Source organism: Melozone crissalis, unplaced genomic scaffold (assembly GCF_028551555.1).
Source record: "Melozone crissalis strain CALT ecotype California unplaced genomic scaffold, PUWL_Pcris_2 ptg000019l_1, whole genome shotgun sequence".
In the NCBI taxonomy this organism is placed as follows: Eukaryota; Metazoa; Chordata; class Aves; order Passeriformes; family Passerellidae; genus Melozone; species Melozone crissalis.
Window position 1 is genome coordinate 24422250 of NW_026535797.1, and position 70760 is coordinate 24493009.

Consider the following 70760-nt stretch of genomic DNA (forward strand, 5'->3'; position numbering starts at 1 on the left):
CCTCGGGCGAGGCTGCGCTCCCGGGGAATGCCCGGGCTGCCCTCGTGGCGGGCGGAGTTACCTTTCCTACCCTGGGTTTGTGTTTATACAATGGGCCTCTCACCGGAGCCGCCTCTTGCTCAAACCTGCTGAGCGCTTTCCACCCGCGGCCGGTGCGGAGCTGTCTGTCCCCCCCCTGGGGCGGGTGCGGGGCTGTCTGTCCCCGCCTGGGGCCGGTGCGGGGCTGTCTGTCCCCCCTGGGGCGGGTGCGGGGCTGTCTGTCCCCCCCTGGGGCCGGTGCGGGGCTGTCTGTCCCCCCCCTGGGGCCGGTGCGGGGCTGTCTGTCCCCCCCTGGGGCCGGTGCGGGGCTGTCTGTCCCCCCTGGGGCGGGTGCGGGGCTGTCTGTCCCCCCCTGGGGCCGGTGCCGGGCTGTCTGTCCCCCCCCTGGGGCCGGTGCGGGGCTGTCTGTCCCCCCTGGGGCGGGTGCGGGGCCTGTCCTGCCGGGGCTCACCACGCCCCGCAGCTCCCGGCAGGTTTTTCACCGGCCGGCCCCGACCCTCCCTCGTACGGAGGCCGCGGCGGGGCGGGCAGAGTGAGCCGGGGCCGCAGCGGCTCCTCCTCCTCCTGCCGCTCCCCGGCACCGCCCTGCAGCGCCGGCTGCACCTGGGACGGGCGGTGGTAGCAGCGGCTCCCAGGACCTTCGGTAGGCGCGACCCCGCGGTGGGACGGGGTCGGGGCCGCCCGATGCGGCAGGACCGGGCCGGGGTTGTGGGCCGGGCCCGTGTCCCCGCCGGGACGGGATCCTGGGGCGGCCGGAGCTCGCAGGGTGACAGGCAGCGGCTCAAGGGCTGGCCGGGCGAGCTCGGGGCTTGTGGCAGCTCCGCCGCTGGGAGGAAGCAACTCCTGCTTCCTGGGGAAATGTGCTTTCAGAGCAGAGGGCATGTTTTGGTGTTGTAGCTGTAGTTCGGTCCTTTGCCTGTGTCCGTAGTTTATCTCGAGTTTATAATTTTGGTGTGTACAGTTGTCAGGAGAAAGCAGCCTAAGATGGTAGGCTGGCCGTTACGCAGTGCTTTTTTACTCCCCCCGAAGGCCCCTTTTTCTAAACTGCTCGTAGTATACTTTATCTCTTCTTATACCATACGTGCTTCGAATGTCTTTAAGGCAATTAAGTGTCTTTAAGTGTCTTCAAGCCATTTCAGTTGTCTTAAAACGGAAACTCTTCGAACTCTTGCTATGGTGTAGTTATATGTGTGACAGAACACAGCACAAATATCTCCATATTCAGAAAAGCAGTTCCTTCTTGTCCCCATCCTGTTTCTGTAAGGGCAGTAAGGCAGTACTTCTGTGGAATATATTTTTCTTTTAAAATATATTTATAGTAGTTCCTGGAAGCTTCTTCCTGTTAAGGAGGAGCTGTCGAGAAGTAACGTTCTGAAGGGAGTGGCAGAAGCACGGGAGGCATCTCAGCCCAGGACGGGGACAGATGGCGCTGGGGCAGAAGGTGTGGAGGGAGAGCAGACTGGCCAGAGAGAAGTGCTGCTGCGGTGTGTTTCGATGAAGGAGCTGATTATGGGGGTTATGCCCCTGAGAGCCCGGCTGCTGTCCGAGTGGGAGGTTCATTCCCTGATACCTCCCCCAGCATACAGTTATTTTCTGTGGAGTGAGTCAGTGCTTTACTGGAACACCCAGGGTAACATCAGAAACAATACAAACCCAGTGCAAGTGTATGGTTGCTGTAAAGCCTGAGTGTATGAACCCTTTCCCCATAGCTTGGCTATTTCTATAATTTCCTGTATTTTGAGTTGCTGTAAGAGTCATGTGGACCACTCTCCTCCCACTGATGCAGCAGATAATTTGAACTGAGTATTGCTTATGTGTTTGCCTGTAACCCTGTCCCCAGCACATTTCTGCGGAGTGCCTAATGATTTTAAGTCAACAATATTTATGATATTTTTATTCCTTTCTCTTGCCTGACCTTAGTATAAGGTCAGAGGCCAAATGTCTGCCTGGACTTAAAATTTCTGGAGTAGCCATCGCATTTATTCATATGATTTGTCACCACTTTAGCTCATTATTTATAGTCCCCAAAAGTTTTGAATTGTTAGACTGAGAACTCTGTGAAATGTCAAAATCACTAAAAATGTAACAAAACCAACAGTGGGATGGACCTATTTTATTGGGGGTGTTTATGTAGTCAGCATTGTAAAGACATAGTGTTAGGTAACAACTTAAAATACAAAACCTGATCTGCTATAAAAAATCAAGCCAAGAAGTTTGTCTGATTTGAAGGTTACAGGAGGTGCTGTTTGCTAAACCTCTAGCAAGTCTTGGAAGATGGAGCTTCCATAGGGTCTGTTCAATAGCACTGCTTTAATCAGGGCCAAGACAGAGCCAACCTAATTCTAGATCTGTGATAGCAATGGAGGTATATATAAAAAAAACCTAGTTGAAGCAGTGATGTGATTGAAAACAGCAGATAGTTGAATTGTGACAACAGAAATAGTAGGGCTTTTGAACAAACTGCAAGTTTCTTTTTAGCCAAGCCTCTATATAATAATTTGTAGAAACTTCTCTGTCAGTTTCAAGTTGTGCTTGGAGGCTTCCATTACATCAAATATTCAGCTAAGTAATGGCACCAGTGTTACTTCTTTTGTTTATTTCATACTTTTATGTTTACTACCTTGAATCATGTTTCCTATTGTATGTATTTTTCAAGTGTTTTATGTAAACTGTTGGAAATAAGGACAGGGACTTGTTAGCTGCATGCAGTGTGTTTTGTTTTGAGTTTCTTTTGAAGGTAGCAAAAGACTTTTTAAAGGAAAGGAAAAGGCTGCTTATTTACCCTTCAGTGAGCAGCACTTTCACCTATTTGAAACTTGAGTTGTCCCTTTACTTCTGCCAGTTTATTTGAAAGTGGGTGTGGTTGATACAAACGCTGAATTTCTGTCTCAGTTCTCCAAGCTGGGAAGAATGTAAAGCAGATAAGCAAACCTAAGAACAGCAATATGCATTTATTTTGTATTGCTTCTATTGTTGCTCTGTGCTTGTTCCTGATTTTATCAGCACTCGCTAGACAATCTTGATAAGAAGTTAGATCCTGAATGGGTAAACCTGGAATCAGCTATGGGACAGAGCTGTGGGACTCAGTGGTGTCCTTCCCAGAGACAATTCTGTCACATTCTTGTGTAATTCTTGCTTGGCAGCTAGTTTTTTGTTTGTAGGTATATCCATACTGTTCAGCGGTGACAGATGCTGAATGTGGAGCAGTGCCAGCCGTTAGATTGCGAATAAACTGAATAAAACAAACACAGCCCCACCCAGCTCCACTACCTGTTCCTGTGCAGTGCCCTGTCACTGTGCCCTCTGCTCGGTAGCAATGGTCTTGTTTGAGATCTTCAAAGACAGGGAACCAAGTGTGGCCTCCTTTTTTACCTTATGTGCTGTCTGTTTGAGAGAGAACTTGCTATCTTATTTGGTAAGGGAAGGTTAAAAATCTTTTGGAATTCTTGTTTTGGTTGGTTTTATTTGGTTTTTTTTTTCCCTTTTGCTGCAAAATGTGGGGGTGAGGGTTTTTTTGAGGGCATTGGGAAATTCTTCACCAGTAGGAGAGGTGGGCTTCCAATTCAGGCTTTTAGAACTTCTGGTGAGCTTAAGAACTGTCATCAGTTCCATATTAAAGATCCAGATGAGTTTTAATGCTTCTGAAGGTCTCTTTATTGTGCTAAACTTTACTATAGTCAATATGTAGTGAAGTGATACTTGCTATAATTAATTTCTGCACCCCAAAGACCTCTGCCTTGGCTAGAAAAACATGTCTGATTTTGGACTTTGGCCTAGTAAGTTGCTCTGAATTAAATGCTTTAGTTGCCTGAAGCAGACAGGCTGAATATTTCTTTTATTATTGCTAGAGATAACAACTTTAAGCTTGGGAATTTGCACTTATTTAGTAAACAGTGTGATCTATAGTCACAATAACTGGTTGTTTGCTATGCTTGGCAGTGTTTTAAAAATACTTGGTTTTCTATTAGCTAGGAGAATAAATATATCTTACAAATGTTAGGATTCTGGGGGAAAAACACTTCTCAGTAGTAAGCTTTGAGGACTAAAGCTTGCTGATCTCAAGTGCAGTCTGGATTTGAAAGCTATAGTCTTGCTTTCTTTTCACATCCCCTGTTAATGGTTGCTTGGAAATACTTGTCTATTTTACTACTCCAAGTTGGTTCTTGAATAATTCTGTTCCTGGAAAGAATTAATCAGCTGAAAATTACTAACTCCTTATAGCGTGGAGTGAGTGAAGGTTTGTCCATTTGCCCGCTGAGTCAGTAGAGAACATAGCTCAGACTATTTATAGTATTTTTTTTTTGCAATAAATGATTTTCTGTAACAAGTTATGAGTTTGAAATAGAAAAACCTCATTCCATTACTTCTTCAAACATCTGTTAACCTTAATTTGTTTTGGTTTTTTTTTTCTTGCTTGTTTTGTTGTTTGGAAGGTGTCTAACTGTATTGTCATAAGTATTTTGGCTGTACATTTTATATATTTGAAAGAGAGTGATGTGTGCTGCAAAAGGAAGAACTTTCATCAGGGCAGAGTAGGGATCCAAAATGAAACTCATCTCTTGGAATTAACTCATGTTTTTGCTGCATATAGATCTTGAAAGTCCATGCAGCTCAACTAAGTTATTTGGGTTTTGAAGCCCCTGCGTAGGGCTTCTGTCACTGGAAAGGCTACAGGAATGTTCTTAGTAATATTTGTACAGCTCAGTTGTAGCTTATGTGGGTGTGTCTTCCCACTCAGCTTTTCTTTGTTGAACATGGCATCTCTTCTCAGTTCAATTTTGGCTAAAGCTTGCAAGTGCTACCTTTCTCACCCCCTTGGCGCAGCAGGTCAAAGTGCTAGATTACTTACTGTAATAAAATAGATTATGATATTGAATTGGAAGGATCACTAAAACTGGCAGAGCTCCTGAGTCATAATACCAGCAAGCAATTCAAATGGATAGTTTTTAGAAAAACCTCATATATGAGTTTGTTTTTGTTACACCACCTATTCACAGTTGTGAGTTGGCTTGGGCTTTTTGTTAAGGAAGCTTTTTTTTTGTAGAAAGTAGATGATGTGTTAATACTCCTTAAATATACATTGTTGGATGAAATCCACTAAAAGTTTGTAAAGGTGAACAATGAGTGATAAGATCTGTGTAAAAGAGGTTTCCTGAGTGTTGGCTGGCATGAACTCAGCCTTGTTGGAAGATAAGCCCATTCCACTAAATTAGTTTTTTTTCATAGTGAAAGAAACGCTAGACAGGAGTCACATACACAGAAGACTTAATGATGAAAAAAATTTGCTAGACTATTTATCCATCAGGATGAAAAATATTACAACTGATACAGGAGAGAACAACTTGTATGCTGCAGTGCATGAGTCAAAGATAAATCTTGCTCAGGCTGGTAAATAGCAGTTAGCTGGTTCTGTGCTGACTGTGGTTTGTCCTTGTCTTGGAAAAGCACAGTGCTGGATGCCTGAGCTCATATCTGATGAAAAACAACAGCATATTGTAAGGTGGTAAATTCTGTTCTGCTGGTTTCACAATCAGGCATCAGTCTCAGAGCAGGTACTGTAATTTATACCTTCAGGCTGCTTTGTCTGCTATATCCTGGTAATTAACCTTGTGGAGGAGTCAAGGCCAAGGGTTTAACTTTACTCAGTGATCCCTGTGAAATGGGCATAATTAAATAATTTTGAACTGATAAACGTTATGGTTTTTCATCCTTTTTTGTTCTGAAGTTATTGTACCATGGCATAGCTGGAGCCTGAACAGCAGCCACTAAATAAATTCCAGGAATGGGTATGAATGCAGTGGCTGAGCTTATTGCTATTGCACCTTGAAACAGAACTTTTCTGGCAGCCTTGAAGTTTTCTGCTGTTATGGAATTTGTAGTTTTGTTATAAATTTTTCAAGTTGTAGTCCTTCTGTACTGTATCTTACAGAGGCATATTTTCAAGATTCCTGTTGAAAGTCTGTCACAGATTTAATCTTTTATGAACATGTCTGTTCCCTCTTAGCTTTGCAAGCAGCAGAAAAATGCTCAAGGGCCTGAATGGTTTATAGCTTGCAGTGTGAAGCATGATAGCGATGTTGACTGTGGGAGTAAAACCTCAGGTCTTTATTTAAAGTTCTGAGGTGGACCTCTGGGATTGAATACTGGGAATGGGGAGAGGACCTTGACAGTAGCTGTTCTTTATTTTCTTCAAGGCACTCCCTCTTGCCGTGTGTGGTTTTGTTGTTTGGATTTTTCCCTTGTCTTATGCACTACATTTTTTTTGACGGAGCAAACAAAGACCTTGCTGTTCCTGTGTCCTCCCACGCAGTGTTTGGATAGCAGGGTGGGTTTCCATATCTTCTGTTCCCTCGCCTGTGTCACCCCTTTGCTATCAGCAGACAAGTAAGAATTTTAGTAAAATATTGTGGATGTACCAGGAGAAAGTGTGGAAGATGAGAGTAGAAGATGACATGGAGGCTTGGTTGAGGGAGTGATTGGGAAAGGTGACTTCCTATGTTAATATTTCTAAATTTAGAGTATTGGCCAACAGAGGCTCAAAGGCACTGTGGAAAAGGTGGTGATCAGGGAAGTTTCTGAGCATGAAAAGTCAGTGTGTTTGCAGCTCTAGTTTGCCTGGAATCAAACCAGTCTGGGAAAATTTCCCCTTGGAAAAGCCCTGGATAAATACAGTGTTCAAAAGAAGCAAGTGGAACATTTTTATATAGAAACTAGCATTTTTTTCAGATTGCTGAATTTGGCTGGTTTTTTTCCTCAACCTCAACTTTCATAGCCAAAAGGCTCTTTTAATCTTGGGGGTTTTTCCAGTTTGAAATGAGCGTTCTATATGGGATTAAAAGCAATCAAACAGACTTGCTAAGAAAAACAAAACCTATCCCATTGCTTCTCACGCTCTACCACAGAAAATGGTTCTTTGCCTTAAAGTTGTATCTAAAGCTTTATTGAAAAAGGCATCTCACAATTTTTTTGAGTACCCTGTCATTACTGTATTTTTATGTAAAGCTAAAAAATAACTAAAAATATAATTATGATTTTACCTGAGGAAATTACACTAATTTTGGTGTTGTAAATGTACACATTGACATCATGCATGCTAAGAATCTAGATTGTGGGGGTTCTGTGGTTGGTTTCTGAGTGATGTGGTAATAATTGCTCTTTATTTTTCCATGCTTTATTACGCAAAGCCCATTTCTGAATGAGAGAGGCTCTGAAGTGTGCCAGGCTGCCTTCTGTTGAGTTTTTATAATGTTAGTTTTGTTCTGCTGGCCTCTCTGCCCTGCCATGCCCGGGTACCTGCCCGGAGGTGGCAGCGTGGGCCCACACTCGCAGCTCCAGCCTCTGGCATGGTGGGGCCAGGAGGGAGGAAGCTGCCGGCTCGTTTTCCAGCAGCAGAGGGAGAATACTGTGTTCTGCTTTTTCTTTCTCAGCCTCGTGAGTTTGGGGCCAGTCTTTGCATGGCTAAGAGCAGGCATTGCTTTTCTAATGCTGAGAGGCTGCATTCACGTATTTATTGATTCTGTTAGGTGCTACATACTGGAGCAGAAGTAAAGTAGGGTTGTGACTTTTAATGTACTCTGTTCATTGCAGTTTCTGTTAGTTCATTTCTTGCTCTTTAAATTTAAATGAGTATTGCAGCATGAAGTCCGAACGGTTTTTAAGTCAATTGCAGATTTCCTAATTGTATTTCCATATTAAAAATAAAACCACAAAAAAAGGTGTTTCTCCATTTCAGAGTTGCTATGCAATAGAGCCATGCAGACCAGAAAGGGAACTTAATGTGATCATGCAAAATGAAAACAATTTCACAAGAACAGCACCCCTGCCAACTCAAACCAAATCTAAAACAAAATTCCACAGCTGAAACCCAAAACACAGCAAAACATGCTAGATGCAAAAGGTAGTGCTTTAGGGGAAAGGGGAGGGGGGAATGGGATAATTCACACAGCAATTCTAAAAATAGAATGTGGCTTGTCATTAAAAATAGCCTTCAAAAAGTTAACAGTCGTTACAGATAGTTTTCTTCATAGTTACTTTTACCATTCTTCCTGGTAGCTGTTCTGTTTAAAATAAGGCCCTTGTATTCTGGAAGCCAGTTTTCATTTTGTCCTTCATTTAGCTGTTCTTCCTTTCTGACCTCCACTTCTATTTTGGACAGGTAATGACTTTGTACAGTTCTGTGCTGACAGAGGCACTATCCATTTTGAGAGACTCAATTTGTTCTAGTGATCTTACCCTATCAGTAAACCCTTCATATTTTATGGCAATGCTGTAAGCATGAAAGTGTATCCCTTCTGCTTCTTACTCTGACCTTGCAGTTTTGCAGATGTTTGCATTTAGGTGCCTTCTAACAGCTTCTTTTAGTTACTCACTTGAAGATGTAGCTTCTCTGTCAGATGATTTTCTACTCTTCATTGATAAGACAGTTCTGTATATGCTGGAAACTTCTGGAGGTTTCAATAGCACAGTAAAGGAAACAATTCAAATAGTACATCCCTAACAACATAATAGAGCAAGCAATAAGTAGCAACTGCAACAAATGAGAAAAATAGTGTGATGAGTGACTCTGCAACTGCTTAGCTTTCTGTTTATTAGTCAGGAAATGGGAAGAGGTTTCTAAGGGAAAAGCTGGGACAAAGTGTGCAGGTTATGTCTGCATTTTGGTAACTGGCTATTGCATACGTGTTGCCTCTTAGTTTTATGTGGTGTAATGAGTGAAGCATTACAGAAAATAACTGTGTCACACATACTTTGCATGTACATTTGCAGGTCTTTGCAATGAGTTACCCAGGCTATCCCCCAGCGGGTGGATACCCTCCAGCTGCCCCAGGTAAGTTGTTCAGATGAAGTAAACATTAAATGCAGTGGTAGTCCTATCTGGAGTGGAAACATGGCATAGATGAAGAACAACAATGTGGAGGGTTTCCTTGACTCCCCAAGGCTTTCTGTACTTGCTTGTTAAATCCTGTTTTATCTGGGCTGGGGATTCTGATTTGTCTAATATGTGTGTTCTGCCATGTGCTCATATTGTAATGTCCAGTTTCATTCTCAAATAAAGCACAGAGCATTAGGAAATGATCTTAGCTTGACCAAATCCCATATATGACAAAGATCAATGTCTGGTTGATACTGAGTCTTCAAGGTGGGTAGTGAGACAAATGAATATGGGGAGAAATCATTCATACAACTGGCAACCATATCCCCCAAAGAAAAAGGAAATTATCCTTAGTTCACTATTCTTAGGCAGGTGGTTGTGTACGAAAGGGAGAGGGCTGTTAAAAAGGGTAACAGTAATAACATAAACCTGATGAAATACTCAACCACTGCTTAGTTGCCAAGCTGAACTTCACAGTTCTTAGTGTTGTTGTAAGCTAGAAAGAAAGGACTGGAGTTATGTAGGTATGGTGAAATGTGGCATTAGGCTAGCTCAGGAAGGGGAAGCAGTGTACAGTGAGAAGCCCAACCAGCCAGGAGGATAAAGCCTATTTCTCAGCAGAGTATTCTGTCTAAAGACTATACTGCTGTGTGCAGACAGGTTATGACTTTGGTGCCTGGAAATGTACTGTTGTGCTCTGTGGACACCTCTCAAATTAGCAAAGTAAGTGGAATTAATATCTTGCTACTGGAATACCCAGACAACTTTGTACTTTAGGTGCTCTCAAGTCAAAATATGGTGTTAACAGTCTTTAGTGTTAACCTTCAAATAGGTTTAGAGTTGTTTTAAATGCGAGCTTACAGATTCAGTGATAACTGACATTAGAAATACCCAGTGAGACTTCTCTTTTTATAATAATTGCACTGCTACCTTGCACCTCTTCAGTTGATTTCCCTGATAGTGTTGAAAATACATTACATTAGAAATTTAAGTAGTAAGAACTCTCAAAAGGCATAGTTTCTTGTTTCAGCACATCTGTGTTTGATTTTAGGTAGCAGTCCTTGGGGTGGTGCTGCCTATCCACCTGCAAATCCACCTCCAATTGGTCTGGAAAATGTGGCTGGCTATGCCAACCAGTTCAATCCCAGCCACATGGCTGGAATGGTAAGTTTGCTTTCATTTAATGTGTTCTGCTGTGATGTCCTTAAGGGCAAAGTTGTGCTTCTGGAATTGTCACTGAGAGGTTTATCACTTGAATTCTGTGCCTTTGTGTCTAATCTGTTTAAGTGTTGAGCATTCAATATTGCCTATTGAGGAAAATGGGTACTGCAAGCTATTTCTTATTTTAGGAAAACAGAGCACTAGTTAAATGTTGTTAACAGTATATCTTCAGAAGTTGTGGGCATAAAACTAATATAACTTGGCATTTGCTGTGTAGAGGAATTAGCATGGGCAAACACAGTCTGGATTTTGCCTATTTACCTGGATTTTGACCAGAGTAAGGAAAAAAGCTGTATAATTAGAGGTATCAATGATTCATTCTTGAAAAGAATATGGGATCAACAGTATCTTACAAACACTGATGTTTAACGGATGGAAGTAAAAACCTTTTACATTGGAAATGTCTACATTTTCTTCAGTTAGTGTGATTTATTTTTTTTTTCATAGAGCAGAAGTGAGTGACACTTCTGACAACTTTAGTCTTCAGAAATCTGTTATGCTGCATAAGGAATGCAGTTTGTAGGAAGATATTTGCATCATAGATGTTTTTCTGAGGCAGTGATTAAATCAAGTGATTTGGCAGCCAGCAGGCAAATTGAACAACAAGCTATCTAGGATGCATGAGCCTATATCCACAGCAACTAGTTTCTGACAATGCTGCAGTCATCCATTGTCACTTCTGGTTTCTCTCTAGAAGAGAGATTCCAGTGATAAGATTTTGATGTGAAGTGGAATATCTTAATTTCAGTTTCTGCAGAAGTCTTTCCAAATATAGTCCAGGAACTCCTGCTAGTTGTAAACTACTAACACGTCGTAAAACAGCCAAAGGTTGCTTAAAGTCCTTGCATCCAGGTGCAGCCTTGTGATCACACAAGGCAGCCATGGGCAAAGAAAGGGCTATTTGGTGTAAAGTTTTAGACAGATTTTTCTATCCTGGTTGCTATCTTCTGCAGATAAAGAGCTATCTGTGTTGCTGGGAGGGAGGTTGTATTAGGCATGTTACTGAGACTCAGCTGTTGGTGCTCCTTCCTCTCTCTTGTTTTATTGCTGTCACTGCAGGCATCCAACCTGGCAGGAACCTTTGGAGGGGCAAATCTTCCACAAAGCATGTATCCTTCCACACCTGGGGGTTATCCACCAGTTCCTCCAGGTGGCTTTGGGCAGCCCCCTCCAGGACAGCAGCCCTCGTACGGAGGGTACCCTCCGCCTGGAGGAAATCCCCCCTCCGGAATGCCATCTTACCCGGGATACGGGGGCGGCCCTGTGCCAGGCCAGCCCACACCACCTCCTGCCCAGCAGCCCATGAGCTATCCAGGCCTTCCAGCAACTCACCCAGGGCAGCAGCCCATGCCAAGCTATCCAGCAGGTCCAGCTGTGAACCCGTCTATGCCTTCCTACTCAGGAGCTACAGGGCCTGCAGTCACTCCTGTAACAGTAAGAGCATTCACTGCTTTTCGATTGAGCTGTGACTGTATATGTGTTCCTCTGCATTTTCTTTGTGTGTATTAGTGTAAACCGATCCCAAAATTGAAAAGAAAGTTGTAAAAAAAAGTTTGAGTAAAGAGAGTGATGGAACCTTTCCAAATGCAAGCACTATGAGCTTATATGGTCTTGAAACAAATCATATTTTACCATGGTATCCATAAAAAAAGGATTGATATGAATTCAAATTAATTAATCTTGCCTTTCCTAACTTTAGCAAGTATTGCCAGTTGTATATACAGTATCATCAAACCTTAATTAATTGGAGAGCAGATTTAATGTCAGCAAACCTTGATGGTGAATTTTCCTGTAAATTGTCTCTAGAAATTAACAAATTGCTTAAGGCCAAGGTTGGTTTGAGTTTTCTTTATTACTTTTCTCACAAAAAGAAAACTGATAAGTGATCATCTTCCTTAAGTAGTAAACCACAGCATTTTACTATTTGACACTAATATGCTGTTAACACTGCTGTTGTTTAACACTACTGATCTCATTTCAGCACAGAAACCGAGGTACGATCACTGATGCACCGGGCTTTGACCCTCTGAAGGATGCAGAAGTCTTAAGGAAGGCCATGAAAGGATTTGGTGAGCAGTCTGAGGATTTACATTTCAGTTAAAAGTAGAACTGCATCTCCATTCAGCACTGATATTTTTCTATTGCTATATGTGTACTGAGCAGGACCGAGTGTGTACTGAGTCCTTGGTTATCAGAAGTACTACTGGAAGTTCATGTGGGCATAAACAGTACCATGAGTTTGGTGGAGTTTTTCTTTGTATTCTTACTGTGTTTGTCAGCTCAAAGTTCTGTGATTGTACACAAGAGTAGATACTGTAGATAAATTCAAGGCATTCATGTCCTTCTGCTGGGTTTCGAACAGGATGAAGTAGAGACAAAAGCTGAATCCTCACTCATTCTGTGGTGTCTGTGTGTGTACAGGAACTGATGAGCAGGCAATCATCGATTGTCTTGGAAGTCGTTCAAACAAGCAGCGGCAGCAGATAATCCTGTCCTTCAAAACAGCTTATGGAAAGGTAAGTACATTGTGAGGACAGAAGGAAGAAGAAATGAGAGCCTGTATCCCTTCAGTGACAGTCAGAAGACATAATGGTGGGAAAAAAAGATTGGAAGTTGCATTAGGGGAACATGTTTCTTGGGTCATAGCCAGTTCAGAGTTCTGCTTTTTACCCATGCTTGACTTCATGCAGTGTTGCAGATGAAACATGCAAAGCAGTTTCTATGCTAAGTGCTTACTTTGGCTCTTGGATCTGTGCAATCTATTTAATTGGACCTAAATGGCCTCAGTGTACAAATACCATTTTACTGTTTTAGTATTAAGTGGAATAGCTTTACTTTGAACATACATTACTGGTGCTTACGCATAAAGAATTCTTAGTAAAATGTGTATTTTTGGTGTTTGCTTTTGTCAGGTTTGGTCTTTATGCATTTTTCCTTGGTTTTCCTTCTCATTAGGATTTGATCAAGGATCTCAAGTCTGAGCTCTCAGGTAACTTTGAGAGGACAATCTTGGCAATGATGAAGACACCTGTCATGTTTGATGCTTATGAAATCAAGGAAGCTATAAAGGTTTGTGTAGGAGATACAAATTTACAACATAGAGGAAATAGTTGTGCTGATAAAATACTTGGTTGTCATTTACAAGTTTGGATTTATTTGAGATTACTTGCTTTGACTTCCTACAAGGTTTTATTCTGAATTTTTTTCCTATAAATTTGTTACATTTCTTTTGTACTAGGTTGTAGAAATCAAGAATCTGAAGTGTTTCTCCTGTGTTTGTTTTAGGGTGTTGGCACAGATGAAAATTGTCTCATTGAAATCTTAGCTTCCCGCAGTAATGAGCACATTCAGGAGCTCAACAGGGTCTATAAAGCAGGTTTGATCTTTTGCATCAAAATTTTCTTCCTTTTCTTACTCAATCACTGACTGCTAGTAAAAATTTAGGAAATGAGCAGAGTTGTATGAGGATTCATTACTCTCTCTTTTCCAGAATATAAGAAAACCCTGGAGGAAGCAATAAAAAGTGACACATCTGGGCACTTTCAGAGGCTTTTAATTTCACTTGCTCAGGTACCTGTCTGCTGGGATTTTGGAATTTGTTTGTTGTGTGTTTGTAGGTGGTGTGGATTTTTTTTGGTTTGGTTTTGGTCTTTTTTTTTTTTTTTTAATTAAAAAAAAAAGCAGCTCATCAAAGCCCACCAGTAACACTTCTGGATCTTCTAATTCTTTCAGGGAAACAGAGATGAAAGTACAAATGTTGACATGTCTGTTGTCCAAAGAGATGTACAGGTCAGTAGAGATTCTTCATTGTTTCTAAGCATAGTCAACTCAATATGCTGACATTTGGCTGTGTGGATTCTACTTACTGTTAATTATGGACACCTTGTGATGACTTCTGATGCAGTGCTCATCTTTAAGTGGATGGAAGAGATATAAAAAGCTGTGAGAGAGCATTAGGGCCATGTAGGTGCAATATAGAGATGAATTGGCTTTTCCAAGTGTTGGATTATGCTGCTTTCTAAGGAAATTGTCTGAAGATATTTGAGATGATGGGTGTGTGGATTAAATTTTAAACTACTCAACACCTGCATTAGCCTTTGCATGTTGTTTAAGGAAGTCTGGAGTTTTGCAGCAAATAAGGCACATGGACTTCATAATGCTTGGCCCATTTCTTTTTCTGTATCTTCCTTTCACTACGTAGCAAAGGGGAAACCCTGCATTGTTTTAGCCATACTAGTGTCATTTAAATAGTAATGTCATTAGCTTTCTATCTAGTGTGCCTTAGCCAAAGCACAAGAACGTCCCAGAGCACACCTAGAATTGTAGAAGGAAACCTAGATGTAAGGACTGTTAGGAAGAACAATGTCCCTTCCTTTAGTAATCTGGAGCACTTCTGTTTCAGCAAGCTAGGAAGACTGAAGCATAGCATAGGGAAGGTTAGAACTAGTTGCTATTCATTGCTTGCTCCTGTTTTGCAGTAGTGCATAGGCTAAGAAGTTTAAAAGGAGGAGAGGCTGCAAGGAAGCAAATCTGTAACTCAACTGTTCAGCCTGAGTGCTTTTCTGAGTAATAAAGTGTGAATTCCCTTCTGTGCTCAGGAGTTGTATGCAGCTGGAGAGAACCGTCTAGGAACTGATGAATCCAAGTTCAATGCCATTCTGTGTGCCAGAAGCAGGGCCCACCTTAGAGCAGGTAATGATGTCTATATGAACTGCAACTTGATTCTGTTGAGTGTAATGATAAAAATGTACAGCACTACTCTGTGCCTGAATTTCCTCCATCTGTAAAATGAGCCCAAAAAGATACCAATGAAAAGCAAGGTGAATTCTGCTGAGGAAAACAAAGAGTCACCTTTCTTAGATACCAGAGCAGGTAGAGGTCATTCTTGTTCAAATGATCTCTGATGAAATAATTGAAAAACTAGAATTGTTTCAGTCTTGCATACTTGTGTGTGCAAGACACTTGAAAACCTTCCCCTTTTACTTGCTAACATAAGGTGCTACATCAGTCTGTCGTGGTGGAAATGTTTTAGTAACTACATAGAACTTGTGCGTTGTGCTATTGGGGTGGGAGGTACTTATATGAAGAAAAGGGATGTATATGAGAACCTGAATATTTTCTTCTTAACTTTACTGAGACCTGAAACTTTCCTAAAAAATTGCACTGCTTTCTTGGTCTAGCCCTTTAATGAAAAGGACACATTTAGGCAAGCTAGGAGGAGCATGATAACATGTCAATGGTTGATAACAGTATTAATCCTTGAGATGTTCAAACTATTGTGAGTACACTGTAGTGTCCAGCTGAGAAGTGCCACTGAAATGAAGCCATCCAGCACATTGCAGTGCCACCTCTTGTTGTGGAGCTGGAATCTTTCTTTTCCATTTGCAGTCTTCAGCGAGTACCAGAGGATGTGTAACCGGGACATCGAAAGCAGCATATGCCGTGAGATGTCTGGAGACCTGGAGATGGGCATGCTGGCAGTAGGTATGTGCCACCTTAGCAAGGTCATTCCTGCTGTTCCAGTACAGCTGTCTCAGGTGGGGCCTCTGACTTCAGCTAAGGGTGTTCTTGTTAGTGGTAATTCCAGTTTTCTGCTTTTTTTATTGAGCTTTCTGTGAAGGCATTTGGGATTAGTAAAGTGGGGCACTTGACCTCAAAATGACAGATGAAGAGATGAAGCTTTTTTATTTCAGGCAACTGCAGAATTTAAATTTCACATGTTAAAATGGGGAACAATTCTATAATATGTAATTATTAACTATAATTGACACTGCTTTAAGAAGTGAACTTTACAAACTCATGGGTCAGTGAGAATGGAGTATTTAGAACAATTTTGGAAATCATTAATTAAAGTACAGCATTAACCCTCTAATTAGTTACTTCTACCTCTATTTAGTAGAAAGAAAACTTAAATTTCATTGCAAAAGGGTTTTTTTTCTCACATTTACTGTGGCTACAATTTTTTTAAATCTTTAATTGCCCCCAGTACTTCTGAGGAGTGAAACCTCTTACCTCAAGTCTACTGTTGTCTCTTCAGAAGCAGTAATTTGTTTCCATGAGGTTGGGACAAGGCCTCAAGTTGCTGTGCAGTAGTTTTATTTAAAATGCTTTATTATAGACAGAACTGTGAACCACTTTCCTGTCTTTTTTCTTTACGTCTCAATTTCTTTTTCTGTATATTACTGTAAATATATTGTGGTATCTAGAGCTCCTGCTTTAAAAGTGTCATTCTTCGGTTTTGGATATGGTAGTAATGGAACCAAACCCAAAAACTCCTACCAAAATGGGAAAAATGGACTTTGCATCACTTGGAAATGAGATAGAAGATATTTAGTTCAACCACAACAGATTTTTTTTTTGCTGAAGTTTGTAACAAAATCTTGGCAAAATGAAAATCAATTTTAAAAGCCTCATTTTTTCACTCCTGTCTTGTGCATGTGTGAAATATGTAACTACTGTTCTTATTCTGCTTGGCCACATTGTCATTGTACTGATCATTTAATGACACAAACTGGATCTAGCTCATTGTGTGTGATTGTTTTACAAACCTTTTCCAGGATTCAATCTTTGTCACCTCAGAAACTACTGTTAGAAAACCAAACTTAGGGAAAAGATATTTCTGTTTGTAGAAAAATATTGCCTTGGTAAAGAAACTGCTCAGCATTTAGAAGGCATTTGACTTCATGGAGCTTCATAGTGACTTGACAGGTCTCCATGTAGGTCCAGATTCACAACTGAGACTTTGGCTGGCAGACAAGTCAATATCCTTTTGAGCAAGGCTTGTCATTAATATTCACTGAATAATTCCTTTTATTAAATAGATTCTGTGGGGTTTTTTATTTATATGTACATATACATGTATCTATATCAGTAAGTTATATTAATGTCATTTGTTCTGTGGACCTTACTTGCAGGAAAAAAGGGGTTTCTAACTGAAAATATTTGATTTTGCTTTCTTTAAAGCTTCTGGATTGTACAACTGGTAACTCACAACAATATCTTTAAACATCTTAGAATGCAGGTGTGTTGTGTTAGCTAAATAGAGTGATACAGAAACATGCATTTCATTTTGTCATTCATTTTTGAACAGTATTGTACATATCATTGACAGTTTTGTGGTGAACTGCTATCTCTCATCTACATTTTCCTACTGAGAAAAATACTTCCTATACAGAATGTGTGTTCTATGAAAAACATGTCTGGGTTTACACCTTTAGTTCTGTATTGATTCTGTGGGATTGATTTTGATACCTTATTGTGCTATTAAATGTCAAGTGTGGTCTGTTTCCTCTGTAGTTTGCCACAGTTTGCATGATTGTTTACTTGTAACAACATTGCATCAATATATAGATTTTAATTCTGATCAGTGATGGAGGGTTCTTTCATTATCCTGATTAACATGACAGCAATTTGACTTAGATTTTGCTCTTTCAGATTTCTGATGAGCTATGCCAATTAAATATACCATCCAGTCATTACTAAATTAGCATGTTAAAAATTTTTCAGGAGTCTTGATGAATTTTGTGGCTAAAATAAGACTTTAAAATAAGGGTTGTGATGACTCACCCTTAAGGAGAAGGAACCACCTAAGATTCCCTGCTGTCATAGATGGTTTCCTAATTTGTCCTAGGGCAGGTCTTGAATTTGTCACACCTTGCAGATGCACGGCCTGAAAATTTAGAATTAAGAAGCCAGTAGCATTACTACCTATATATTACTTCAAGTCTTCTGCTCCCTCCTCATCCCCTCTTTTCCCTTCATAGACAAGAATCTGGTCATTAGAATTCAAAAGTTGATTATGGCTGCTTCACACTAGATGGTTTCTACTGACAAAAATGTTTGCTTTGAGCCATGCATTGTAGGCTTTTTAACTGTATTTCAGCTAGTGTTTGGATTAAAAAGAATTTCAGTGACTAATGGAAGGAGTGGAAGCTGCATAGTATCAAGTGTATGTTTATGTAAAATTCAAGCATGTGACTATGTTGGATAAACTCAAAAAATTACTGACTTCTGATTGAGGAGGAATGCCTTATTTCTGTAATACTGTTCCTCTGTTCCTTTTTGCAGTGAAGTGTCTCAAGAACACACCAGCTTTTTTTGCAGAGAGATTACATAAAGCAATGAAGGTAGGTGTCTGTGACAAGTTACATAAACTTACAGCGTGGAGTTTTTTTAAATGCTTGTACAGCTCTTGGGAAGGAAGTGTGCAGCTGAAGGGATTACATTTTTCAGTGGGCAGATGACTAACAGTCATGATGCAGTCATTATTATGAAAGGCTGGAAAAGTCTAGCTAATTTGATCCACCTTAACAGAGCAATGAATACAACTGTGCATTAAACAATAATCTTCACTTGGTGTAACACAAATATACTTAAATCATTGCAATTGATACTTTTTAAGTAGGGAATTCTAGCAGAACTAAATGAATAGGCCATTTAACTCACCAAATTTTCCTGACCCCGTTGTATCTCTGTCAATCCCCCTATTTTTTTTGAGCTGTTGTTGTGCAGAGAAATTAGTGTCCTACTGCTAAATGTAATTTATTTCAGCATGGTAGGCTAAATTCTGTTTAAGCTTATTAAGCTAGTGGGGTTATGCCAGCAAACAGGCATTTTCTTTTTTTTTCCTGGTGCTGTATCATACACTTTGCAGTGCATTATACTGCTGCTTTGTTTGTTTCAGGGAGCAGGAACCAAGGACAGGACGCTGATCCGCATCATGGTATCGCGCAGCGAGGTTGACCTGCTGGACATACGTGCAGAGTACAAGCGGATGTATGGCAGATCCCTCTACTCAGACATCACTGTAAGCCCTGGAGACCTTCCTTGCCCTGCCATGACAGCCCTTATGCTGGCAGAACACTGCTCCTTGTGCTGAGCAGCTGTTACCTGCACTGAGTGTGGCTGGCTGGGTTGGATTGCTGCATTTGCCAGGAGCATGGAGGCTCAGGGCCAGAGGATGGAGAGCACTTGGGTTTGCATGGAGGCTTGATGAACTAGAGATGGGGATGAAGCTAACAGGCAAGGAAGGAAAGGAAAATTGGTCCAGAGGAGTTTCTGAGGCCTCTCTGTCCCAGTCTCCTTACATAATCTTGTGGGAACCACTCAGTCCTCCAGTTGAGTAACAGAGGTGCTCTACTTCATTTGTGTATTGGAAGAATATAAAGCTTCGAAGAATCTAAAGAATTGCCTCCTCTTTCTCTTGAAAGTACAAGACTTTGCAAATAGATTAAACTTCAGATTCATTAGCAGTTGATCCACCTTCCTATTGCTATTTAGAGCTGTACCAACAGCCCAGACTCTGGTTGCCTGGCCAATGGTAGGGTAATAAGAGCTGGAGGAAAGTGAGTGGTGCCACTTTTATTTACCTTGTAATGAGAGTGCCAAACCTATTAAGCCCCTATTTATTCCTTCTGCTGTGGACACTGCGGGCCTGTAACTTGGTAGTGTTTGGAAAGAATCCTGTAGAGATCCTGGAGGATAGCATGTTCCAAGTGTTTCTTCTACAGTAGTTGCATGCCCTGTAACCACCAATGTATGAGTAAAAAGCAGTGAGACATTGGTGAAAAAGCTCTGTATTGCTTCTTCACCGTGTTCCTCTTTTGATCTGGCATTGTAATTTATCATTCAGAAGCAGAGCAGGCCAAATCTATTTAATGGACAATTTTTGACCAAAACTTGGCTTCAGTAAATATGGGGTCTGTATATCCACATATGTAAGCTCTGCTGCTTATTTCTGTAAAAGTAGAGCCAAAAATGTCTCTGGAAAGAAAGTTCTTAGTTTTTCAACTGTAGCTTCACCTCTTTTGGTTATTCTTCAACTTTTCTTTTTCTGGGTTCCTTTTCAGGGTGATACTTCAGGAGACTACCGGAAAATCCTACTCAAGTTGTGTGGTGGAAATGACTAAATGGAGCATTGAGTTTTTCTTAAAAAAGCTGCTGCAGAGCATCTTTTTTTCTCCATAAGTAAATATGTAAACCCGTAAAACCTGTTTCTTCTAAAGCAGTTGCATTTTAAAAGAGAATACTACATATATCTTCAGTTCAAAAGTAGTAGGTAATAAATGCCAAGGCCCCCCAAAATACCGAGCTTATGTGCCATCTGCTCAGGATTCTGTGTAGTACACTCAGCAATACATGAATGGTCATTATTTCTTTTCTGCTTATATCATGTTGAAATAATGTTTGTTTAACAACAATCACAATTGTATGATTTTAAGGTGTTCTTTTGTATAAACATTGAGTGCCATTTTAATGCAAGTTTTATATCTGTTGTATGCAGAGTTGGTTTTGGGCTACCACTTCCTGATATGTGGAGATAGCAGCCTCGAGGTTTTGTGTCTAGTTAAGGCTGCTTTAAAAAGTTTTGTCCAGTTCTGTTTCTTTACCTTGATTCTTTTCAAGGAAGTTATGTTCTACATTCATTCTTGCTAAGGCAGACTGTCACAAGGCAGTAGTAATGTTGACAGTAGTCAAGATTCTGTCATTATTGTTTAAAGGTTTTGGATTGTGCCTTAAATATATATATATATGTAAGAAGAGATTATGAAATTAAAGCTAAGTCTTTGCAGACTGTGTCTTTTGATGTCATATTGATGTATGTGAGTGATGACTCAGTTTATGTAACTTAGTTTTTCCATAGAAATTCTCTGCCACAGGATTATTCAGAAAATGTTGTTTTGGTAAGAGTTAGGGAGTTGTGTGCTGTTGATGAGCAATTGTCTGTACATGAGACATGTAATCTGTAGTTACTGCTCAGTATTTTCAGTTTGCATGTTGTAATTTCTCTTACTCTTGGAACTCTGAGTTTTTATTCCCTGCTAGCATGGATGACATCTCTTCAGCTCATTGTTCTCAAAATAAAAACACATAAAGGTAAAAAGTACAAAGTGGGGGAAAGGTTTCCAAACTAGGTCACTGAAAATAGATTGCTTGTTAATCAGGAACGTGCAACCTCCCCTTACTGAAGTACATATATGTAAGTGTTCTCCCTCTGTTGTGTAAGGGTCAGGCAGGTCCTTTTTCCTAGAAGCTGTATTGCTATTTGTCTTGAAAGAAAAAGGCAATGTTGTGGATTTAATTCTGGATTGCATTTGTCACCATGGCAAGGGAGGGGAATGTAAAGATTATAGAATATGGCAGCCATGTGTCCAAGTGATGGATTCTGACTGGGACTTGCTGGCAGGACTCTCAGTTTGGTCAATGGTAGCAGTGTGTCCTGTGTCCAAAGGCAGGCCATACACTTATTTCTGTCAGACAATCTGAGCATGTCTTGAGAGGAGTTTGCAGCTGGAAGTCTATCTTTGTTGGCTGAAACCAATAGCAAGGGTTCACTTCCTTGCAGGGGAAGGAGGAAGCTTTTGAATTAAGGGACGTTTGTTAGCTGTGCTTTAGTCCTGAACACCACCTGGTCTTGTTTTCTTACTGACATTTGAAATGCAGTTTTGATAAAGTAGGGCACCTGAAAGATTTAGAATGCAAAGTTTAAAACTGTGTCTGAAAGCAAATACCTTTTTATTATAAAGCACAGCAACACAGAAGACAAACTACAGCTGAGGGTTGTTCACCCTGCGTGAATTCTGGAAACACAAGCTTATTAAATGATCAGAAGTGCAACTGTTTATGACACCCACACTGTTACATTCAGCTGTCTTCTGTCTTCACAGTGCTCAGCTGGTATCTGTATAGAGAAGAGTTGATGTGATTATTTTTGGTTATGAGATCAGGATCAATCTTAGTGGATAAATCTCTTCTAAAACATGAATCTTGCTACTCTAAAGTGGGAAATTGTCACTTTGATGCACAAAATCATAGAAGAAAGGTCCAATCTGTAATTCTTGAGCAATTTGGCAGTTGTAGCAAGATCCATCTGAATAGTACTTGCTATAGATTTGCTGCAAATGTGCTGATTTCTGTTTTAAATTCACTGCAGTGCTTTACTGGAATATTTTTCACTTTTACTGGGATACCCCCTTACATTGCAGGGGACTAACTTAATTGTTAACCTGGTAGCTGCCCCTCACAGAAAACCATAAACTTCAATGGATAACAAAGTTGGTGAGGATAGTATCAGTCATGGTTACCAGATCCATACAGCCACCTGCAAGAACCAACAACCAGCATAAACTCTGCTGCTGTTTACTTCAAGCCTGCTTCCATCATGTAAGTGCACTGTAGCATGTCCAGGTACAGCTACCATAATGAACAAACAGCCCAGCATTGACAAAACTGACTTTATAAGCATGTCTGTGGATGCTTTTATCTGTCCACAAGTGGTTTATTTTCCACCAAGAATGTCTCACCTTGTTAAATGCACTGTTGATGTTTAGGCAGACGATGAAGAGCATAGAGCATTATAAGAAAGTGAGTAGAACAGGTGGTCTCATCCAACTAATTTCTGTTGTGATTTAATTTATTCCAAAAGCATTTATCCAGGAGCATCTTTTGTGTGAGGGGCTTGCATGTCAAAGTTGGATTTAGGATATCAAAATGGCAATACCTCCAATTTTGTAAAATTTTGATGCCATCCTGTATTTTGTCACACATGAAGTTAAGGAATCACAGGATCTTAAATCTGGAAAGGACCTTGAGATTACCTAGTCTGTCCTGCCGTTCTAAGGGGAGTTGCTTCCTTTGCTCCCAGCCATCTCTTCAGAGGTTTTTGAGATCTGGTTTTCTAAGCTGGACGTGCAATTGGGGTCCTGAGGCCCCGAGTTCTGAGGCCTTACTTACTCTGAGCTGAATTAGTTCACATCTTTAGAGAGAAAATATGGCATATGTAATAATAACATATGTAGCCCTTTTTTCAACTTAGATTATACCTGACGAGATACTGACCATCAAAAATGTCTATAAGTGGAGTTCCTGGAACGGTGGGGATATTCACTGTTGTCTCACTGATGATGTTGAGGAGTGATTTGACTTCCGATTCTAGGTGCTCCACTGTTTTTATTACCTTCTAATGGAAACAAGGGAGACAAATGGAGGAAGGAGGTAGTCAGAGGGTCAAGTGGAAGGAATTGCACCAGATGTGTTTGCAGAAATGCAAACCTCATATCCTTTAATGCCAACAGCTAATTTAATCTGTAATGCGCATTGCAGGTTTAAACATTGCTTGTGTTCTGCTGGCCTCTAGTGGCACCAAGTATTAGCACTCGGTTTTGCAAGAGTAATGTTAACAGCAGCCCTGTATAAAGAAGAATTTAAATTCTTGGAGCTTTCCATTAGTTTGTTTTTAATTCTTTCTCATTTCTGACGGAAATGCAATTTATTAAATGCAATAAAAGTATCTACATGGGCGATAAGAGAAGCTGATGGGGTGTAAGGATGAGGGCTGGGACTAGGGCAGAAGAGAGGTCATGTTCCCATTTGAGAACCACAGCATGATATTTGGGAACTACCCAGCTGAGAATTAACAAGTTAGTTAAGCTGAGTTAACAGGTATCTTGTGATACGTGCTTAAGACACCAGGGGGGAAAAAAAAATCAAACTTTGCAGCTTTCCTGGAATCCCCATCATAGAGCTCATTTAGCTCTTAAGAGTCAGCTGGAGTGAGCAGGAATTCCTCTATCACTCTTGGAGTCACCTGCAGAACTCACTTCCCATAAGTCAATGTGAATCTTTACAAATACAGATTCTGAGATTTTTATATTAAAGGCACAGATTAGAATTTTTAGATTATAAACATTCTAGAAAGGGCTAATATATAAAAAATTGTTAATCAATTTTTTGGAATTCGTCAAGATTATATATTTCTGGTGATAATGGCTTTATGGATAGTTATAAACTATGACATCTGAAAAAAATAGTCCAACCTTGACTAGAATAAAGTCAAGAAGGGACACTGTCTAGAAACATCCTTTTTCTTTGGTCAAAAGGATAGGGCAGAGGTCTGGTGAGGTTCAAGAGCCAGCACAATCCCTCTTACCTCTTCAATAATATCTAAGCGTTCGTGGAGCATGTGTTCATTACACCAGGTTCCTGTTTCCAAAATTCCAGGTGCCATGGTGACAGGATCAGCAGCAGCTGGAAATAGAGACACAGGTCATTGGCAGAGGGCTAAGAGCAGTCCTTGCCTTTCTGATTTCTGAAGTGGTATCTTGCATGCTACACAGCATTGTTGATGAACCAAATGTAGGATTTGAACTTCTTTTCCAATCACTACAGCTGTGCCCTAGTAGTTGACTGGACATGTCATATTGGTTGGAACAAGGTCTTTTCTCTTGCCATGGGTGTTTGTTTTGGTTTGTTTTTTGTATGTTTGTATTTGTTTTACATAATTTTTTTTTTCCTACATGTGTAGGGTAAGTTTATAGGCTGTGACTCTCTCTCAGGTGTCAAACCTAACTGTTGGGAAGATCTGCCTAACACAGCAGTTCCTCATAGACTTTGTTCAGAAGCAACTGGTGCTGTAAAGCTTTGAAAACTAGCTAAGCTTGTCCACCTTGCAAATGGATGCTGATGGTTCCTCTCTGCCAGAAGGTTGTCCCAGACAGTCTGACTTTGCAATGGGAAGGGAAACAATAAAAATTGTTTTATTGCTGAGCACGTTTGCTGACTTTGGTATATACAAAGTCACATTTCTCTGTCAGTTATCTATGTTTACCTGTCACTACTCATGAGCTCCTGCTCTTTGAACTTTTCATTCTGCTGGCTGTGCTCCATGAAAGATCAGTAGCTGATAGTGTCCATGCTTTAGTGGAGCCTGTTTGCTTTTCATAACTTCTGTGCAGCATTCAGTAACAATTAAATTTTCAAAAGTGTGCAGAGGACTTTAATGGAATATTTTAAACTCTGCTAAAGTGATAACATATCTTCCTGCATGTAAAGTTAGGTTTTGCTCTTGTTTGATGCTTGAAGCAGCTGTGATAAATGAGGAAGCAACAGTAACTCATTCTGTCATTGTCTGTAACAAAGACAAAACTGAGCTTGTGTTGTAATGAACAGTAAGACACACAAGAGCAGTAACTAATTCTGTCTTCAGTGCTGCTGTGCCAGAGCAGTGGTTTGGAACTGCTGCAGTGCTTCATCTCAAGCCTGTGCCAAGATTTCTGGAGGGTAGGTGTCAGGTGATGGCAAACGTGTCAGTAAGGATCACTGCGGTTTGGAGACCATAAGAGATGTACTCTGAGTTGGAATGGCATCCTTGGAATTGGGAGGTGGAGGAGAGATTACAAAGTAACCTGACTTACGGGGCATTATATAGAAATTGGTTTGGCAGAGATTTGGTTAGGGTTTTTTTAGTGCAGTACCAGAAGGTGGTGCTGTTAGGACAGAATCCTGAAGACTTCATCTACCTGTTTACAGAAGTGTGCTGAAATAGAGCAGGCATTTCAACACCAGCTGCTTTGCAATTACCCTTTTTACCCCCCTCTTTGCTGCTAGTGGTGGTGGTTTATGAGTCTTGTTACTGTCTTAGTGGTCAAGCAAACCGTGCTATTTCTCAAAATTTCTGCTTCTTGACATGTCTTTTTTTCATCATGACTGGAACAGTGTGGAGATACTGAAATTGTGGTGGCTGATTCTCTAGTCAGGTGTTTGTAGGTGGGGAGGTTAGATATGATGGACTGACAGTTACTCAAAGCACATGTATACATACCATGACAGGGATGTACAGCCAGTGTAAGATTGTTGCATCTTACTGTGAGCTTAGCAAAGCGCTGCACAGCTTTGTGTGCATCATGTGTACACACACACAGCTTTGTGTGTACCTGGAGAACGAGTTAAAGGGATTGCTATGGGACACAGGACTCAGTAGCTCCTGGTTCCTTGGGTTCCTCTCCTGACCCAGGAGGCAGCTTTCCATCGCTCACAGCGCTTTGCTGCCTTACCAGCTGTAATGGCCATACTGAAGGAGGACAAAGTCCTAGTTTGACAGGGCTGTAAGATATCGCTCAGAACCACAGAATTAGTGCAGTGCCTAAAACTTTGACAAACAGGCCGAGCCTAAATGTCTCAGGAGGCACCTGACAGCTGATGTTAGTAAGGCTAAGGGTTGGTATAAGCATAAGCATGTCTAGTTGTAGACTGCACAGTATGGAGCTGTGAGAGGGCTGGGCTAGGAGAAACCCTCTCAGGACCTGCATGTCCATGTCTTGTTAGTGACTTTCACACCAGAACAGACTGCTCCAGCTCTTGCAATTGCCCCTTCACCACCACACCAGAACAGGCTATTTCAGCTGCCAGTGGCTGGGCAGTCAGTGTAGATTTCTTCTTTTTCTCAGTCCTGGCTCGAGGCTTTGGCTTCCCAAAGCATTCATTGTTATTCTGTTGTTTGGCTTTACCTCTTAAGCCACAGCTCTATCTCTGGGATGGGTTGTTCACATGACACATCCGGTCCCTTGTAAATATGGCACATATCTGGGTCACTATGGTCAGGCAGTTCAGCCAAAGCAGTAATTTCCATGTGCTCAAAGAGAGCACGTGGAGTGTTGCTTAGGAGCACTGCCCTTCTCTGTTTCAATTGGTCAAAGAAAGGGACACAATCTGCCTTTGGCACTGACCTTACTCCAGCATAATTTCTACTTCATATATATGAAGTCACCATGTGACTTTACAGTCACCATATAAAGGAGGTGAAGAGCAGAAGGCTGCAAACTATGTGAGCAAAAGACTAATGACTTAGGATACTTCCAGGTACTTGCTTTCTGGAGTTACTGAAGAAACATTTTTAAAATGTAAATTGGAATTTTTACTTGTCTGTGTTCAAAGCATGTGCATAGAGACAACTTTGGTAGTAAGTTTTGAAGCTAACCACTTTTAAGAGTGAAGTGTTCTTTATATTCCATATAAGTTACATATTTAAAATGTGTAGGTGTTTGCAACTTCTGACAGCTTAGGCAAGTGTGTAGGAGGCATATTTCAATGTCTTAAATATCTCATTTGAAACTTAATAGATTGTTTCATGCAGACACTTGCAACATTTCAATATGGCAGAGAGAGCATTACCTTTCAGTTAATGTCCCATCTCCAAATTTCCACCTGATGTTTCTTGCAAGTAAGATGTTCAGTTAAGTTCTTGAAATCCATTCTATTTGATATATAGGGTGGTTATTTTCCATCAAGAACCAGAACTCTCGTGTTCAAGATAAGAAAACGACTCGTGCCTTTTTGCTCTGATTCAGTCCTCTGTGCTACATTGATGGTGCCCATAAATCTGAGTAGTTCTAACCACCCTGAGCTGTGATGCAGTCAGACACCAGCAGGGAAATGGAGCATCTCTGAACTGGTTGTTAATAAGGATCTGTTTGCTAGAAGAACATGCCTAAAGTTTGAAAGAAGTAGCATGATGGAGAGCAAGATCTGTGTATTATGGTCAGCCTGACTGTACAAAACTTGGTTTTATAGCAAGGGAGAGAATGAGCAATGAAGTAAGAATCAAACCTTGCTAAACAGGTTATGAGCAGAGGCTTTTGATTAAGAATATCCCTCTGTTAAGCTCTTCTGCCTCCTGTACATTTGATATATTCCCCCAACCCGCAAGGTGTTCCTTCTCTGTGCTCCCTGATGAAGTTCCCTTCTAGGACTGTGAGGGTTCTTTCTGTCCAGGTGCTGTTAAATGGTTCATTTTGATCATCCAAGTAGTTAATGATAAGCATCAGAATAAACCCAAGGCACTCTCTGCTGTCATTTTCTGTGGTTACTAGGACTGCCAGAACTGAAGTATGTGACCACACAGATCTGGTAGGTCTTCTAAAGTAACCTTCCTAATGACACATTGCTGCTCCAAATGAAGTTACAGGCTTGATCTAGAAATTGCTGGGTTGGGTTCTTTGGTCTGCATTACAAAGAAGGTCAAGGTGAGTGACCACAATGTTTCCCATTGGTCTTAAAACCTGTCAAATTCTTTGGCCTCATTCTGTGATCAGTGTGGTTTTGAAAGTTGACTGCAAGGTCTTGTTTGTGCTCAGTAGGGCGGGAGGGATAAAACAAAGCAGGCCACAAGCCAAGTGGGAGACATGGGAGATTGAAACAGGAACCAGATGGCAAATGAGGAAACCTGAAAACATGTGATAGAGCAAGGGGAATAAAGGAGAACATGACTAACTCTTCCAGAAAACAGGCTGTGCTCTGTGTTTTTGTTTGCACTGCCTTAGGTTTAGTAATATCATTTTATTCCTAAAGCATGGAGCATAAGGTAGCCAGACAGCCTTTGATGAGAAAAGGAATGGCAATAGTATTGATTGATGTTCCAACAGGAAAAAGGTCATGAACTGGAGGATCAAGTTCAAATGATGAATCCACTATCCAGTGTGGGAGGAATGCAACAGACTTCTGAATGGATTTGCTGACCCTTGCTTAAATTATTTTTCTCTAAATATAAGTGCTGGATTCCACTTTGAAATTTGCATGTAATTTTGAAATGCTAGCTCAGGAAATCACATGGTTTCCAAAAGTGATTGGTGAAGATAACTTGCAGCTGAATTCAGGAAAGATTCAACTGCTTTGAATCTGAACTGATACTAATAACTATCAGTACTGGTGCTTTCAGACCATAGACTATGTTAAGCTAAAGCTGTTAGTCATATTTAATTTTGGGGGCTGTTCTTCAAGGCATCAAAGTTAGTTTCCATTAATGTTAGCTCTTAATTAATTACATTGGCATCCTTGGCTTTGGAAGTACTGAACTAACTTTCTGTGTCACTACCAGTTTCATTATCACCAGTACATCCAAATTCATTTTAAGCTGTGCTACATAACTCAAGCCAAATAAAATTTTATTGTTAGGACATCAAAAATAATTTATTTGGATAGCAAGTGTTGCATTGAAAATACTTTTTAGGGCACAGATTCCCTTCAAGTTCTTAGCCACTCAGAAGCATATCTTTAACTGGACATAGAGCATCTTTTTGGCTGTAATCCATGAAGCAGTAATGCTTAGCTGTGATTTTGACACCTCTGGGTAGTTCTACCACGTAGTTCTACCTCTTTTTAGAGTTCAGTCAGTATTATCTTAAAGATAAGGGAGTTCTTCCCTTTAGTGATTGCAATAAAGACTGCAGGAATTGCAATAAATAAATAAAATTCCTTAGCAACTTACACACTGCCATATGCTTCACACTGGAGACAACTGCATGGGTTTCCTTATATTTACATGCTAATATATGCATATACATGTAAATATATATATACACATGTAAATATATACCTACACATGTAAATATTTAAATGTGCACACACCTTTACTAGGCTCTAGCTTTTATGGCAGAACAACAAGGCACATCACTTGTGCTTGTGAAATGTGCAAAACCAGAAATGGGACCTCGTAGCAATTGTTCCTGAGTAGATAGCATCCATTTCTGTGTTAAACTATTTCATTTACAGGCAGCTTTTGCTTTTGTGACCCATGTAATGCTCATAAGGGGATCCATCTCTCACTTACCCAGCAGTGGAGACTGAGAGGGAGTGCACAAGACGAGGGATAGTTCATGCTTCCAGTGGGTGGTTTGTTTTGACACACAGAAAAATCTGGGCCCTTGCCATGGCTATGTGCCAGAAGCAATATTGCTACTTGAAAAACTACTTTCCTTTTTCTGCAATTTGACCATATCTGTGATTGTAAGAAGCACTTAAGTTTTGTGTATTTTCATTCAAAGGAAGAAGGATAGTAATTAAATGTTCCTGTGAGGGAACTATTGGCTTGGAGAGTGTTTTCAGCATGCTGGTCTTCAGAACAAGCAGCCAGAGAATATCCTTTGCACTTGCTTCTGCAGTGGAAAATGACTACAGGGAGTTGGACTGATAAGAGACACAAGCTACATGATTAGCAGGTATGTTACTCTGATTCATGCTGTATCTTACAATGATGCTTTGGGCTCCAGAAAAGTTTGCCTTTATTATGGATTTATTTTCATGTAAATGCATCTTTGTAATGGAAACCAAGGCTAAATGTTAGGATTATAGCTAGAAGTTCTATAGGACACACATGTGTGTAGAGAAGGGGAAGCTGTTTAGGAAGAAGAGGAGGTGTGTCTTAGTATCCATAAAGAATCCAAGTTGTGCAGAATTAGTGTGCTTAAGGCTGGCTTGAAAATGGAGGATGTGAGATGAATAATCAATTTGAGGATAACCACTGGTATCAGGGGATAAAGAGTTTCTCAATTTTCTGAGAACATGGCTTTTGTTTTGTGTTTAGTAATAGAAATGATGGTCATGAGGAGTGGATGAGGTGAGTCTGTGACTTATTAGTCAGGTCTGTGATTGTGTAGTTTTCATATGTCTAAGTCATGGCAGTAGAAAGAAGTAAAATGAAAGAATATAATTTTAGGTTTTTTCCTAAAATCTAAACAAATCTAAGGAGTTGCTTGAAGATCTATTTTCTCTTGGCTGACAGTTCATGCAGTCTGCAGCAACTCAGGAAGTAGAATGGTGAGAGAAGGGCAGATATATGCACATACATACATAGTAGGTCCTGACATTCAGGCCCAGGACTTACATCTGCTTCAGCCAGAGCAGATCAGCTGTGTTTATAAATAAACCCTCATCCTGCAGGTGAACAACAAGAGTCCTATATTTCTAAACTCCTCATTTTTTGGGAGAGTTTGATAGTAACTTTTGCTTTACATGTAGAGGTTATGATGTCCACAGAATTGAAATTCCTTTTAACTCAATATATAAAAACATAGGGCTTTACAGATATATAAAATCTCTTTATAAAAGGCTCTGTACTGAACCCTGACCTCCAGATAACTCACAATCTTAAAAAACACAGTGATTTTGGGGTACACTTTGTTGTTGCAAACTTTTTCTCCTTCCTTGTTAGAGCTCAAAGGTGGGTTCTGCAAGGACTGTAATCCTTGTGTTGGAGACAATAATGCTGGTGGGTTTCTATAAGGACAGGAAATAGCTATAACATGGAGTATAGGTTAAACCATTATTAATTTGTTAGTAGAGAAATAGGAGTCCAAGTCAGGCCTAAAATAGGATATCTATCATAAGTTTTTACTGTGTCTTTAATTCTACAATGCAGTGTTTTAATCTCCTAGAGAAAAAATGCTTCTCTGTGATAATGCAAATGGTCAATTTAGGGCAGAATCTGGCTGTTCTGAAAGGATTTTTTTCCCCCCACTTTCTAGATAATGGTTTAGCTTATAGATCTTCCCAGCTTTGATACTGCATGTGAATATCAGAGGATTCAAAAAACGTTAGGTGTATGAAGAGAAGCATTCGTACACTTGATTTACTTTAACTGGTAGTTAGAACCGGCTGAAACTTGTGCTGTTGGAAAGCAAATCGCGCCACGGTGTGGAGAGCAGCGCCTCGGCTGGAAGCTGTCCCTGGTGGCGCGCTCGGTGTTCGTGCTGCGCTGATGGCCCGGGGGCTGGGGCTGGTTACCCAGGAGCTCCGGGTCACCTCTCTGCCGCGCACACACATGGAGCACAGCGTTTGCTCTTGGGGTGCTCGCCCCTCGGAACGCTTTGCCTGGAAACACGTTTAAAAGGGGCAGGTATTGTGCTCCAGGCTACATTGTGCGCTGCATTTGAGCAGTGCCCCACAAATGAGCCCAGCACTGTGAACTGTGGCAGGAGCGCACGGTTGCACCCAGAAGGGCTCCCGTGCCAGCCTCTCCTCCTGAATGATTTGCAGGCTGAGCTCTATGAATATGAGATTTTTTATATTAATGGCTGAATTGTAACGTAAATTCTAGTTTGGCTGAATAATTTTTAAGAGGAACCCGTGGGAGTTAGGTTGGGGGATTCTGCAAGGGAATCATAAGTTCTGTTCCCAACTCAAGAGTAACACAGGGAAAGTGGGGATGGCTTTTTTAAGCCTTCAGTCTGGCAGGATGCTCCCCTGGCCATGACAGACACAAAATTTCTCATTTTGCATGATGAAAACCATTAAGACAGAAAGCATGGTGTGCTGACTGAGTAGCTGCCCCCTGGCATGATACTGAGTGCTAGTCTCCTCTACAGTTATTATTGAGATGCTATTCTAATTAACTGAATTTTATCTGAGTTTACAAATTATTTTAGGTTAAAACCCTACTTTTATGGGAATATAAAAAGCCTTTTTTTATTTTATTTCACATTTATTTTGGTGAAGCTCACAAAACTCACAAGAGTGTAATGAATTCTTGTGGAGTGAAAACAAGTTAGAGTACTCTGGCTGTTGCATTGATATTTCAATTCGTCACTGAGATAAACATCACAAAGCCAGTTAAGGAGGAGGGAGTAAGGGCAAGGAAGAGTGACTAGAACTTGGGGGCTGAAGGGACTAACAGTTTTTTAGGAAATGTTTTGAATGTAATAGGATCTTACTACCCTGCCATGAAATACAGCTATTGTCTTGTCAAGAAAGTAGGACCAGAGGGAAAATAAATCTGAGCCTCAGCCAGCAGAAACGATGTAGTACAAACAGGCTGGGAAGCCAGGTTTGTGGTTACACAGGGACTGTAAACCTTGAACTAGCCAAACTGAATAGCTTTGTCACACTACAATGTGATTACAGTTATTCAGTGCTAATCTCTTGTTAATGAAAGTAGAATTCAGATGCAGGCTTATCAGATGTTCTCTGTTAATATTTTGTTCTCCCAAGGCTTTTGGAGAAGTCATTCTCTACCTCAAAATCTCAGGAATAAGCAGTCCAAAGCAGAAAAAACGAAGTGGTGATGCTGTTACCCGGAAATTTAAAAAGAAAGCTTTGAATAAAGCAGAATCTTTCTCTAATCACCTTGAACTTCAATCTCATTTCCAAGTGGATTAGTGTGATATTAATATGGCTGCCAGAACAGTTATTATGGAAATTGAGAGCACTGTCTGCAGCACCTCAATGTGGTCCTAAATTTCTGAAGGTGGAGTGATTCAATCTCCTGTAAGAAGTAAAAAATCTCCAGATCTACCAAAGCAATATGTCTATAGGACACACTTTAAGGTCACAAAAATGGAGTTTTACCTCTCAAATCAGAGATTTTTGACACATACCTGTGTCACCTTCACAGAAAGTCCATAGAGAAATTAAGCAATTATTTTCTCCCCCCTCCCACCCCATGCAAAGGCTTTGACCACACTGAGGTGAAGCTACAGTTTCTGCTTTGCAAGTTCAGAGCCACTTACCTAAAGGGTCTTGCTCGTGCAGGACTAGAGCAAACGCCAGTGCCCAGAGGAAAAGCATGGTTCCAGCCTGCCCGGGCTGTGCCGTGGCTGTGCTGGAGCCCCGCAGCCTCCCCCCTCCCTCCCTTCCCTCCCTTCCCTCCCTCCCCGGCTTCCTATCGGCTCCTCGTCCAGCCCTTCGTGCTGAGCTTTAGCCAGAGTTAGGCGGAAATATGCCCAGCCTGAGCCAAGATTCTTAAGCTGTTCTCTTCTGCTTCCCTCCTTTTAAAAACACCCTTCCAGCTCCATGCACAGCCCAGCTATCCAGCCAAGCTGGAAGTGGCCCAGGCTCCCCAAAGTTGGGGTTTTTTACGCTTGTATTTATGTACACAGATTACAATGGAAATCGATGAAAAGCTTTGGATGCTGTAAATATAGCAAGTGGGGAAAGGCAAGGAAGGGAGAAAGCAGGAGGAAGGGGTGCTGGATGTTTCTGTCCCTGTAGAATTTCATCTCGGGCAGGCAAAGCATTGGAAAACACAATGGCCAATCTTTAGATCTCGTGCACTTATAAGGCTTTTACCATTGTATGCTCTTTTTGAAGAGAGCAGAAACATCTTTGTTGGGCAGCACAATGTGTGGCAGTCTTGTAGGAGAGGTGGCTGTGGTGCTTTACGTTTGGACATTATCATAGGATCTCCTGAGGAGCCATCTGAGCTCTTCTCAGTTTGGCAGGGTTTTAAAATTGGTTGGGCTTGGTAACATCACACGCAAAAATAGCACTGGCAATGTGTGTGATGTTTAACAGGATCTTGGTTGAACATTGTCTTGCAGGTTCCTGGGTGTTGACTGGGTAAGTATCAGTCTTTGACCCCTCTAGGCTGATGTTAAAACACTTAAGGTGTCTACTTCCTGGTATTATTTCTCATGTTCATTTGAGTTACCTTTTTTCAAACTACTGCAAGAAAAAATGAGAGACCAGTAAGGCATCCTAATTAATCCCAAAGGCGATTGTTCAGGATAGACAATGGTTTAACCACTGAAAATAAACCCCTGCAAGCTAGAACAGATTTCCTTGGTCTTTACCAACCCCCTAGCAGTCAAAAAATCAAGTTCTTTGAATATCTGAAAATGGTGCTGTAGAGATGCTATCTTAGAGTTCAAAGTATAATCATCCTTAGTGACTTCCATAACAAGTTAGGTTGTAAGCTCAGTTGCAAGGCAAAATAATAACAGATTCTGTGACTGGAATTTATCTGATAACTTTGATGAGGCATAGAACAACCTCCATGTTTATTAAGCCCTCCGGCTTGGTTTGAATACGTTGACGTTTTTAAGAAATAAAAATTTAAATTAGCTATGAAAATTGGAGTGGCAGTGTTTTTAGCAGTGTTTTAGCTTGAATCACTATGTAGCGTACTGCAATTATTTCAAATTCTTGTTTTGAGAATAAATTTGATTATGCCTGCTGAAAACTTACATAAATCTTAATTTCTTATTAACAGGTCCTGAGAGGGGAACTGCAAAAGGTAGCAGTGAGTCCAGCCTCAATTGCACCCTGTGTTTCTATATGAGATGCTGATGTGTTAGGCTGTGATTTTTGAAGTGAGATGTTATCTGTGTGCTCTCTGTGCTTTAAAGAGAGGGGACTGGGGAGCACAAAAAGAATATTTATGAATAGCTGGCTGCTGTTTTCTGAATGTGTTTGTCCTTTGGCTCTGTCCTTTTTTAAAGCAGAATCACCCAATGCAATCTCTGTATTTCAAAGGGAGCCTGTTCATGGAGGATTTCTGCAAGCTCTCTCTGCCATCCTCCGTGCCACACACTAAAAAGCAATGAACATTCATTGAAACAGTTTTCTCTTTGGCACACTGTAAAAAATATGGCAATTTCCATTCCAGACCACCTTTGCTGAGGCCACTCACCCCTTCAGAGCACGTTTCCTTGAGGTTCCTCCTGAACTGCTCTCAGACTGCAGGAATGATTCAGTCCCTCTAAGGCACTTCCTGCATATTTTTGCATACTGTGTTATGTTTGACTATAGTGAGGTGCTGGTCTGATAGCCATGGAGAACTAAACAAAATAGTGTGGGTTTTCTCTAGTATTATCCTCCAGGGGTTGTTTCTGTAATCAGAGAGTAGTTTTTTCCACTGCAGGGAAATGCAGCCAGAAAGAATATTTCTGCCAAGTGGGATTCTGCTTTGCAGTAGGACTACCTGTCCTGAGATTTTTGGTCATCGTGGGTAATGACCTCAGGTTGCTTTTGTAATTAATAAATACTCAGAAGGAAGCTGCAGGGTAAGACAACTGGCATCTAAAGTACAAAAAAGCTGGGTATGTGGCAATGCCCATTAAATTGTAAAGCAGGTTTTTCAGAAGACAGAGGATGTGAGAGTACAAGAAAGAGTATGATGCAAACATATTTGTGTTCTGAGAAGTTAGTCAGTAACTGATTGCCATCAGAGAATGCATTCTTTAGCACATTGATCTTCGAAATGGCCATATATGAGAACACAGTGAGATCATATGAATGTAGGTTTGCACAAAATCCAGCTGTTGAGATGTTCCCAAGACACTGGCAGCCAAAAAAAGCATACCAGTGAACAGGGATGTGAATTTATGCCAGCAGGCAGTTTGGTGAAAGGGAGAGCAAACATAAGGACTAAGTCTATTTTGGGAGGTGCTTTTTTGTTTGTTTTTGGTACAGTCTTTCTGTATCTCTTTCTTAGACTAGTTAAATGCTTGGCAAAAGCAATAAATAACTGCACTGTGATCCCACAGGGTGCATAGGGAGAAGGAATGGATTAAATAAAGGGTAAATGTTGACAGAGGACATATGTGCCATGTGAAAAAAATCACAGTGCTATTGGACATGAAATCCTGCAGCATGGGCTGACAACAGATATAGCTGAGCAAACTCTTGGGAAAAACAGGACCTTATGTGAAACACAGAGAAAATTAAGTGGAGATTGCTTCAAGAGACAAAAATATGGTAGAAAAGCAATCCTTGTAGGGAGAGGAAAGTGCCTTACCCTGAAGAGAAGGAAATGAAAGTGTATAATCACCACCCTGGATTTAATACTGGTGGATGATGAAATTTGTGCAAGGTTTGTGTAGTCTGCCTGCCTGCCCCTGAGAGAAGATTTGTCTCCATTAGAGACTGTGGAGGTACCTTAGGCTCTTGTCAAGGCTTAACTTCTGTCAGCTGTTCATGACCAGAAGTTCCTGCTACTTGGAGGCTGTTGAATACCTAATGTAAAGTGAGACTTGTTACATGACCCATTTGGAAGAGGTCACTTGCTTTCACTCTCTTAATTCATTTGGTTTCTGACTGCTGGGTCAGAGCAGTTGTTGAACAGATGCAGAAGCAGAGTTTTATTACGTGGGGAGGCTGATTTGTGCAGAGCGGGCATGCAGCTTTGGGGCTGCTTCTCAGAGAAGCAGGAGTTCACTCTGCAACAGTACTTCTGTTTGGTGAACAGATGAAGGGCCTCTTGCAGTGGTGATTTCATTAGAATGAAGTAAACATTGCCATTGAAAGCTTTGGATAGTGGTGATTTTTAGCACACATCCCTGGCAGTCTCCACAGAGCCTCCATGCCTCTGTCATTCTTGGGCAGCCTCTGCTGGAGTTACAGATCTGCAGCCTTGAGTGAGTGATCACCTTGAATGAGTGTTCACCTTCCCTTGGCCACTGCAAGCCCCTCTCTGGTCTGCTGCATATCAACTTGTACTCGTGTTTATTATCTCGATTGGCAGGGGACATAAAAAAAAATGCCAAGTTCTCCTGCTATTGTCATGAAGGCATAATTTCTGATGCAGTTAAAAATCCCATGTCACGTGGTTCATAGTGTGAAGTACTGTGAAGATCAGCTCTGTCTCTGCCCTCCCTGGAGAAGTTAACAAGCCTGTGTGTCATGGAGCAAACTACTCTGATCCAGCCTTCTTCAAAACAATACATTTTGTGCTACGCCTAGAGCCAGCAGTGAGTCAGTGCAGGAATTGACTCTCTGGTGTCATCTTGGTGCCAGCACACTAGGCTGGATTCTGTTTGCCAGCATTAGGTAAGCATCCCATGGCTTCAGGCTGTTTGCAGTCTGTGGCTTCAGCTTCCTGAGCAATGATCCGCAAGGAAACTGAATCAGAAAGCTGAAGGAAAAGGTGGGTCACATGGAATATTAGTGAATTATGTTGTTTGTTTTGTATTTTAACAAGTTATGCCCTTTCATTTGACACATTTCAGGCATTTTATGAAGGCTGGCCATGCCTCAGGAACCCTATGAAATATGATATGCAGTGCAGCCACCCATTTTAATGAAAAGAAATCTTTCTTTTCTTTAAAAGAAACCTTAGAAAGTTGGATTAACTATATTCCCAGCAAAATTAGTGATTCATGAATAGACTCTTTACTCCCAGTCTTGTATTGCACACATGATGGCCTGATATTTGCTGTTTCCTATTGCAGAAGGTTGTGGCCCTTTGCTGTTGTAACTTTACGTGCACCCATTTGCGTCACGCAAAAATGGGAAATAGATCTGTGAGTGTGTGGTGGATAATACTGGGGAAAATAATACAGGGGAAGTCCTTGATTATTCCCCAATTAGAATTACTCAGCTAGTGTCTTTAGCAGATCAGTATTGCAAACCACACCAATTAAATGAGATAATTACTTGAAACTGAAGCCACAATTTCTTCTATTAAGGTCCTGCTAATACCTGAGAAGCTACTCAGGTGCTGAGTAGCACCTTGCTGCACACAGTCATGACAATGGCAAAGGTCTGTTACTTAACACCTGTGTACCTTTCTCCAGTAGGGGAGGCATCAGCCATGTATGTGAAGCCTTTGAATATAAGTCATGTTTGCCATGTGAGTGGAGATACCTAACAAAACAGAGAAACAGCTGGAAATAAATCCTATTTTTGTTTGCCACTCAGCATGGTCTCCTTTCCTCTTAATTGCCACAAGGTCATGGAGACTTGCAAGGGGAAGAATGACGTGCCAGAGGGAGAAGCCAAGTTGATCATTCTACTGCCAATTCTCTGAAAATTTACAGTATGTGTATAATTTTAAACCCAATGCAGTAAAAATCCCTGGTTAAAATTCCTTTTAGAGTACGTGTGTGAGTGTATATACAATACTGAAGTAGGATGAGAGTAGTTCCTTTGTTATTATAGATCCCTTATGTCCTTAGCTGCAATTTTTCTTCAAACATGTTTCCAATACATGTTTCCAGGCAGAGAGTGAACAAGAATGTGTATGAATTTTTTTTCATCCTGCTGCCTGTGTAGTTAATCACATGATGGATCCTGTCCAACAAGATTCCCCAACAGTACAGCTAGTTATTACTGTGTGGTACTGATGGCTTCTCACCTCTTTAATTCCAGCTGAAAAACTGCAGTAAAAGACAACTTAAATAGTTTCATAATGCCACTACTTAACAGGAGAATGTGTGGTAGTTGCCATAGGGAAATAGTATAACCATAAGAAGGAAGAAAAGGGCCCATTTAAAGATTTCCATTAAAAGTTGATTCAAGGCATGAAAAACCTTGTGAGCAGATGAGCAAATGAACAGATTAGCACAGTCTACAAACTCCAGAGGCAGAACATTGACTCCAATTGTTGGAAAACAGATGTGAACTTGACTATTGTCCTCCACCCCTTTTCTAAATTTTTTTCTAATGAGTTCGTTAAAGTGCAATCGGTTCCACATGTATTTAGGAGGGAGCCCGATGGTTGCTACACTTGCTATTTGCTGTATCTGCATGAATGGTTGTGTTAAGGATGAAAGAAGTAGGAGGAAGAGTTATCACCTGAAGCAGCATCCATGTAGGAAATTGGGATAGCATGGATGCTGTTTCCAATGTCAGATTTTAGGACAGCCTTCCTTGCCTTAAGAGACCAGTTGGCTCAGAGTTAAAAGATCTGTTACAGTGTTCTGTCCTCATGCAGTAAAACGCTTTATATTATCTGTCCCAAATGTTCTTTAATTCATACCCACCACTGGAACTCTTTATAAGAGTAACAGAAATATTATGTCTTAATGCAGATATTAATCTATGTCATGCTGTAATTTTAATTTCTGTAAGTGCTATCTGTTTTTATCTTTTTGAATACTACTTTTGCTATCTACAGAATAATGAAGGTATGACTTTCACAGTGGTGACTCTCTAACGTCTCTTCTCATTAACCCTGAGAAAAGAGGAAATACAAGATTAGAGGATAAAAAAGTCGAAGGTAAATGGAGGGCTCATTGCATGTGTTCGAGGAATAAGAAGCATCAAAGGTGAGGGCAGGAGTCAATTGAATCATCAGGATACTATAAATAATTCTGAAGTAATCTCTTCATCATTAAAAAGGTGAATTAGGAGAAGCTGATGGGGCAAAAGCCTATGGTTTGAATTTAGAGGAAATTATATCAGTCCAGGGTGCACAGAGTGTTCTGCTGGGGCCACTGGGAGGGAATTGATTGCTCAGCTTTGCTGGGATTGCTGGAAGGAGAGCGTGGGAGCAGGCGGGGGCGAGGCGGGGCAGGGCAAGGGCCGTGGGGAGCGGGCTGGCACACGCGTGTGCCCGGGCCCTGGCCGCCGGGGGGCTGCCCCTCGGGTGGCACCGAGGTGACCCATTTCTGGCCGCCAGGTTACCGGGGGCCGCTCCCTCTCCTGCCCCCCTTTGGCTGCGGCGGCTGCGCCTCTCTCCTCCTCCCGCGGCAGCGCTGGGCAGAGCCCAGGTGCGCTGATCCCGACACAGCGCAGTGAACTGCAGCCCACAGTTCAGCGTTTTAATTAGCACAGCGGCCGGGCAGGGCAGAGGATTTGGATCCCTGAGTGTCTCGGACAAAGTGACAGCCCCGGCTGTTGGTACTTGACCCTGATCGCGCTGGGGCAGCAGCGCTCGGCCCGTGCCCGTGCCCGGGCTGGGGAGTGGCACCGGCGGGCACCGACCCGCTCAGCACAAACGCCGTCTGTGCTGCACTGCTGCCGGGTCCTGCATCCTCCGAGCCATCGTGAGCCTCTGAAAGCATCCTGTAGTGGTTATTTCGTGGCAAATCAGCATCCCTTTGGGAGTCAAGTTTGTTAAAAACCCCCAGCGTTAATTGTGCTTCAGCTCACGTTCACTTGCCATTTGAATGCCTGATGATCTCTGTTAGTGAGAAAATATTATTGCAGTAGTTCTTTGAAATTATATGGTGCCACTCTGATGGTCTAATGTGTCTGGAAAAGCAGAAGTGAAACAGCTGATCACAGTTGCTGTTCTCTGAACAGAGAATCAAATGTGGATTTTCAGTGATTCCCTGTGTGGGCTTCAGCCAGGGCACTTCCACTTTGTGTGAACATAACTGCATGACCAGTGCCTTAGACCCACATGGGCAAAACCCCTGGAGCCAGTGAGAGCATAAGGGATCTCATGTTATTCAAAGATAACTGGATACAGTCTTTGTTCATTAATATGATTTTGTGAGGTGGCTTAGAATAGACTTCTGGGTACTTTCATGCATCTGCAATGCTGATCTGCTGCCTCTGCATGTATTATAAATGTTATCCTACCACTTGAAACTGAGATAAGCAAGATGTTAAATATCTCAAACAGCAGCACAAAATATTTTGCTGGTTCTTACCAGTTTAGTCTCAGTAGAAGAGAATGTACATTTTTTTGCTACAGCAAGGCACAAGCTTTGTGTCGCCAGTTTTTCCTCATCAAATGCTATTGGTTCAGCATCTTAGTGTTAGACTTCTTATGGATATAGATACTATTTTAAGGAGATAATTTTTGGACTCTAACGTAAGCTTTTGCTCTTTGCCTTGAGAAATATCTCATCCTTTCTGCAAAATGTTTACATAAAACAGATACAGTCTGTCCCACATTAACAGATACAGTCTGTCCCAAAACTTTAGATAAAGCACATCCAGGCTTCCCTGTTGCCTCTTGTTCCAGCAAATATGTTCTTTGAATTGATGCCTGCGCTTTGTTTCAGGCTCTGTGAAATCCAGCTTGGGGAAGCTACTTCTGTTTCCACTGATTTGAATCTACCTTGTCAGCCTTTTCTGAGATCCCTAAAGATAGTAAATGGGAATGTGATATTTTACTGTTGTGGGTCAGCTGCGGACAAATGTAAACAAATAAAAATATAAACACTTGGGACCGAAACTTCGGTCTGCTCTATGAATATTGATTTATGAAGAAACTGAGATGGGAGTTAAATTGGTATCTTTAATTAGAAGGAAATGGGCATCTTTTTGGTGCCTATTTATTTTTGTTCTTTCTGGTTTATTTTTTTTTAGTTGGCAATTCTTTATGAGTTGCCTGTATTTTTTATCCATACTGATTACCACAGTGGTTTACCACCACATTTGCATCAATATGTTGCATAATCCTCAATTATAATTTTGGTTTTCTGAGTTGCTATTCTCTGAGAAAGTTTTATTGTTTTTCTTGGCTTAACTGCAGACTGTCTCCACCCTCTTTCCTTCTGCAAGTGATCAAATTCTGTAAAGAATTCTCTGCTTTGGACAGACTATCACTTCCCACCCATGCTGTTCTCACTGAGGTTGGAAATGTTATTAATTTTATTTAGTGTAGGGGAAAGCTTGGCTAACCCTTCAAAACAATCTTTCAAGTCCTGTAATTCAATAAAGTCCTTATTTACAATGGCCATAGCTATTTTTCTCAGTGCTGTCCAAACTGAGTTCTCTCTGGTTACAAGAGAATGAGGCATTCTTTTCCGTTCTGACAGCAAAATGGTTCTATTTTATTTTTTAGTTCAGGAAAAGTGCAGCATAACCTTGTTTAAAAGGTTTTCTAGAAAAAGAAGCAGCTGTTACTCTCCACATTATGCTGTTCTAAATGGATTTTGTGCCAGGGACTGAGGGAGGAAGGCTGGCAGTTATATATGACCTGGTGAGTGTAAAACTGTTATTCTGAGATTTGGATTTTCCAATTCTTTCCAGTGCTAAACATTACTTTTTCTTACACACCAGCACATGAACACTGTATTTCAGTTCTCTTTATTGATTTAACTGTGTGGTTTATTTTTTTCTTTGGACTCAAAATTGTCTAAGTACAAGATAATATTTTATTATGATGTGGATAAAACCACTTCCCAATAATTGCCATTTCTGATGTACACAGTGCCTCTGACCAAGTCTGGTTTTACTGAGGTCTCAGCCTAAAGCTGGGCAGAGATGAAGGATGATTTCCTTGCACAAACACACAAAGTGTGACTGGTGGCAGCATGGAAGTTGTAAATGAAACCTTTGGAAAGCTATAGAGCACTGAGGCATTGGCTTCCTTCCCTTAGGACCCACCAAAGAGCAGCTTGGAGGGAAGTAAGAAACTCTGGATTTGAAAAGAAATGTCATCTCCTGGGTGACCTGTAACTTAGTATCTTTGACAGTTTCATTGCAATTGTGTTAGATATCACTTAACTGTACCAGCACTGCAATTGTATCTTACTTACCCCTTCCTTCCACCCATACAAAAGAAAAAATCAAAGCTGAAAGCTAGTTTTTCCTTCCTGTGGTAATTGTGGTATGTTTTAAAGCACTGTGAACAGGTTTGGAAGTGGCAAGGGCTTTGAAAGAATGTTTGACATGGGCTGAAATCTGCAGCAGAAATTCCCAAAGATCCTTTTTCTATAGCTGGCTGCTTGTTTGGGAGTGTTTACAAGGATAGCAATTCAGTGCTTCATGTACTTCTGTCATGCAACAGCTTGGTGAATTTTTTTCCAGCTTCTTGACCAAATGGTCCCAGCAGTCCTTTCACCCATGTGGTCCAAGTGTCAGTCACAGATCAAGCCTTGTTTGTGAGGAACTCAATTCGTGTCAGGGTTTGAGCGCATCTGGACGCCCAGATAGCCAAGAGCCAAAGGAATTGCCATTTCCACTGCTACAAAGTTCCATTTCCTGCCCACCATTGCACTCAGCTGTGTTGTGAGCAGAGTGGTAACTCCCCCTGCCTTCCCTCTGCCCTTCAAGGCAGCAGTGAAGTTGGCTGAAGGTGACTTGGCTGTGGGGCTGCAAGTGCTGGCAGCAGCTGAGTGCATTCCTTCCCCATCTCCCCTGGCAGCAGCGTGCTGCTGGGCTGTGGCTGCTTGTAGCACATGGCACCACCACGACCTGCACATCCACCACCTGGAAAAGAAAGAATAAAAGGGGTCTGTGTGTGAGAAACTGGAAAAAACGGTGAATCTGGAGCTTCATCAACATGAAGTCAAGAGAACATGGGCCTGCCTGCCACACCAGTGTAGGGAAGGCTCCACCAGTACAGCTCAGACTTTCCAGAGATCCCAGAAGACTATGTGAGCATTTATTTTGACTCTCCCATATAAATCTGATTATAGTATTTCTCATGATATCCTGTGGGGAGAGTTAGGTCACAGCTTGGGTTAGATTTCATTACATGCCTGTTCTCTGTCTTTGAGATTAGGATTTTGTATGGTCTCAGTAGAAAGCAGAGGGTACTGAGGGCCACCTCATACTTGGAAATAGATACCTGGTTCATCTCCAGGCAGTCTGGAGGCATCAGGAATATATTTGAGAGGAGAGGAACCACAAAATGACCTCTGCCCCATCCCTGCTGCACAGCCATTCTGTATCTGGAACTGTGACTCTGCCTTTGCTAGTGCTCTCTCAGGGCAAAGAAAAGCAGATTTAGATGGCATTTATAGATATATAAACCCTATATATATATATAAAAATAGAACAGATATGTACAAAGATATAGCTAACTTGCTACAGTCCTTCCCCTAGATGGTGTTTTCTGTTCTTCTGTTCTTTATGATCTAGATGCCCGTATTTTTCTGCTGCAGGGACCTGTGCCAAGAGAAGACCCACACAAGCTGAGCTGTCTCTCTGTGCCTCAGTCATGAGGAGCCATGTCCCTTGGTGTTGCCTGAAAGGATCCCAGCAGAGACCCCAAGCCTGGCATCCCTTTCCTGCTGCTCACTCATGGGCCCTGCAGCTGGTGGGGATCATGCTCCACAGCTAAGCAGTAAGTAACTAAAGCTCCAAGTGTCCTGCTAACAGAGCGTCACCCAGGCATAATCCAGGCCCTGACTCAAATTGACAAGGACAGGTTGGGCTCTGAAATAATCTCTTTAAATAGCAGCAGCCATCTCTTTCAAAGGCACTCCCCCCAGGCAGCCCTGAGAGCTGCTTACAGCACACTGCCTGCTATTTCCCACCCAGCAGTGCAGGGCTGACACTTCTCACAGGCAAGTGTGTCCCCTGCCAGCAGTGTCCCAGCTTTGCTTTGCACCAGGAGTTACCATGAATTTTGCAGCACAGTTTATCTACTTCAGGGTCTTAAAAAACAGAAGTCCCAGGGAGCGCTACAGGGAAGACGAAGACTACGATCCTTTCTGGCAAAGGTTGGAGAATATTGCTGTCTAACTTAGAGCTAGAGTGCTCCTTTATCCCCCTCAGGGGTCATGGTCAGCCCTCGGGGTCCCCCCAGGGCCAGGCCCACGGACATGACAACCCCTGGACCCCTCCTGCCTCCTTATGCTCTCGTAGTTGGAGTTCTGCTTCGCCTCGTTGTTTATTTAGTCGCTGTGCTGTATAGGTAATGCTTTCTTTTTCCTTTCCTTAACTCCCTAAAAAAATCAAACCAAACAAAAAATCCAAGAAATTGTTTGCAATTTTCCATAATCTCCCAGGGTTCTGTGGATATGGGTTGCTCTTGGAGTCATCCGCTAGAAGTGGTGGAGATTTTAATATTTTTAGCCCACAGAGTTCAGCTTTTTTATTTCTTTATGAGTATGGTATCAGAAATAACCCTGGACAGGCCAGTGGACTGCTGAAAATTTATCTTGGGATAGCCCATGTCAGATCCTGTTATTACAATTCTGTGGTTGTCTTTGTTATGGTGTTTATGGTGATCTTGAATTCCTGTTTCCTGGATGGTGCAGATGGAATTTAAGAGTCATCTAGTGTCCTTGTGTAGCATGAGCTGAGGCTGTGCACACACATGGCATGGTGGTGTTGTGCAACCACATTCTTAACCTTTTCCATAGTTTGTTTTTCCCTCCATTTTATTATCTGGACACCACTATTGAGATCACGCTCTGGTTTTGCCAGATGTGGTACAAACAAGGAACAGTTCTATTTCCTGCATCTCCTTGTCACAGATGTTGTTAACATATAAATCGTTTCAGTGGGCCTGATGCTGTTAATAAAGAGGAAGACAAGGTCATTGGCAATGTAAAAAGGGCTTGCCCAAAGTCACCCAAGATATGACCTGTTCTGCAGTGCACTGTGGATCTCCTTTCAGCACAGGACCACTCTTTGCTCTGTTTTGAGTTATGTTACTCATTCCTAACTGGAAGTGAATTATGGAGATATGTTAGTCACCAGAAAAACTCTAGACTCAGAATACATTCGACTTAGGAGAAAGTTTAATTGCTTAATGAGTTTTAGCTGCCAAACTCTGTGCAGTGTTGGATAGCTATAATTTGAAATTCACAGCTGTGAATGTCTTATAAGAACTTTGGGAGGGATGGGTCTGTTTGAGGGACAGTTGGTTACCTCTGCTTCAACACTTGCATAATGGATGGCCTTGTGAATTCCTCTTGCTTTCAGATTGCTTTTCCTAGTGTTTTCTATTTAGCAGCTGACACCCAGTTGCCACTGCCAGCAGTAAGCAATGAGGTGTGCATACTGTGTACAGAAGAATGGCAATAGATTATGATCACAGATGAAGGCATATGTAGTGCTAGGCTCAGGCTCTGGTAAATCTGACTTGCTAAAAGTAAGGAGAGATTTTACCAGAGGTGATAATACAGCTTGGTTGTTTGCTGCATGAACGTGAACTTTGTGTGTGCTGCTGGTGCAGCATCACACAGATTTGCCAGGCCTGTATATGGTGAGTAGAGCTCTAAAGGCCTGCTCAGCCTCAAGGCTTGGTTGTTATGTAGCTGTCTCTGCTGGATGGGCACAGTGCTTACACTTTTGTCCCCCAGCATGGTTATTATGCCCCGACCTCGTTGTCTTTAAGACACTCTGATAAATAGTCCTGCGGAAGTCTTAGGCAAGCCACTGGATCTGTCTGTGTCCCAGTTTCCATCAATAAAGTTGAGCTAATATTTGCTGAACTTGCCCTTCTGTTTAGGGGAAGGTGGTGGTGATTCCTGTGTGATTTAGGAGCAATCACTTTGCATAGGCTCTAGATATATAAAGGTCAGATATGCATTTTATATTTCCATCATGTATGTGCCACTAGTTGGAGTGATACAGTCTCAAATGGGTGTTTCTAAGTGCTAGTCTTACACAAAATACTTATAATTCAATTCAATATCAAAATAATGATAATTCAAGACAGTAATATTTAGAGTGCAGTATTGTTTTTGATCTGTTTTGAATTTATTGTCAAGGAGAGGGAATTGTCAAATTTATTTTGTTCCTTCCCTGTGCCTGCAGGAGGTTACTTATCACCCTGTAATGGTGTGCAGGGCACTCAGACACTATTGAGTGCATAACCTGGAATTTCTAGTAGTGAAGATGACATTTGTTATGATCCTTCTTGATACTTTTATCTCAGCAAGCCTCTATTTTTCTACCATTTTTCTTTCATAAAGTCGCACTTGCTCAAGTTGCTGAGAAGCTTTAAAGAATTGCTGCTATTGGATGTATTTGGGAAAGGGTAAAAAGGTAGAAGAGGAGTTGAGATGGAACAGGAATGTTTATGAGCTACAGGAAAAGGAGATTGCAGCAAACAAGGAAAGTATCAGAGGGGTCTGGGAGGCTCAAGTGGTGAGAAGGGTCAGAGGAGACAGCACTGGGACATGGAATTAGAAGGATTAATGGAGCTGGAGAGGTTCTGGGTAAAAGGGATTAGGATGAGGGAAAGGACCCTCTCTGTCATATCCTGGGATTGCCTCTTCCTCGCTCCTGTAAGAGGAGATCCCAGCCCCAGCCACGTTGCAGTCATAAGCCAGGCAGATTGCACCTGCAGCAGGCTGCTCACCCTGCCTTGCCCCCTGTGCCTGACCCACCTCTGCTCAACACTGAGCAAAGAGGCAGAAGTGACTTCAAATGGGGTCACCTTTTGCCTTAATAAGTATTCTGAACTTGCAGGTGTAAGATATTAGCCCAGTTACCTGAAAGCAGGTGACAAATCTGTCTAAAGCTGTTTCTTACCAATGTCCCTTGGTCAGTGTGCTCCAGGAAAGTCTTCAGGGAGCCCGAAGGTGATGGCAGCATATAGGTATGACCTTCAGAAACCCCTACACACAAAACATTAAAAAATGTAACAAACATGTGCATATGAGTTTGAAGTGTATTCAAGGTTAACATTTTGTGACTGCTCAACTGCACATTTTGCAACACTGTCAGTCCCTCTTTACAGTGAATGTGTATCACTGTGAATGCAGATGACAAAAGCTGCTGTAGAAATGACAAAGAAAGGCTGAGTTTTCAGTCTTATATTAAAATTAGTTTCCTCTTGTGACAGTTGAATTTCCATCTGGGAACCAGTACATGGGACTGTATGTCCATAATTTCAGCTTCATGTCTGCCTCAAAACATGCTGTTGTGACTCATTTTGGAAGTGTAAAAGCTGCCAAATGGGCTAACTGGGTACATCTGCAATCAGCACTGGGTCAGGCCAAAGAGCAGTCCTCTCTGTGTTCTCTCTCTAGAGGTGGCCAGTAACAGAACTGGGAGAAAAATGAAAGCCACCTAAGGCACTTTCTCTCACATGCTTTCATGGAGTTTGCCCAGGGGCTTCCTGAATCACAGATTAATTCTTGAACAATGTGTGTATTGGTCACTACTTCCATTTAGCTGTGTATTTTTTTAGGAGCCTGTTTATATTTTTGTTCTTTGTAGAGTCCTCTTGCAATGAGTCCTGTGAGCTAATAATTTTCTCTAAGAAGGGAAATTTAAAATTTTCTACCTCATACTTTAATACCATCTCCCTCTAACATTTATACTGGGCAGAATGGTGAATAGTCTTTCACACTTTGCTATTCCCTGGACATGCATGATTTTGCAGATTTTGCTCCTTCAGTTTTAGAAGCTGAGGAGATCCAGTGCACCAGTTTAATCTGTTTAGTCTGTTTTGTGGGTGCTGAGGGAGGCAATCTGAAGTGCTTCACCATGGGCACATGGAACTGTCCATCATTGCACACTTGGACACTTCTCTGTCTGGCAAAGGCAACAGTTGCGGTCTTTAGGTATAGCATGCATTATTGCCTTTCGTGTTCCCAAAATTATTTTTGCTGGTTTTATTATTTTCTTAGATTGTTAATATTGCTATTTTTGGATTTTTTTCCCTAGTGCTGTTTAACTTGATGAATATTATCAGTATGTTCAAAAAAACAAACTGGAAATAGAAAAAATATTCATTCCAAGTTGTTGCTTTTTATTATTGTAGGAGTACATTTTGGTACACACTGGTTTTGCATTGACTTTGAGACTTTAAAATATGTAAAGCATTCTACTTAAACAAATGATATTTTTTCCTGTGCTTTAATTGTTTATGGAAAGTCTGCATATGGATCTTCTCTTTTTTTTTCCAGTTATGCTGAGCAGCTGTTCTTGAAAAAGTAGGTTTATAAACTGTATTTTCATGTTTGCTTTTACTAATCACTTTAAAGGTAAAATGTTGTAATTTATAACCATGTAACAAAGCTTGCCAGCTGGGTGTTTGTTTTATGTCTGGAAATAAACAGACCTTTTAATGAAAACTTGTGGCAAACTCCAAAAAAGGAAAAGCTCCATCTGAAAGGAGCAGCGCTTTCTATGCTGGGGTTTGGGTTTGTATTGGCTCAGATCTTCAGCTGGTGGGCACGGCTGCTGGGGCAGGGGCTGTGTTCTGGGACTGCGCTTGAGAAGTCACGAGCTGGGGTTGTGTGAGCACTTGCATGCTTTGCTGCCTATAGAAGAAATCCATCTAGATCTCTGCCAAGCATGTGGAATGCTTTTGAGGCAAGAAATACTTTTGACTCAACAGGACCATTAGTTCCCCATTTGTGATATGTGATCATACCTCAGCCCACTGTTTACCTTGGGAGTTTGAGAGCTCCAGGAGGGTCTGTGGCACATCCAGGTGGGCTCAGTATGGGAAAATGTCATTCTGTAATGTGAATAAGACATGTGGGTGTAGAAGAATCAAAGAAATTCTGAAATAAATACACACAATACATATAAATACAATAGAATGATATCCCCCTTGATGAAGAGGCTGCTGACTTTTCAGATGCAAATGTATGATAGTTTTTGTATTAAATATTGAGATGGTAATAATTCAGATGGGCTCTAAACCAAACTCAAGCCTGAAAAACCTGTACATATTTTACAGCTGTTTGATTTCAGTTCCTCTTTTCCAATGGTCACAAGATGTTGTCTCCATTGGAGTCCTGAGCAGATACTCACTGGTCATGCACATAAAGGACTGAGAATCTGATTTCCTTTCCTCCTTCTTTTTCCGCCACAAAAAGAGAAACCTAAGACTGGGGCAAAAAGTCAATATACCTTTTTAGTCTATTTGCAGATACAAATATTTGATGGCACTAGTGTGATGAGGCATTACCATGCACTTGTACTTTCTCACAGAATCCTGGTTCATTGATAAACTCCTTTGGCTGGGTGTTTTTATAGACTTTTTGATTGCAATGGATGCAATGAAAAATGAGACTTGTTCTTCCATCTCAAATGCCAGTTGGATAAAAAATTTGACCCATAAACTCACAAATTTTTGATCTGCCTAATGTTTTTACCCTACATAGACACCTTTAAAACATTTCCAGTGTAAGAACATAATTCATTGCTAATGCTTGCTAAACGTTTTAGACAGTATGTGCAGAAATAAGACATATCTGTTCTTCCTTTTGGAGTGGTTATGGGAGTCTGTGATATGGAAAACATTTTTTGGAAGGGAGGGGCATGGAATGAACTTTACTGTGGCCTCCTGGGTGCTGCTGCTGCTGTTGTATTTTGGGCTGTGCTGTAACAAGTTCACAGGGAGGAAATCTGATCTGGTTCTCAGCTTGGCATTAAGCAGACTAATGTGCACCCGGGCTAACACTGGAAGCTTAACATCTTTGTGAAGTGTTCCAGCTGTCTAACCCCAATGGAGCAGAGATGCAGAAAATTATGGAACAGAGCTCCTTGATAAGTTACTTGGTTTGAAGCAGAATGCCTGGTGTTAGGCTGTATCAGCTTTAAGATACAGTATTGGGAAAATACTTTAGATCACAAGTTTCAACATAAAGAGGTTACAAATGTGTATATACTTTATTTACCTTAGAAAATCAGTGTTCTCATTAATTTTAGAGAGAGAGGATCTTGCTATGAAAATTTTGTCCTGTGAGGATATACAGAATGATTGATGCTGTGGTATATTACTTGATTCTAATAATAAAACATTTTATGTTGCCTCTATTGTTATGTGAATTCCTCAGTGGAAAAATTGGAAGTGTTAATAGGAGCCAGAGCTACTGGCACAGATTATTGATACCATTAAGGAAATGGATGATGCCCAAAGTGGGCAATTGCTCAAAAAACAGATGTTTCTAAATATTTAAAAATTCTTTTGGAAGTTGCTGCAAAGCATATTATGGTGTTGATCACTGCTGTAAAATGTGCTTTAGCCAGTCCTGTTGATGGATAGCTGCAAAACTTAGACCCAAATTATTTTAGAAAAAAGGTAAATATTTTTTGCTGGGGATAATGCTGGAATGTCTGACATGATTTAACACATTTGGTTTTAGAAAACCATTTCAGCCAAATAGAATAATAGTGAGTCATGCAGAGGAGCTTGTACCATCTGTCTAATCACAGTCACAAACCAGGGGTCAGCTCTTCTCCAAATCACTGGTCTTCTGCTTAATGTTCCCTTTCCCCACAATAATCTCCAAATTCCTAGAATTCCTAGAAGCTTTGCATTTATCTGTCAGCAGGGCTGCAGAATCCTGCACAACAGTACAGTGTTCCTTGTGGACTGAACGCTGTGGACCACAGAGTCAGGCAATTGAAGGTACCAAATTCTGCAAGTTTTTCTAGCAGTGCTATCTCTCGTATGTTTCTTGGGAAAGGAGATTTTTGTGCCATCACATATCTGCCATATCTACAGAGATATTTACCAATGAAATGTAAACCCACAGATCAGAAGACCTAATTCTTTAGCTCTGTAGGAGGATATAATTATTGTACCTTATCAAAGTAATTTCCTTCCCATCATGGGGCAGTTGATGGCTGTCAAGAGTACACTCTGCAAGTATCCAAGGGCAGAGAGCACATGTACAACGTAGTGGCATTTGTGACTGCTATTAATAGTTTATGGGAATGGTCTGCAGCAGCTTCTTGCCTTTTTTGAAAAAGATAGAATTGTGTACAACTCCAGTTATTCCAAAATTTTTGGAAGCACTGAACTAGAATAATTTCTGGTTGAATATGGAGTACTAAGGAAGGTCTTGCTGTCCAGACAGCACAGATTATATATTTCTTATTTTCTTGGGTAGGATAGTTTCACAGTTTGCCCACATGTTGAGTTATTTGTGGCTTTTCTAACAGCTGCAAGGTTACAGTATCTTTCAGTGCACCTGAAGGTAGGTGTTATGTCAGTAGCAAACTCGCTCTGCCTGGTTGAGGCTTGCAAAGAGCAGCTGAGATGTGCATCCTTCTAAAATGCTAAATATCAAGCCTTTAATCATCCAAGCCTTTCTAACAAGTCTCTTTTATTTGTTTTCAGGGATGACAATAAAATAAAGAAAAAAGATATCCCAGCAGTTTGTGATCTTCACTGCTGTAAGGATGTCCCTGTAAGAAATGGCCTTATTGGGCAGAAGCCACCCTCTATCAACCCTGAGAGACTGAAGGATTTTGGTGAGGAGGATTACCTGAACGGGGATGTGAAGACCTGGGAAATGAAGATAGTGAGCCGGAATGAGGAGTTGCTCAGGGATGCCCTTTCCTGCATCCCCCAGCCAAGCAGTAGGACCAGCCTGGCCAGCTGCAACAGGCTCATTCGGTTTGAAGACATTAGTGCAGCAGCCTTCAAAATCCAGTGTGGTGTTCAGAAAACCCCCTGCATGGTAGGGAATCTTGATGGGTTTGTATTTTCTCTATGTTTCTTTTCATTTTCCTTATGAAAGTCGATCAGAAATGAAGAAAGGGTGTGTGTGAATTGCAGCAGAGAGATCTGTGTGAGAAGAATCATGTTCATATTAATTGTACTTGACTGACAATAATAATTTTCTTCTTATCTGTTTACACTAACCTAAATCCTCAAAGATTGCAGTGGCCTGTAAACAAAGGATAAACCACATTAGGCATAGACCTAATGCACTGTGGTATTATGCTCCCAGTGAAAAACTCCTGCTAGAAGGGACCTGAGTTAGAGGTGGCAGACTATGAGTGCTTGGGTAAGCACTCTTGTGGAAGGGTCTGGTTTGGAACCAGCCCTCTTATTTGGAGGGTTTGAAGGTACAGATTTGCCTTCTGTCAGGCCAGCCAGGAAGGGCTGGATGTGTTCAGTAGCCAGGTATTTCTCCCACAGGTGTCTTCAGCAAAATAAGGATGCACACAAACGTGCACCTGTCATTGGTGTAGAAATGTCTGAGGTACCCCATCAATGTGCAAGGTCTGCTAAAGCACAAGAGAAGTACAATGGCAAGCTGGACTGTATTTCTGTGCTTTTTCATAGTGTTTTTCTACCATTGGGAGCTCTTCAAGCAGGCAGCTCTGGGCTCTCTGGGTAATCTCTTTTCCTTTTGGTGGGTGAAAAGAGTGTCCTTGCCAAATGGCAATTCTAGCAGCAGTCCCAAATCACACTCTCAGTGAATCCTTGAGGATTGTTTTCCTGGCACGCACAGGGTAAGAACCTTGCAATCTGCTTGGGGTTAGCAGTCCCTGGGGTGAAGTGGTTGGGTCCTCAAAGTTCTCCTTGTTCCCATATGATGCCTGCTGATGCAGAGACATCATAACTACTTCCAGTGTGGGTTTTTTAGCCTAACATTCCCAAAATAAGGATAGCTGTGCTTTTTGTAGTCCATTACTGAAGTGTCTCTTGTGTCAAAGGATGTGGCGCAAGACAGTTTGGGGCTGTAAGGTGGAACAAAAGATTTAGCTGGAATGCAAGGAAATTTTGGCTAGGGTAGAGTTAATTTTCTTCACAGTAGCTGGTATGGGGCTGTGGTTTGGATTTGTGATGAAAATATTGTTGATAAGACAGAGATTTTTTTGTTATTGCTGAGCAGCTCTTACACAGAGCCAAGGTGTTTTCTCTTCCTCACTTCATCCCACCAGTGAGAAGACTGGGGATGTGCAAGGAGTTGGGAGGGGAGACAGCTGGAGCTGCACGCCACAACTGACCAAAGGGACATCCTACACCATATGACACCTTGCTCAGCAACAAAATTAGGGGGAAATTTGGCTGGGGGCCTGAGGCTCAGGGCCTGGTTTTTGGTGAGCAATTGTTTTCAATTGTATAAGCTGTCTTTCTTGGGTCTTATTTAGCTTTGTTGTTTTCCTTTTAATTACATTGTTGTTATTTATTTATTTATTTATTCTTACTAAGTGTTCTTATCCCACCTCATGTGATTTCTCACTTTCACCCTTCCAATTCTCATCCTGCCTAGAGCACAGGGGCAGGGAAATGAGCAAGTGGTAGGATGGTATTTAGTTGCCAATTGAGGTTAAACCATTACACCCCCCAACTTAAATAGCTCCTTGCTCCTGGTTATCCCTGGCAGATTTATGCAACCCCTTTCTGCATTTACTGTTTCAAGCTAAACAATCTCGCTTTAGTAATTTTTTATTAACTATGCTTTAAAAATTATCAGAATAGTGGAAAACCTATACCCATATAAAAACCTGTATATTTTACTGTGAAAATAGCCCATGACTGTTGTTATTCAAAGTAATGTTCCTGCAGAAGTTATTAGTGCATTTCATGCACTGTTTCAAAAGCACAGAGTGGTGTCAAGAAAAACACAGAAAACCTTTATTTTAACTCATTGTGTAGAGGTAATAGTCCCTTTCAGAGATATTTGTTTAGACTAAAACAGTGAGTGTGACTATAATCCATTTAATTATTTGAAGGGAGAAACACTTTGCAGAGGGTGATTCCTTATCTGCAGGTAAAACCATGGATGGAGCATCCTGGTTCCTTAGGCAGGAGTTTGCCTTGGAGCTGAGATCTGGCATCATGAGTGAATTGTGGCATGCCCAAGAGGTAGTAGGCATAAGAAAACTGGGAACTGACATCAAGCTGGACACCTGGCTTGGCTACTGATGAAGGAGCTGTGAGGGCTGTGTTGTGTTAGCTTGGTGGATGTGCTGTGTGCTGTACCTCACACATGGTATCTGTGGTCCTTAGATAAGATCACAGTGACTCAAAGGAAATCTTACAGGCTGGTTCAATGAGTCTTAGGAGGTCACACATCAGGTCAGTTCAACTGCAAATAGCACTGATGCCTGCTTTGTTAGAAGTAGTTGTTATATTTAGGCTATATGAAAAAATCCTCAGTTAAAGGGAGACAAAGAGGACAACCTAAAGAATTAAAATCCTGACTATCAAAATTAAAGATAAATATCAATCTAAAGTACACCACCCCTATGGAAAAGTGACTTAATTACACAGTTTTAAATGTAGGAGACGTAGCAACTTTATTATGCACACGATTCATCTCCTTAAATCCTTTTGCTGATTGTTTGCTCTAGAATACAAGATTGTCTACTGAAACAAGCATGGTATGTGAAGCACTAGCAGCATTTCTTTTATGGTGTTCTTGTTCTATTTTGCATAGGCATTCTCCATAGATTAGGATGTTTAGGATATAAACTATTATCCTATTAGTGTGCTAAGCACTTTCCATCGTTTCAGTTTCTGCAGCCAGATTTGCAAAGGAGCAGCAAGGGGTAGCTCCTATGTCAGGATTTTCAGAAGCAAAACAGAGAATCTGGCCCCACCTATGGGTGAGGAACTTAAACATATGCTTGGAAATCCACTAAAAAGCCTTGAAGTGTTCACCTGAAACATGTAGTTTAACTGCATACTTTAAAGGAAGTGTCTGATTCAGATATATTTAGTTTATATAAATTCACTTGGAAAGCCCTGCAGTCTGAAAGCCGTGTCAGTGCCTATTAGTGTGTACACTATACATTGTATGTGTGACACTGCCAGATACTGCTTGAGAGAAATATTTTGTCATGCTGATTCTGGATCTGTCTCACTTCATGACTTATCCTAAATGAAGACTTGATCCCCTAAATCACCAGGGCCTCATTTGCTTTGGCAGCCAATAGAGGAGATGGAGCCAGTTCTGAAATAGAGCTGCAATAAGCCTGGGGAGCTGGCACCCACAGGCTTACTGCAGCTCTGTTTCACACGTTATCTTGTGTAAAACTCTGGGTTTAATGAAAATGCTAATAGGAAATTAATATGTTAATACATGCTGGGAGTGTCTTATTATAAAGCTTAACAAATATTTTCCATTAAAATTTTTTTAAAATCATGCACTCGGGCAGTGCATTACATGTAATGTACTTGCTAATTCCCCTCAGCTCAGGCATCATTTCTGATCCAAACACTAAGCTTTTCCAAACAGCTGCTGCTTACACTTGCAGTCCTGGGAAATTGTTTTTTATTGTTTGCATTTTTCTTTGAGTAAGAAATGTCTTTACTAGTATTCTACTGGTCGTAGGACGCAAAATAGACAACACTCAGTAGGGAATTAGTGGCAGAAACCATAGCAGAGCCATAATGGGGCTCAAGGAGATATTTTCTGATGGCCTTTTTATATATTAGATGATGAACTTATTTTTTGGGTAGTCAATATCCAGTTCTGGCAAGTGCTGGAAGTGTGGGTTTTGAGATGATTGAAAATATTTATTTTAATGCCTGTGTTTGAACAGTAAGATACAAAGCAAGTGCTATTTTCAGAGTTCTTAATGGCATGTGGTCCATATTTCACTGCTGTGAGTTTGAGAATCACTTTCATAAAGCAGAAGGAACCTGGTAAGTAACAATACTCTGTTGTGAATGAAGAACCAGAGGATTAATTTTGCTTTTTAGAGCTCATATATAGCAGTAGAATTCATTTCTCAACATGCAGCTGATGGGATGTGGAAGTTTTTTCTTAGCAGTAGATATACTGACATAATATTATTTATCTACTCCAGTATTCTAGGCTGTCCAAGCAGTATGGAATGGACATCTACCTGAAGAAGGAGTTCCTCCAGTACACGGGGTCTGTGAAGGAACGAGGTGTACTTTACCTTCTGATGTCATTGCCTCAGGTATTGCAAAATGTCAGCATTCAAAAAGGAGCAGAGTAGCTCTGCTTCATGAAAATGGAGCAGAGTTGAAGATAAATTTGCCTCTAATCTCCATGGAATCACAGTGTTTCTTGTCTTTAGAATCATTGTACTGAACACAGCATATGAACAGAGATTGGTCTGAATGTAAAATATGACTTTATTTACAATTGGCTGGTCTGCCAGGGAAATTCTTAATGTTTGAAAAAAAAGCTTGCAAAATGGAAACATCAGCATTTTCTTATGGCATTAAGATGCAAGTGTTTTTATGTGTACTGTAGTTCTGATGTGTCGAAACCACCAAACTGATGAGCAATGATGAAATTGAATTACAATAAGTGATGACAAAGATCTAGATCACCAATTGATTTTGCAATGAATTTCAGTTTTCTTACATGAATAGCTTGTTTATCATTTGTCATAGGAGATTGTTGCCATTGTCATAGGAGTCTCTGCAGTAATTGTTAAAATAGGCATGAGACAGCAGCCCAAGAGCAGTGGTTATTCCTGCCTTTTGTAATAATAAAAATGAAATCTTCTATTAAAAGAAAGCAAAAATTAAATAATTTCATACAGGCAGAGCAGAGATATAAGCTCTGAGGGACCTGCTATCAGCTCTTCTGTGATCAGTTGGAGTTTTTCAGCTCTTTCCCATGGAACAAGAATTGAACCCAGAGGAGTGCAGGCACAGGGGTTGATCTTGTGCTGTTTTAGCTTTGTGTGTAAATCCCGAGATCACACCAGCCATGCATACAGTGTACCATAACATCACAATTCAATCCGCTAGTAAAGGGAAAAAAGGAAGCCATACCATTGGAATGATCCAGGGTCCAGCTATGTGACACTAACGTGCAATTGCAACCCTGTTTTCAGGAGCAGCAAAGAAAAGGGGTGATCGTGGCCTCAGACAGCAACTTCTCCATGGCTGTTGCGCACCACGCCTCAGAGCTCCGTGTGCCCGTGTTCGTGATCCTGTGCACCAGCACGGCCCCGGCCCGCGTGAGGATGTGCCGCGACTACGGCGCCATGGTCATCTCCTACGGCGCCACGGGCAAGGACGCCCAGCTGCACGCGCGGAGGCTGGCTCAGGAGAACGGATACCTCTACCTGGAGGAGTGAGTGACAGCAGGCACACTAGAGACAGCTCACTGGATACCTGCACAGCTCTGCAAAAACAGTTTCATTAAAATTATCACAGCTCATCCAAATGCTCCATTTACCTGGAATATGGACAGTTACGTGTTTCCAGGCACAAATCGTGTCTTTCTGTAACAGCTGGAGATGGAGACATAAATGAAACACACTTGTCTGCCGCTCAATTAGGCAAACTCTGATTTCTATGAGCTAATATGATAGTGGCTATCATTTAATTCTTTAGTAACTCCATCAGAAAGTATTTAGGCTGGTGTTCATTTCTGATCTCTCTGTTTGAAGTTACATGGGTAAAAGTTAATCTTTAAAATTGTTCAGTGAGAAAATGTGGAGCAAGAAGAGGTTAATGCTCTAAGATTTTCACATATTTGGTGTGAGGAGCAAAACTGATCCTGTCTTGAAAAACAATGATTGAGAGTCTACTTCATACATACGTTTAAAGTAGCTAAGGATGAGCATAAATCTAAATTTGAACTATTTGAGGTCACTGGACAAGGCAGATCTAACAAAAACATAAATAAGACAGGCAGTAACTCTTAGAACTCCTACCTTTTTCCTTTTCTCTTTTATCTGTAGCCTCTTATGCATTCCCCCTCCGCCCTGCCCCTTTTCTTTTTTTACCTTTCTTCAAGAAAGATTTCCAAAAGCACAGAGGGGTGAATCATTAACAGTGGTCCCTCTGATACCCTGAGCTGGAATTGTCCCCCTACCACTGCTGCTTCTGTGCAGGCTTTATCCCCCTCCTGGTGCTGGTATGGCATCTCCTGCAGGGAGTGCCCATTCCCCTCCAGCTCCCAGGCACTGCTGCCTCCAACACAGTAATGGTGCGGGGTGTTGCCTGGGAAGAAGATCCCAGAATGAGCAGAACAGAGGAATTCCTCATTTCTTTCCCAGCTAGTGTATTGGGAAGGCAATACTACAAACTGTGCTGTTCAACTCCTGTGTTAGCTCTGCCAGCAGCCAGTGACACACAGGGCTGCTTCATGGGCCTGGTCTGCCACCATGGGCACAGTCTGGTCCCAGACTGGGATTTTCAATGGGGAATGAGGTGCCCTGAATCCCAATGAATTTTAAACACTTTAAAGCTCCTTTGAAAACCACAGTTCTCCATAACTTGGTGATTTCCAAATTTCTGTCAGCCATTTTTCAATTGATGTATTAACCTCCAGCTGGCTTGCATCAACTATCACATTCACACAAAAGAACTAAATTATTTTATTGTAATTTGATCTTTTATCTTCCCCTCATCCCTAAATAATGATTTCAGTTACATAAAGTAGATATTCTCCAGGTTCATGAAGCTCCAGGGACAATGCATGTGTAGAACTTCAGCATCCAACACTGAGGAACTCTGAATGTACACACTACCATTAATAATACTAAAGCACTCTGATTTATTTCAGGTTTCAGGTTACAAAAAACAAGTTGTTCAATCTGTGACTGTGTTTAATTAAAAACTCACAGATGCAATTTTTCACTGGAAAAAAAAAAGGAAGAAACCCCCCACTTGAATTGTGAGGCTTTCATAATGGGATATCTGAAAAATATTTTGTTAGGTGTAGACCTGGAGAGGTTTCCCAGTGTAATGTAAGCCTTTATGGATAGCCAGTCCTCTCCAGTGTGGGTCTGACACACATTCTTGTCACTTGCCAAAGCTGTTTGTAAAATACCAGCTGAGCTCCCAAGTGTTAGAATGGAACTTGCAAAATGTCATTGTATTCCAGTTTAATTCTAGCTGGGATGCAATCCCTAGCAATTTGGTCTCTGGGTCTCCTCACCCAGGAATTCATTCTGCCCTTCCTGAGGCAGAGGGCTGGGTACGTGACTGGGCTGGGCTGTGCCTGCAGCTGGGTGTGTCACTGTCAGCTCTTCCCATTGCTGGCTGCAATTAAAATTCTGTGTCATGAAAATGACCATGCAAGAATTCAAATAGATGGAGGACACTTTTTACTCAGTTGCAACTTCCTGGGGAATCCCAGGAAGGAAATGTGATTTTTCAAATTGGAATTCAATCATTTATTTTGCCTAATTGCTGCCTAGGTGCCATGAAATTTTTGCTAACACCAGGGGCTCAGGACCTCATTATAAATGCAATGTGACTATTGCCAATAACTAACTCAGTCCCTCTGTGAGGATGTGAGAAACATTCCTTTGTGAATCAGGGAGGAAAGGGTGCTGCAGATTGCATTACACTCCTTCCATCCTTGAGAGCCCATTTTTTTCTTGTGTAACTCGATATCTGAATGCTGATCAAACCTGATTATTTCTGATCTGGTTAGTCTGTTACTCTATCCAACAGACTGAGTTCTTTCCTTGGAACAGATAGGAACAGAGCCTTCTAGCTGCCACACCAAAACTTCATTGGAAAACTAAAGCCTGACAGCCCATCTTTGACTGCTGATGTATCACACATTTCAGAAGGCAAATATCCAAGTTTCTGGCTCTGGCTCAAAAATGCTTGTTTCAGTCTCCAGTCTTTAGATTTATCTGCCCTCTTCCTTCATTTTGCCTCAATAGCATATATTTTTTGCTTTCAAAAAGCAAAAGTTATGACTCACAATGCAAAGAAATTCACCTGCTTTCTTATAAAAGCTGATGGCTGATCAGTGAACTGATGTTTCAACTGGATGTTATCAAGGAAAACATGATGATCTGAAATACTGATTCAAATTGCTAACAGCTCTCCATGCTCAGAGCAGTCTCATTTGGACAGTTTTCAATTGTTAGAGAGGCTTTATTCCTTCAGTGAATATCCCAAGCCTTCACTCAATTTTGCAGGTCCCCTTGTACCCCATGTAACCATGGCAGGGGTAGCTCCACAAACTTGGATCTGAATCTTATTTGGGAATAAGTCCCCAGAACTATTCAGGAGGTCAATGATATATTTTGTCACATATAAGGAGGAGGAGAGAACTCCTTCAGTATCTTGATAAGGAAGTAAACACAAGGATTCAGTTACTCATTCCACTATGATTTCTTGCCTTTGTCTATGGCTGTGCTACAGGAGTGGATGTCCTTTCTTATGTGGTTATATAGACCCTTGCTCTGAAGAATTTTCTGTGAGGTAACTTCTCAAGGGCCTTGGTCTCCTCCTTGCAGGAATTCTGTGCTCTTACACTGAGCCTCTCTGTGCCTGTCTAACAGATACAGTAATAAAAACAGTTTCCTAGTGCCCAAACATCCTTGGGTCAAGTAAATCAAGTACAGCCATTGGATCTACAATTCTGTTTGCCAGAAAAAGCAGAACATACAGAGAGCTCATATTTCTTTTCTTACATGTAGTTCTACATTTACATCCTTGCTAACTTTTAAATAAAATGCAAACCAGTTTTTAGAAATAGATCCAAGTCAGTCATGACAGTATACTGGAGTTTTCTTCATTTTTTTGATGCTGCTTGTCCCTATTATTTATACTACATTTGCCTGAAAGTATTTTACCAGTAAATATTTTGGCATGACTAAATGCTTTGCTTAATGGAAAGGTATATCAGATATTGGCCATGGACTGTGGAAAGACAACTCTAGCAATCTCTTTGATATTTGTGAGGTTGAACACACTGCTTAAATCTCATGAAAATTTCCATTCATCACAAACACTAAATCCACTGATAAGTAAAGACAGGATTCCTTTTCGAGGCTTTGCTCATAGTTTAGACTGCAACATCTAAAATTTATGAAGCTGAAGGAAGTGATGGCAATGGAAATATGACTTCTCCCTGCGAGTTGTGTAAACCCCTGATGATGATGGGACTTAAGTGCTCTTCAGTCTGAAAACTCTTTGAGGGGCTTGTCTATAGCACAGGTTTTCTCCCAGTGGGCAGGAGCAGGCTGTGGCCCACCTGATGGCACCCTCCTGTTGCATCACCTCCTCCCTCACGTGCTGCTGATTTACTCGCATTTATCTTTTTCTGCTGAACAATATCTTGAAAGTAGTAGATGGAATCATTATTCCTGCCCTGACCTCTGCTGATGTGTGCCCTTCCTTCCGCAGGGAGGACAGTGCTGTGTACCTGTCAGGCCTGGGCACCGTGGGGCTGGAGATGTACGAGCAGGTGCCAAAGCTGGACGCGGTGATTTTCCCTGCAGGAGGCCACTGTGGCTTGCTGGCAGGGTCAGCTGCTGCACTCAAACACCTCAACCCACATATTTCTGTAATTGTAAGTTGCCTTTCACCTATTAAGCATTGCTGTTTACAAAAGACACTGGTATCTAGTGACACTTGCAGAGACTGCCTATGCTGGGGCAGGAACGCTCTGATCCCATGGGCTTTGCCTCAGAGAAGACCCTGTAAGAACCAGGGAAGTTCCTGTCCCTTGGCAGTTTGGCTGGATTTAAGAGAAAAGCATGGGAAGACTTCTCCTAAGCAAATAAAATCCAGTTCTGTGTTTTGAAATAAGTTCTTACTGGAAAAATTTGGTCCTAAGTAAGCCACAGAATAAGTTTAGTGGTAGCATGGTTGTTTTGACGCTTGAAATTGATTGTTAATTTGAAGAGGAAATTTCTGTAGATTTGGCTGTCTACTTTGGTGGTAACTTCTGTTACAACTGGTTCAATAAAAAAGTGACAACCTCTCTCTTCCTCAGGGAGTTGAGTCTGAAAGTTTCCCAGTATTGCAAGAGTCCTTAAAAGCTGGCCACCCAAATGACGACCAGGCCTGCAACAATCATCACTTCTATGGAGGTGAGAAAATGCAGTATTCTATTCTTTTGGAGGTAAAATAAAGGTTGTAACAGATTTCTCCAACTATATAATTTTCTTACTATTTCAATTCAAACATATTTTAAGGAAGTTCTCTGAAGAGTTACAATTTAGTTCAAGCTGTAAGAGCAAATTCTGCCACATTTTCCCCCACACCCTGATGGGGTAAAATATTATTTCCAGTGCATGTGAATACTTAGAAATATGAGATTATTTGTCTGAACATTGTGCTCACACACAGCATCTAAACCAGTGAAGTCAATGGGAAAGCTCTTGTGGAAAAGGCAGGAAAATGATGCAGTGCTTAAATATTTAGACACAAAACTGTTCTCAGAACAAAAGTGCTTAATAAATGGTAGAGTTGTTTCCTTATCATTTGCTCAAAAAACCTCATCTGTTAAGCAATTTAAAGCATCCTGTTTGCCTGATGTTCAAATCTCTGGAAGTTTTGGATTAAATGGGAGTTTTGTAAGAAACTTCTAATTTCTCTTGGTTAGCTCTGCATGTGTCTGCACTCTTAGCCAGCTGTGCTGCTGGAGCTAACAATCCCAATACCATGCTTGGGTCTCCTCTCCTTCAATCCTCCTTGAACAGTGAAAAGCACTGGGCTGCAGGGTCACTCTCACACTGCAACAATGCCAGTGAAGTATCAGAAGTTTCTTGAAGGGGTCCAAAATGGCAAAATCTTCTTGTGATATTTGGCCCTTCATTGCCAAACACATTTCTATCACATGAAAAAAACAACTTAAGGTCATGTAACAGCAGTGTGCTGCACTCATTAAAGGCACAAACCAGCCAGGACTCTAAAAAATGTTGAATATGTCTAAAGCAGCCAATTTCATTTTTTTTGTCTTTTGAAATCTGCAGATGTGAGTGGAGTTTGCTTTGGCAGCAATTCTTTGCAGTTGACGGGGAAGCTTGTGGATAAAGTTGTTACTGTGAGGTAGGTGAAGAAAAGCAGTGAAATTAATAATACTGGATGCATGTTGTTGTATGTGAAAAATGCAACATGCAGACTGGGGGAGTGTGGGCATGGGGAACCTTTCTTTCCAAGAGGGGCACTGAAGGCTTTGAACCCAGACCCACAAACCATAGAAATCACAGAATATCTCAAATTGAAAGAGATCCATGAAGGATTATCAAGTCCAACTCCCAGCTCCTCACAGGACTACCTAAAACTAAGTGATATGACTAAAATGTTGTCCAAACTCACCCTTTGGCCAAAATTTCTGCCAGCACTACCTGGTCATGCTCTGACAAGTGTAAACCTTGTCCTTGTGTTCTACAACACTTGAAGGCAGCCCTTGGCAAACCTCTTCTAAATCTTCACAAGGCCACATTTGTGGAATACACTTGCTACTAGGATTTGGGTAATATTTCTAGTAAAAAGCCATCCTGTCTTTCAGTTAATAATGAGTCTGAGATGTGCATTCACCCCCAGCAGCACTGTATTCTGTATACAGCATTCTGTAACACCACCTTGGCATCACATGTATCTGGGTGGATGGCAAGAACCCAGTTACCCATAAATGTGTTATCTTCTGCTTCTGGGAGCTCTTTTGATTTGTTTTGACCCAGGTCTCTCTTTCAGGGAGGAGGACATCCTCGTTTCAATGCTGAGGCTGCTGGAGTACGAGCGAGCCACGGTTGATGCAGAAGGGGCCATTGGGCTTGCAGCACTGGTGGCAGGGAAGCTGCCTGAGTTGAAGGGTAAAAGGTACAGCAGCTGCTGCAAACAGGGAACTGTGGCAGAAACATGGTACTGAGCACCCTGGTCCTAGCAAACAGTGACAATCTCCTTGTTCTGTGGGTGTCCAGGCAGTTCCTGCCCCTGAACTGGCAAGGGGCTCATTGGTGGCAGAAAGTTCAGCCTGACTGGACTGGTCACAGGTGGTAAGATTGTGCTGAACCAGACAGATGCCAGTCTGGACACCTGGCACATCTTGTCCCTTTCCTTGACTCCTTGATTCTCAGATATCTGGGCAAAGGCAGTTACAGCTCCATAAGGCATCGTTGCACCTGCCAGGACAGTGTCCTGCCCTTGTCAGCCTGTTGTCTCCTCTTGTTCCCCTTGTCCCTGTCTGTGGTGGGACAGGAGCTGAGCTGGGCTGCCTGCTGCAGTGACCCAGTGGCACCTGCCTCCCCTCCTGAGAGCTGTGCACACACTCAGAGGGATTATCCTTGTGCCTGGTGTTCAGCGTGTGGCCCAGTGCTGCCTGGCCTCTCAGCCTGAGGACTCAGCACTTAAGTGGATTGAGCCTTGGCTCAGGTCATAGTCCAGAATGTATTTAAACATGCATGCCCTCAAGACAAAATAAGATTTCTAGTGCAGAGGACTGTACACTAAAATACTGCTGAGACGATTCTTCAGAAGAGGCTGGCAGTGCACACAGAGCAGCAACACATTTCAGTACAGCTAAAATAAAAGGGAAAATGCAAAGAGGGTAGGTTTGACTCTGCAGAGAGATTTTCATAGACTAATCATGTGGCTCTTCGCTTCCACTTGAAACATTTCTGCACTCATTTTTCAGGGTTGTGATGAATTTAATCAATGGTTACAGAAAACCTTGAACATACATTTTGTCTGATCAGTAAGAGGCTGAAACTTAGAACTTCCAGGTGAGAATTATGTCAAATTCTTAAAACTTGCAACTTAGACCTACAGTTCCCCAGCTAATTATCTCTAACAAAACTCAAATCTCCAGGAAATGTGAAATGAAAACATCATTTCAGACCAACTAATGCAGCCAAATTATAGGCCTCCCCTACCTGCTCACAATGGATACTGAGGCAGGAGCCCTCTAATCTGTAATTTTTATTGATGGGAGGTTCTAGCAGACCTTAGGCTGATATTGGCACAGTCTTTATGATTTACAGTTCCTTTACACAGGCAAGTGCTAATCAAAACTCTTGCTTTTCTGTCTGTTTTCAGAGTGGCAGTTGTTATATGCAGTGGAAACCTGGAATTACATTTGCTGCAGCAGTGCATAGCTCGTGCCCTGACCCTGGATAACAGAGTGTGCAGATTTTCCCTTGTGATTTCTGACTGCCCAGGAGACATGTCAAAGCTACTGGAGCTTTTGGCTCGGGAGGAAGCAAGGTAAATCAGACTAATAGTTGGGAAATATAATCACAGATTAGCACAAAGATTATTAAAGATTGGGAAACGTTTCCAAACATCTCTGAAGCCAAGTCTGTAAGTAATTAATTATTCAAAGGTTTTTTCCTTGTTATATTGCAGAAAAGTTTTTATTTCCTTGATTTTTGTTCCAGTCTGAAAACACCTTTGTGGCATAGAATTGTGTCTAATTCAGAAAGAAGGAAATATGTTTACTCTCCAAACACTTTCAGGAACTGTTTTGCAATGACAGGGGATTGTTGTGATCTCTAATTTGTCCCTTATTTGATCTAGAGTTCTGGATATCAAACAAGAACGCACATTTGTGACATCCAACCTCTTCACTGTTGAGGTAAGAGGAGATGCAATTTCAGTTTCTCTGATAGTACTGGCCTCCCCTGCTTTATTCTGTTTCCTTGTCTCTTTATGCTTATGTTGAAAAAATCCAACAGAGTGTGCAGAGTGTCAGACATTATTTCCTCTGTGTTGTACAGCTTCTTGCCAAGCACTTAGCAGGCTCATAAATAACACAGGACCAGTTTTACTTGCTGTTGCAACACCATGGTGAAGTACTCCAGGTGTTGCATGGCACTGTTGCTGGTATGAACCCTCCTGACACGTGTGGCAGGTGCTGGAGGAGGTGAGCAAGCTGCAGCATCCATCCAGAACTTGAAGAGCCAGCTGTGTAGGCTGGCTGTAATTGTCTGACATGTTTGCCTTAAAGCAATGTAGAGAACACCCTTAATCTTAAGGAATTCCCCTTTTAAATTAGGGACTCAGATTTGTTTCTTAGCCACCCAGAGCACAGAGGAAAGCCATTATTCCTTTGTTGAGTATTGGATGCAGAAAGAGTGAAGAGGTGCTACCAGCTAATGGTGTCTCTCAAAAGGACCATTTTTCTCATGATGCGTCTCTTATTTCAACTGGTTTGGCAAAGGTGTGGTCCTACTGATTTCATGCTATTGCTGTCCAGGTCCAACCTGACTTAGTTTGTGAAACCCCAGGTGGAAGTCAAATTAGAGATCTTTGCTAATCAGGCTCATAATTGGGGTGCAGAAATGTTACTGGGTAAGCAATCTCGTTGATTTTTGCCTTTAAATTTAATTTCCCGTCTGGATGCAAAAGCCTGCTCAGTATTTTCACTTGCAGATATAAAGAAGAGGCAGATTAAAGATCACTATGGTACATGATATCATCAATACTCTGAGGCATCTAGGACTTAACCCACATTGTTCTGCAGTGTGCCATAATGATAGGCCAGCTTTGGCTGATTTGGAGATAGTGTGACACTCACAGCACAAGGTGCAGGAGGTGGATAAACCCCTCTGAGTGACCAGCTTAGCTCTGGAAATGCTTTTCACTGAAGGTTAGATTCAGTAAAGCCTGTAACTCTTATAAAGTTTTCAATGCCATTTTTATGGAGTGAGACTTGTAGTTTATACTAATGCTATTAAGCAAATCAAATCAAATCTACTGTCTTAGGTGTTTCTTTTTTTTTTTTGTTTGGTTTGGTTTGGTTTTTTAGTTTTTAGTAAATACAGGCCCTGAATGAAAACAGTGCTATATAGTATTCTCTGCACTTTAAACAGTGTAATTTCACTTCAAGAATCTGATAGTGTTGTACAAAAAGGTTGAAGGGAGGAATTTGCATCCCTGAATAAATTAATTGGATATTGGATTTGCATGATGGCTTTCAACCAGTCTGGGAGAGGCTATTGCATAATTAGATGTGAAGTACAAAGTAGTGGCCCAGACATACAGACCTCTGCAGGCAGCTCTATCTGGTGATATCTAGAGGACTGTGAAGCTTTCTTTGAAAATTAAAACACGTGTAGTCAAAAAGGGTTTATATGTAAGCATCAAAATGAATTTGCTCTATCCAGGTACAAGGAAAAAATATCTATTTTCAGAGTAAAGCTAAGATCTGTGAAGGATATTTTGGTTTTTTCTTTGTTGTTTCTAAGAGCCAAAGACCTGTGTCATCAAAACATTTTAAGCATTTGTAGTATAAATTACAGCACATAAAATAAGGTATGAATTTAGACCTGGATCAAGAACCAAAATTACCACCTTGTGCTGTACTGGCAGTAATGACAAGAAATTGCAGCTATACCCATTTCATTCTGACTTTAATGTGTGCTTGTGACTGTGGATGTAGATGAGGTGTTTGACAGGACAGAGCAGAGAGCATAGATGCTGATTTGAAACACTAAATCTGTCCTGTCAAGATTATTGCCTCAGTATTTAATCAGCCTTTTAGATCTACCCTTTTATTTCTAACAGAGAGAAACTTGGCTTCTAGTCACTTATCAGGCTGACAGAGCTGCTTTGGTTGGGTTTTTTTCATTCTAGTGAAATGCCTTTCTGGGTTAGTGCTTGTTCATCTAGTGCACACTTGGAACACTCTGTGGGAAGATCCTTGTTGATAGTCTGATTTCATGAAAAAGGAAGGACTTTCTAAAATGAAATTTTGTGTTCAATCTTCACTTCTGGAAAAAAAAACTTTTGGAACATTTTAGTGGCAAAAATAAGATTTTTTTTCTTTACTAAAAAATAAGGAAGGAATATGTCTATATTAGAGTAAGAAGTGCCTTGTGCAGAGGGATCAGCTGCTTGTGTTTCATGGAATATTATGGGAGTTTCTTTAGGATTCTGCCTGCTCATACCTCCAGTTTAGATTCTCTTCCCTTGTGACTCATTCTGGATTTCTTTCTTGCAGAGGAATACACCCTTATTCACTCTTACCTGACTGGTTAGGAAACTACTTCCAAAGTCCCTGTATTGAAATAGATAACTCTTAGCGAATCAGACAAATAACCAGTCTGGTAAGCTTCACATTTTACACCTGTTGAAGGCGGTTAGATGACAGGGAATATCTAGGCAGAAAAAAGATCTGAGCTAATAAAATAATCATCTGATATCACCAGTTAAGTGGATACAGATATCTAAAGGACTACCTAATTCATGGGAGGAAGCTACACCTTGCTTCTGTGAGCTTTCTCTGTTCTCCATCAGTAATATTCCTCAGATTCGATTGGAACAATTTATCATTTAAATTGCTTCCATATGTAAACCTCTTTAAAACCATTTAAGTCCCTTTAATTTCATAATAATATTGGCTCATAGAGAAGTCAATGAACAAAAATCAATAAGCAACTTAATAAGGTAAGGACATTCTTTGCTATGAAGTAGTTCAGCAGCTTGCCTGCTTCATAAGTGTATAATTTTTGGACTCAGGCAACCTAGTTGAAAAAAAAATTCCTTGAAAATTTTCTAGAGAAGTCTTCTCACCACTGAAACTCCAGCATAATGAAACTGGCAGGTCCAGGAGGGTTCTGTAAGGTTGTGAATTGCCCCAGCAGCTTTTCAGTGGGTGGCAGTGCTCCCTCTGAGCTCACTCCTGTCTGGCATTATGGGCTGTCTGGTCTGTTCACTTCAGGCCTCTTGGGAGCTTCACTGTGCTGTTGTTTTGGAGAACTTGGAAGAGACTGCCTGTGAAAAACACATCCACCACACTACTTCTCCCTCTTGTCTGTGCATGAAAATGCTAAATCATAGATCAAATATTTCCTTTTCTTTTCAGTAGCATTACACATTCTCCCAGTGGTGCTGAAATTCCTGGCTTTGGGTGGCATAGTGTCTGTTTTTCTCATGCAGTTCATTCACCTCAGGCTGGAACTCAATAAATTATTTCAGTCTGCTCTGGTCAATTTGAATAAATTAATTTGGGCCAACTTGCATTCTGTAAAGGATTGAAGGGAATATTTTGGATTAGAGTCCCCAGGTGCCAACATATTGCCTGTCATTGCCCTGTGAAGCAGATACACAGGAGCAGGCAGCTGTGCAGCTCACATGTGCAGAAGGATGCTATCATTGCCAAAGCATGACCCTGGGCAAGGCTCTGTTTCCGTGTTCCATCCCCAGCTGCAGAGTGGAGACACTGGGAGTGGGAAGCTCAACACTCCATTTCTTCTGAGGCTCCCCAGAAGAATTTGGTGCTGTTCTTTAAGGCATTCCCCAGCAGACTGTGGCACAGGGCAGCCTGTGAGAAGGAGAGGCTGCCCTGGGAGGGTCTGAGTGTTCCTGTGGGTTCTTACCTGCCTTACGTAATGGCTGCAGCTTGTTCCTGCTCGTGCTCACCCACCTGAGTGCCCCAAGTGCCAAATGATAAGGGCTCAGCTTGCACAACCAGCTGATGGCTGCTGCTCTCTTTCTCAAGCATTCCATTGCTCTGACCACGGGGACAATCTGGCAGCTGATCCCAAACCATCAGCTGAGCTGATGTTACCAAATAATCTGTAATGTGACGTAATCTACACTGGGTGTTTACCAAATAATTCACAAAATTGCCCAGTTGTTGATTATTTTAAAAGAAACCCCTTTTTCTAAATACAGAACAGAAACCAGTATATATAAATCAAGTTGTCATTCTTAACTTGAACTTTCATGCAAGCAAACCTCTAATGTTGCTAAATGTGGTGTATCATAAATACTGAGTTATGCAAAAAGACTTAGATGCCTGAATACTAAGACTTAGATCATGAATACTAAGTTATTCATACTTAAGATGATTAATATGATTTCTAGAATTAAAGAAGCAGAATAGGAAGGTTCAATGGATGATTCAAAGACATAAAGGACTGCACTGGTTATTTAGGATTAGCTTTACATGGAGCCTGGAAAAGCACAAAAGACTGAAATCTCTTGATTCAGCAGTACGGCTCACATTTCCTCTGCTCTCTAACATTGGCTTAGCATGTTTTTATGTTTTTAACCACCCACTGTTTTTATTTGCACACACAGCCTGCAGACAGTAGACATCAGGGAGCTGAGAGGCAAGCCAAATTAATTTTTAAAATCTAGGAAAATATGATCCAAAAGGTGAAGTGCCTCTACTATGAGATCTTGCCGTCAAAAGGGAGTAGAGGTGTCCACCCTATTCAGCACAGAAATTTGCATATTTCTTCCTTTTGTGAAGTTATGAAATTTCCAGTCTTTGAAGTCAGTGTAATTCCAAAGAATATTTGGATTTATGCATCTGGATTTTTGGTGTTGCATGTCAATAACTTGTCATAATTTTTTTCCTTTAATTTTTTTTTTAGCTTTTGTCCTGCTTCCTCAATAATTTCCAGTCATAAAATAAACCCCACAAGCCATCAGTAGTCAGTGAAATCTCTTCTGTCTTTAATTTAACTTGTAGGCCTGCTCTGAAAAAAACTTACAGGCTGACTAAACCCTTTGGCTGAAATTTATCTTTAGATTACCTGTCACAGGGAATGGAACCTAAGTGCAGTAAAAGGTCTATCTGTCTGGTTATTTTAATGGTCTTACTGGACCAGAAAATTATTTAATTAATTAATCCAGCAAAGACATTAT

General features: G+C 41.3%; 3 protein-coding genes across 3 annotated transcripts in view; 2 read left to right on the forward strand and 1 right to left on the reverse strand.

The window, feature by feature from the left end:
* The first annotated feature begins 566 nt into the window (after positions 1–566).
* ANXA11 (annexin A11) lies at positions 567–21557 on the forward strand. The gene is made up of 15 exons (XM_054276604.1): positions 567–682; positions 8806–8866; positions 9963–10075; positions 11192–11566; positions 12114–12201; positions 12554–12648; positions 13088–13201; positions 13418–13508; positions 13623–13702; positions 13865–13921; positions 14731–14824; positions 15521–15616; positions 18200–18258; positions 18816–18938; positions 19981–21557. The coding sequence occupies exons 2-15, from the start codon at positions 8815–8817 to the stop codon at positions 20038–20040; spliced, it is 1497 nt and encodes a 498-aa protein (XP_054132579.1). The 5' UTR covers positions 567–682; positions 8806–8814; the 3' UTR covers positions 20041–21557.
* A 72-nt stretch (positions 21558–21629) lies between these two features.
* PLAC9 (placenta associated 9) lies at positions 21630–33292 on the reverse strand. The gene is made up of 4 exons (XM_054276605.1): positions 33187–33292; positions 24060–24157; positions 22970–23090; positions 21630–21812 (listed from the first exon to the last, which is right to left on the reverse strand). Exons 1-4 carry the CDS (start codon positions 33242–33244, stop codon positions 21802–21804), a joined length of 288 nt encoding a protein of 95 aa, XP_054132580.1. The 5' UTR covers positions 33245–33292; the 3' UTR covers positions 21630–21801.
* Positions 33293–44081: 10789 nt separating this feature from the next.
* Positions 44082–70760, forward strand: part of LOC128937436 (putative threonine dehydratase) — a 30033-nt gene continuing 3354 nt past the window's right edge. The window contains exons 1-11 of the mRNA XM_054277147.1: positions 44082–44147; positions 48676–48702; positions 51849–52191; positions 56282–56398; positions 57290–57531; positions 61560–61725; positions 62152–62248; positions 63134–63209; positions 63858–63983; positions 65199–65366; positions 65679–65736. Coding sequence (XP_054133122.1) covers positions 52024–52191; positions 56282–56398; positions 57290–57531; positions 61560–61725; positions 62152–62248; positions 63134–63209; positions 63858–63983; positions 65199–65366; positions 65679–65736 — 1218 coding nt within the window. The 5' untranslated portion in view covers positions 44082–44147; positions 48676–48702; positions 51849–52023. The remainder of the gene's footprint in view (positions 44148–48675; positions 48703–51848; positions 52192–56281; positions 56399–57289; positions 57532–61559; positions 61726–62151; positions 62249–63133; positions 63210–63857; positions 63984–65198; positions 65367–65678; positions 65737–70760) is intronic.

Bases quoted from the DNA above. Each gene is read 5' to 3' on its own strand.
- ANXA11 (XM_054276604.1), top strand. From the start codon at position 8,815: ATGAGTTACCCAGGCTATCCCCCAGCGGGTGGATACCCTCCAGCTGCC. The intron at 11,567-12,113 runs GTAAGAGCATTC...ATCTCATTTCAG, and splicing joins CTGCAGTCACTCCTGTAACA to CACAGAAACCGAGGTACGAT. The intron at 15,617-18,199 runs GTATGTGCCACC...TCCTTTTTGCAG, and splicing joins GATGGGCATGCTGGCAGTAG to TGAAGTGTCTCAAGAACACA.
- PLAC9 (XM_054276605.1), bottom strand. From the start codon at position 33,244: ATGCTTTTCCTCTGGGCACTGGCGTTTGCTCTAGTCCTGCACGAGCAA. The intron at 24,158-33,186 runs GTAAGTGGCTCT...CTCTATTTCCAG, and splicing joins GCACGAGCAAGACCCTTTAG to CTGCTGCTGATCCTGTCACC. The intron at 23,091-24,059 runs GTAAGAGGGATT...TGTTTCCATTAG, and splicing joins GCTTAGATATTATTGAAGAG to AAGGTAATAAAAACAGTGGA.